Source organism: Saccostrea cucullata, unplaced genomic scaffold (genome assembly GCF_032062105.1).
Source record: "Saccostrea cucullata isolate Sc308-1 unplaced genomic scaffold, CSIRO_AGI_Scuc_v1 ctg3168, whole genome shotgun sequence".
NCBI lineage: Eukaryota > Metazoa > Mollusca > Bivalvia > Ostreida > Ostreidae > Saccostrea > Saccostrea cuccullata.
In genome coordinates, this window is record NW_026933507.1 from 1 (window position 1) to 55,948 (window position 55,948).

Below are 55,948 nucleotides of genomic sequence, written 5' to 3' on the forward strand. Positions count from 1 at the left end.
ACATTAAGCCGATTTTCCTTTCTTTTGAGAGTTTTTTTAATTTCCTTCCAGGCCAGTTTGACAACTCTGGTACCTGTGCCTAGGAAATTTTATCTACTCTATAAATAAATAAAGTTTTTTGACAGGAACTATTTCTCCAGGGCATAGGAGGCTACTTCCCGGGGTGCTTTTGTGATGTTTATAAAGACATGGAAAACACGTGGATTTGAGGGTAGCCCTGTTTGCATTTGCAAATAAATCAGAAAATGTCGTGTACGTACCCTGGTTTTTTGGTGTCAGCTAATGTGACAGGTATTGTTTAACACCCCCTTATCAATATTTTTTCATGAATTCAAACACGTGAGGTTTTACTGGAAAGAAACGTGTATTGCTTTTTAATATACCGAAACTTGCTATTTCTGGGGATTGTGTAATTCTAAAAAAAATTCAGATAAATTTCAATGGTGAAATAAAAGAAGAATGCTTGGTATTAAAATATTAATTCATATCAGTAGAATTGAATGCTATTAACGACATCTGGAGAAATAGGCTTTAAAAGGTTTATATCATATCTTTGTTCGTCTGCACTTAAATTTCAAACACGACAGAATTTGTAATTTTTGCCGTAAAAATTCATAATTTCTATATACTTTAGAGACTTACCGTAAAACTTTCAGGAAACTTTCTATGAAGTCTTTTCTGCACCTTAAGTGAAATTTTATGTCGATCCCAGGTGTTGATCGAGTTTCAGAGAAATTTTCTACGTTGTTATTGATTTTTTTTTTTTAAGGAGAAGGGGGGGGGGTTGACTTTTTTATTCTAAGCATTTGTTAAAGTGAGTTTGTAAATACATCTACGAACTTGAGCTGGATTGTGACCTTTGGGTCAAGGGGTCAAAGGTCAAGGTCAAAGGTCAAGGTCATCAAAGCATTTCATAAAGAAATATAAAAGTAACGGCCATATCAAGTATACAAGTCATTTGATCATTGCACGCGCGCGAAGGTGCAATGCATGAAAGCTATATCATCGTGACTACACTTTTAATGTGTTTCTATTCTTTGAATTTTGAAACGTTTCATAAAAAAAATTACGACTATATCAAGTAAATCGGTCATTTAACGCATTGCGCGCGCACACGTGCATGCAAGTCCTTGCATTCAAGTTTGATAGTAGCATAATGTAAGAATCCGTCATATCTATTCATATTCTAAATTTCATCCTGTTTTGTTGAGAATCAAAAAAGTTATAGGCATTTAAAGTTTAAGCCAATCAGATCGCAGCACACGTGCATGGGCGTGGTTTCTTGAAAACTTTTATATATCATAGTTTAGGACGTATTAAGGTATGATTATGTTTTAAAATTCAAAGTATTTTGTCAAAAAACAAGTAAGATATTGAGATTTTTGTTTCAGCTAATCAGAGCAAAGCGCACGTGCATGCGCGTGCATGCATGTGCATGATGACCGTAACTTCTTATAGGAGTCTATTGTGTCTGTCTATGTTCTAAATCTTATCGTGGTTGGTTGAAAAACAAGGGAGTTACAGCCATTTGAAGTTTAAGCCAATCAGATTGCAGCGCACGTGCATGCGCATGCTTTCATGACAAATGTTATACATCATGTTGTAGGACATCTTAAAGTATGCTTATATTTTAAATTTCATACCATTTCGTCAAAAAACGGAAAAGATATTGAGATTTTTGTTTCAGCCAATCAGAGCGAAGCGCACGTAAATGCGCGTGAGTTCTTGCTAATTTGACAGTGTCACATTATCTACACTATTAATATATCCTTATATAATGAGTTTCAAAGCATTTCATCGGAAAATGTTAAAGTTATGGCTATATTAAATATATTAGTCATTTCAGTCATTTCACGCGCCCGCACGTGCAGGCGTATGCGCGCAAAATGACCTTCGTTCCGCACACCTACACAACACACCTATTAACCCTAAAAAGGTTTTAGCTCAGTTGGGTGAACAGTTTCTGAGAACACTCGCGGACAAAAAAGTACCGGAGAAGAAATAAGAAGAAAAAAGAATAATAATAATAATAATAATAATAAGAAACAGAGTAAAAACAATATGTTCCCAAACTTCGTTTGGGGAACATAATAAGGCAGCAAAATTCAAATTCTCATTTCTCTACTAAGATTTTTACATCGGGCTCGGAGTTGGTTTTCTTCAGAAAGACAGGACTGGGTTCAAGGCGACTAGGGGTACCACACCGGTAATTGACCAATCAAAATGAACTTAGTCAATTGTAGGTCCATACATTAAGCCGATTTTCCTTTCTTTTGAGAGTTTTTTTTAATTTCCTTCCAGGCCAGTTTGACAACTCTGGTACCTGTGCCTAGGAAATTTTATCTACTCTATAAATAAATAAAGTTTTTTGACAGGAACTATTTCTCCAGGGCATAGGAGGCTACTTCCTGGGGTGCTTTTGTGATGTTTATAAAGACATGGAAAACACGTGGATTTGAGGGTAGCCCTGTTTGCATATGCAAATAAATCAGAAAATGTCGTGTACGTACCCTGGTTTTTTGGTGTCAGCTAATGTGACAGGTATTGTTTAACACCCCCTTATCAATATTTTTTCATGAATTCAAACACGTGAGGTTTTACTGGAAAGAAACGTGTATTGCTTTTTAATATACCGAAACTCGCTATTTCTGGGGATTGTGTAATTCTAAAAAAAATTCAGATAAATTTCAATGGTGAAATAAAAGAAGAATGCTTGGTATTAAAATATTAATTCATATCAGTAGAATTGAATGCTATTAACGACATCTGGAGAAATAGGCTTTAAAAGGTTTATATCATATCTTTGTTCGTCTGCACTTAAATTTCAAACACGACAGAATTTGTAATTTTTGCCGTAAAAATTCATAATTTCTATATACTTTAGAGACTTACCGTAAAACTTTCAGGAAACTTTCTATGAAGTCTTTTCTGCACCTTAAGTGAAATTTTATGTCGATCCCAGGTGTTGATCGAGTTTCAGAGAAATTTTCTACGTTGTTATTGATTTTTTTTTTTTTTTAAGGAGAAGGGGGGGGGGGGTTGACTTTTTTATTCTAAGCATTTGTTAAAGTGAGTTTGTAAATACATCTACGAACTTGAGCTGGATTGTGACCTTTGGGTCAAGGGGTCAAAGGTCAAGGTCAAAGGTCAAGGTCATCAAAGCATTTCATAAAGAAATATAAAAGTAACGGCCATATCAAGTATACAAGTCATTTGATCATTGCACGCGCGCGAAGGTGCAATGCATGAAAGCTATATCATCGTGACTACACTTTTAATGTGTTTCTATTCTTTGAATTTTGAAACGTTTCATAAAAAAAATTACGACTATATCAAGTAAATCGGTCATTTAACGCATTGCGCGCGCACACGTGCATGCAAGTCCTTGCATTCAAGTTTGATAGTAGCATAATGTAAGAATCCGTCATATCTATTCATATTCTAAATTTCATCCTGTTTTGTTGAGAATCAAAAAAGTTATAGGCATTTAAAGTTTAAGCCAATCAGATCGCAGCACACGTGCATGGGCGTGGTTTCTTGAAAACTTTTATATATCATAGTTTAGGACGTATTAAGGTATGATTATGTTTTAAAATTCAAAGTATTTTGTCAAAAAACAAGTAAGATATTGAGATTTTTGTTTCAGCTAATCAGAGCAAAGCGCACGTGCATGCGCGTGCATGCATGTGCATGATGACCGTAACTTCTTATAGGAGTCTATTGTGTCTGTCTATGTTCTAAATCTTATCGTGGTTGGTTGAAAAACAAGGGAGTTACAGCCATTTGAAGTTTAAGCCAATCAGATTGCAGCGCACGTGCATGCGCATGCTTTCATGACAAATGTTATACATCATGTTGTAGGACATCTTAAAGTATGCTTATATTTTAAATTTCATACCATTTCGTCAAAAAACGGAAAAGATATTGAGATTTTTGTTTCAGCCAATCAGAGCGAAGCGCACGTAAATGCGCGTGAGTTCTTGCTAATTTGACAGTGTCACATTATCTACACTATTAATATATCCTTATATAATGAGTTTCAAAGCATTTCATCGGAAAATGTTAAAGTTATGGCTATATTAAATATATTAGTCATTTCAGTCATTTCACGCGCCCGCACGTGCAGGCGTATGCGCGCAAAATGACCTTCGTTCCGCACACCTACACAACACACCTATTAACCCTAAAAAGGTTTTAGCTCAGTTGGGTGAACAGTTTCTGAGAACACTCGCGGACAAAAAAGTACCGGAGAAGAAATAAGAAGAAAAAAGAATAATAATAATAATAATAATAATAAGAAACAGAGTAAAAACAATATGTTCCCAAACTTCGTTTGGGGAACATAATAATAAGAAACAGAGTAAAAACAATATGTTCCCAAACTTCGTTTGGGGAACATAATAAGAAACAGAGTAAAAACAATATGTTCCCCAACTTCGTTTGGGGAACATAATAATAAGAAACAGAGTAAAAACAATATGTTCCCAAACTCCGTTTGGGGAACATAATAATAATAATAACTAGTTCTAATTGTAACGGGCACCGTTACAGATGTTCCCCAAACGCTCCCCAACTCCCTTTTGGTGCCACATTCCCTGTAAGCTTCATTAAATAAGACAAATTCTGTGCATTTTTTACTTTAACAACGTTTTCTCAGAAGGATACCAATTATATTCAAATTTTAGCATTGCACCCAATCGCATGTGAATGCATGTGCGTTAAGATCATATCATCTTGTCTACACTATTTATCATATTTAAATATAGTATATATTAAAGCATTCAGTCCAAAAGTATTAAAATCAGGCATTCAAGTGTATTTTTAATTTCACTCATTCCAAATGCATGCACGTGCGTGCACGTGCATGACGACAATACCTTCTTGTAAGAGTCCCTTATATTCATCTATGTTCTTAATCACATCCTTTTTGGTTGAAAAACAAGGGAGTTATAGCCATTTCAAGTTTTGACCAATCAGATTGCAGCACACGTGTATGCGCGTGATTTCATAAATATTTTTCTGAATCATATCGTAAGATATCTTAATGTATGACCATGTTTTAAATTTCAAAGCATTTCATCAAAAAACAAATGAGATATAGCCATTTAAAGTTTCAGCCAATCAAATTGCAGCACACATGCATGCGCGTGATTTCATAAAATTGTTTTTTATATCATATTGTAGGATATCCTAATGCATGACTACGTTTTAAATTTTAAAGCATTTTGTCAAAAAATAAAGGAGATATAGCCATTTAAAGTTTCAGCCAATCAGATTGCAGCACACGTGCATGCGCGTGATTTCGTGAAATTTTGTATATATCATATTGTAGGATATCCTAATGCATGACTATGTTTAAAATTTGAAAGGGTTTCATCAAAAAACAAAAGAGATATAGAGATTTTAGTTTCAGCCAATCAGAGCAAAGCGCACGTGCACGCGCGTGAGTTCGGTCTAATTTGACAGTGTCATTATATTAACAATATTAATATATCCTCATGTAATGAGTTTCAAAGCATTTCATAAAAAAATGTAAAAGTTATGGCTATATTAAGTATAACAGTCATTTAACTCACTTCACGCGCCCGCACGTGCAGGCGTATGCGCGCAAAATGACCTTCGTTCAGCACATCTACACAACACACCTATTAACCCTAAAAAGGTTTTAACTTAGTTGGGTGAACAGTTTCTGAGAACACTTCCGGACAAAAAAAGTCCGGAGAAGAAATAAGAAGAAAAAAGAATAATAACTAGTGCTAATTGTAACGGGAACCGTTACAGATGTTCCCCAAACGCTCCCCAACTCCCTTCTCGTGCTATATTCCCTGTAAGTTTCATTAAAGAAGGCAAAATCTATGCATTTAAGACGTAAACAACGTTTTCCCAGAAGTAAACCAAGTATTTCAAATTTAAGCAATGCAGGCGTGCACATGTGATTGCATGAGCGTAATGACTATATCATCTTGTCTACACTATTTTACTCATATGCACGTGCACGCACGTGCATGATGACCATACCTTCTTGTAGGAGTCCATTATGTCTGTCTATGTTCTTAATCCCATCCTGTTTGGTTGAAAAACAAGGGAGTTATAGCCTTTAAAGTTTAAGCCAATCAGATTGCAGCGCACGTGCATGCGCATGTTTCCATGACAATTATTATATATCATATTGTAGGACATCTTAAAGTATGCCTATGTTTTAAATTTCAAAGCATTTTGTAAAAAAACAGAAAAGATATTGAGATTTTTGTTTCAGCCAATCAGAGCAAAGCACACGTGCAGGCACGTGCATGCATGTAAATTGTGACCATACCATCTTGTAGGAGTCCTTTATGTCTATCTATGTTCTAAATCCCATGCTGTTTGGTTGAAAACCAAGGGAGTTATAGTCATTTAAAGTTTCAGCCAATCAGATTGCAGCGCACGTGCATGCGCGTGATTTCATGAAAACTTTTATATATCATATTGTAGTACATCCTAATACATGTCTATTTTATAAGTTTCAAAGCATTTCATCATAAAACAAAAAAGATATCAAGATTTCTGTTTCAGCCAATCAGAGCAAAGCGCACGTGCATGCGCGTGAGTTCATGCAAATTTGACCATGTCATCTTATGTACACAACTTATATATCTTTATATAATGAGTTTCAAAACATTTTATCAAAAAATATAAAAGTTACAACCATATTAAATATATCAGTCAGTTTACTCATTGCACGCGCCCGCACGTGCATGCGAATGCGCGCAAAATGACCTTCGTTCGGCACATCTACACAACATGCCTACTAACCCTAAAAAGGTTTTAACTTAGTTTGGTGAACAGTTTCTGAGAACACTCGCGGACAAAAAAGTACCGGAGAAGAAATAAGAAGAAAAAAGAATAATAATAATAATAATAATAATAATAAGAAACAGAGTAAAAACAATATGTTCCCCAACTTCGTTTGGGGAACATAACTAGGGCTAATTGTAACAGGGACCGTTACAGATGTTCCCCAAACGCTCCCCAACTCCCTTTTGGTGCCATATTCCATGTAAGCTCTATAAATAAGACGTACTTTATCCAATTTAGACTTAAACAGCGTTTTCCCAGAAGAATACAAAATATATTTCAATTTTACATATGTAGCATTGCACGCGTGCTCATGTGAATGCATAAGCGTAATGACCATATCATCCTGTCTACACTATTTATATATTTTAATATACTTGATATCAAATCAATTAATCAAAAAGTATTAAAAAATACATCGATTTAAGCTTATTTTTAATATTACTAATTTCACGTGCACAAACGTGCATGGGGACTATACCTTCTTGTAGGAGTCTTTTATGTCTGTCTATGTTCTAAATCCCATCTTGTTTGGTTGAAAAACAAGGGAGTTATAGCCATTTACAGTTTTAGCCAATAAGATTGCAGCGCAGGTGCATGCGCGTGTTTTCACGACAATTGTTATATATCATATTGTAGTACATCCTAATGTATGTATATATTTTAGATTTCATAGCATTTCGTCAAAAAACAGAAAAGATATTGAGATTTTTGTTTCAGTCAATCAGAACGAAGTGCACGTGCACGTACGTGCATGTATGTGCATGATGACCATACCTTCTTGTAGGAGTTCATTATATCTGTCTATGTTCTAAATCCCATCCTGTTTGGGTGAAAAACAAGGGAGTTATAGCCATTTAAAGTTTAAGCCAATCAGATTGCAGCGCACGTGCATGCGCGTGTTTTCAAGAAAATTGTTATAAATCATTCTGTAGAACATCCTAAATTATGCCTATATTTTAAATTTCATATCATTTCCTCAAAAAACTGAAAAGATATTGAGATTTTTGTTTCAGCCAATCAGAGCGAAGCGCACGTGCATGCGCGTGAGTTCGTGCTAATTTGACAGTGTCATATTATCTACACTATTAATATGTCTTTATATAATGAGTTTCAAATCATTTAATTAAAAATGTAAAAGTTATAGCTATATTAAGTATATCGGTCATTTCACTCAAATCACGCGCACGCACGTGCATGCGTATACGCGCAAAATGACCTTCGTTCCGCACACCTACACTACACACCTATTAACCCTAAAATGGTTTTAGCTTAGTTGGGTGAACAGTTTCTTATAACACTCGCGGACAAAAAAGTACCGGAGAACAAAGAAGAAAAAAAAGAATAATAATAATAATAACTAGTGCTAATTGTAACGGGAACCGTTACAGATGTTCCCCAAACGCTCCCCAACTCCCTTTTCTTGCCATATTCCCTGTAAGCTTCATTAAATAAGACAAACTCTGTGCATTTTGACTTTAACAACGTTTTCTCAGAAGGATAGCAATTATATTTAAATTTTAGCATTGCACCCGTGCGCATGTGAATGCATGTCCGTTATGATCATATCATCTTGTCTACACTATCTACATATTTTAATATACAATATATTAAAGCATTCAGTCAAAAAGTATGAAAAATCACTCTTTAAAGTGTATTTTTCATTTCACTCGTTCCAAATGCACGCACGTGCGTGCACGTGCATGATGACCATACCTTCTTGTAGGAGTCCCTTACATCTATCTATATTCTAAATCCCATCCTGTTTGGTTGAAAAACAAGGGAGTTATAGCCATTTCAAGTTTAAGCCAATCAGATTGCAGCACACGTGCATGCGCGTGATTTCATGATTTTTTTCTATATCATATTGTAGGATATCCTAATGCATGACAATGTTTTAAATTTCAAAGCATTTCGTCAAAAAACAAAGTAGATATAGCCATTTAAAGTTTCAGCCAATCAGATTGCAGCACGCGGGCATGCGCATGCTTTCATGAAAATTCTTATATATCATGCTGTAGATCTTCATAATGTAGGTCTATGTTCAAAATTTCAAAGGATTATGACAAGAAACAAGAAAGATATTGAGACTTTAGTTTCAGCCAATCAGAGCGAAGCACACGTGCATGCGCGTGCGATCTTGCTATTTTGACCATGTCATCTTGTGCATACCACTAATATATACTTATAAAATGAGTTTCAAAGTATTTCATCAATAATTTTAATAGTTACGTCTGTATCAATTATATTGGACATTTCTCGTGTTGCACGTGCGAGCTCTTGCAAGCACATGTGCATGCACATGCTTTCATGAAAAATCTTATATTACAGGCTGTAGATCTCCCTAATGTATGACTATGTTCAAAATTTCAAATGATTTTATCAAAAAACAAAAAAGATATTGAGACTTTAGTTTCAGCCAATCAGAGCAAAGCACACGTGCATGCGCGTGCGATCTTGCTATTTTGACCATGTCATCTTGTGCATACTACTAATATATCCTTACATTATAAGTTTCAAAACATTTCGTCACAAAATAGAAAAGTTACGGTTATATCCATTATATATTGGTTATTTTAAGTTTTGCACGTGCGCGCTCTTGCAAGCACGTGCGCGCAAAATGACCGTGATTCCGCAAATCTACATAACATGCCTACTTACCCTAAAAAGGTTTCACCTAAGTCGGATGTGTAGTTTACAAGATCACTCGCGGACAAAATTTTCCCAGGAAGAAAAATAATAATAATAAGAATAATAATAATAAGAAACAGAGTAAAAACAATATGTTCCCCAACTTCGTTTGGGGAACATAACTAGTGCTAATTGTAACGGGAACCGTTACAGATGTTCCCCAAACGCTCCCCAACTCCCTTTTGGTGCCATATTCCCTGTAAGCCTTATTAAATAAGACAACATCTGTGAATTTTTTACTTTAACAACGTTTTCCCAAAAGGATACCAATTATATTCAAATTTTAACATTGCACGCGTGCATAATGATCATATAATCTTGTCTACAGTTTCTATATATTTAAATATACTTTATATGAAAGCATTTAATCCAAAAGTACTAAAAATCACTCATTCAAGTGTATTTTTAATTTCACTTGTTCCAAATGTACGCACGTGCGTGCACGTGCATGATGACCATACCTTCTTGTAGGAGGCCCTTATATCTATCTATGTTCTAAATCCCATCCTGTTTGGTTGAAAACCAAGGGAATTATAGCCATTTCAAGTTTCAGCCAATCAGATTGCAGCACACGTGCATCCACGTGATTTCAAGAAATTTTTTCGAAATCATATTGTAGAATATCCTAATGCATGACTATGTTTTAAATTTCAAAGCATTTCATCAAAAATCAAAGGAGATATAGCCATTTAAAGTTTCAGCCAATCAGATTGCTGCACACGTGCATGCGCGTGATTTCTTGAAATTTTTTGTATATCATATTGCAGGATATCCTAATGCATGACTATGTTTTAAATTTCAAAGCATTTCATCAAAAAACAAATGAGATATAGCCATTTAAAGTTTCAGCCAATCAGATTGCAGCGCACGTGCATGCGCGTGATTTCATGATTTTTTCCATATTATATTGTCTGATATCCTAATTCATGACAATGTAAAAAATTTCAAAGCATTTCGTCGGAAAACAAATGAGATATTGAGATTTTTGTTTCAGCCAATCAGAGCAAGGCGCACGTGCATGCGCGTGAGTTCGTGCTAATTTGACAGTGTCATATTATTATCACTATTAATATATGCTTATGTAATGAGTTTCAAAGCATTTCATCAAAAAATGTAAAAGTTATAGCTATATTAAGTATATCAGTGTATTCACTCATTTCACGCGCACGCACGTGCAGGCGTATGCGCGCAAAATGACCTTCGTTCCGCACACCTACACTACACACCTATTAACCCTAAAAAGGTTTTAGCTCAGTTGGGTGAACAGTTTCTGAGAACACTCGCGGACAAAAAAGTACCGGAGAACAAATAAGAAAAAAAATAATAATAACTAGTGCTAATTGTAACGGGAACCGTTACAGATGTTCCCCAAACGCTCCCCAACTCCCTTTTGGTGCCATATTCCCTGTAATCTCTATTAAATAAGAAATACTTTATGGAATTTAGACTTAATCAAGGTCTTCCCAGAAGAATACAAAATATATTTAAATTTAAGCATTGCACGCGTGTTCATGTGCGTAATGACCATATTATCTTGTCTACACTATCTATGTATTTTTATACACTTAATATCAAAGCATTCAATCCAAAAGTATTAAAAATTGCACTCACTCGAGTGTATTTTTAATTTAACTCATTTCACGTGCACGCACGTGCATGATGACTACACCTTCTTGTAGGAGTCCCTTATATTTATCTATGTTCTAAATCCCATCCTGTTTGGTTGAAAAACAAGGGAGTTATAGCCATTTGAAGTTTCACCCAATCAGATTGCAGCACACATGCATGCACGTGATTTCATGAATTTTTATCTTTATCATCTTAAAGGTTATCTTAATGAATGACTATATTTCAAAATTCCAAACATTTCGTCTAAAAACAAAGGAGATATAGCCATTTAAAGTTTCAGCCAATCAGATTGCAGCAAACGTGCATGCGCGTGATTTCATAAATTTTTTTTCTAAAACATATTGTAGGATATCCTAATGCATGACTATGTTTTAAATTTCAAAGTATTTCATCCAAAAACAAGGGAGTTATAGCCATTTGAAGTTTCAGCCAATCAGATTGCAGCATACATGCATGCACGTGATTTCATGAATTTTTATCTTTATCATATTAAAGGTTATCTTAATGAATGACTATATTTCAAAATTCCAAACATTTCGTCTAAAAACAAAGGAGATATAGCCATTCAAAGTTTCAGCCAATCAGATTGCAGCAAACGTGCATGCGCGTGATTTCATAAATTTTTTCTATAACATATTGTAGGATATCCTAATGCATGACTATGTTTTAAATTTCAAAGCATTTCATCCAAAAACAACGGAGATATAGCCATTTAATGTTTCAGCCAATCAGATTGCAGCACGCGCGCATGCGCATGCTTTCATGAAAATTTTTATATATCATGCTGTAGATCTTCATAATGTAGGACTATGTTCAAAATTTCAAATGATTATGACAAGAAACAAGAAAGATATTGAGACTTTAGTTTCAGCCAATCAGAGCTAAGCGCACGTGCATGCGCGTGAGATCTTGCTATTTTGACCATGCCATCTTGTCTATACTACTAATATATCTTTACATTATGAGTTTCAAAACATTTCATCAAAAAATAGAAAAGTTACGGCAATATACATTATATTGGTCATTTCACGTGTTGCACGTGCGCGCTCTTGCAAGCACGTGCGCGCAAAATGACCTTCGTTGGGCAAATCTACATAACATGTCTACTGACCCTAAAAACATTTTACCTTAGTCCAATGTGTAGTTTACAAGATCACTCGTGGACAAAATTTTCCCAGGAAGAAGAAAAATAATAATAATAATAATAATAATAATAATAATAAGAAACAGAGTAAAAACAATATGTTCCCCAACTTCGTTTGGGGAACATAATAAGAAACAGAGTAAAAACAATATGTTCCCCAACTTCGTTTGGGGACCATAATAACTAGGGCTAATTGTAACGGGGACCGTTACAGATGTTCCCCAAACGCTCCCCACCTCCCTTTTGGTGCCATATTCGCTGCAAGCGCTATTAAATAAGGCACACTTTATGCAATAAATTTTAGCATTGCACGCGTGCTCATCTGAATGCATGTGCGTAATGACCATATCGTTTTGTCTACACTATTTATATATTTTAATATACTTAATATCAAATCAATTAATCCAGAAGTATTAAGAAATACACTCATTTAAGCGTATTTTTAATTTTATTCATTTCACGTGCACGCACGTGCATGAGGACTATACATTCTTGTAGGAGTCTATTATGTCTGTCTACGTTCTAAATCCCATCCTTTTTGGTTGAAAAACAAGGGAGTTATAGCCATTTACATTTTTAGCCAATAAGATTGCAGCACACGTGCATGCGCGTGTTTTCAAGAAAATTGTTATACATAAGATTGTAGTACATCCTAAAGTATATATATATATATTAGATTTCATAGCATTTCGTCAAAAAACAGAAAAAATATTGAGATTTTTGTTTCAGCCAATCAGAACGAAGCGCACGTGCACGCACGTGCCTGTATGTGCATGATGACCATACCTTCTTGTAGGAGTCCATTATATGTGTCTATGTTCTAAATCCCACACCCTTTGGTTGAAAACCAAGGGAGTTATAGCCATTTAAAGTTTAAGCCAATCAGATTGCAGCGCACGTGCATGCGCGTGTTTTCAAGACAATTGTTATATATCACATTGTAGAACATCCTAAAGTATGCCTATATTTTAAATTTCATATCATTTTGTCAAACACAGAAAAAGATATTGAGATTTTTGTTTCAGCCAATCAGAGCGAAGCTCACGTGCATGCGCGTGAGTTCGTGCTAATTTGACAGTGTCATATTATCTACACTATTAATATATCTTTATAGAATGAGTTTCAAATCATTTCATTAAAAAATGTAAAAGTTATAGCTATATCAAGTATATCGGTCATTTCACTCATATCACGCGCACGCACGTGCATGCGTATGCGCGCAAAATGACCTTCGTTCCGCACACCTACACTACACACCTATTAACCCTAAAAAGGTTTTAGCTTAGTTGGGTGAACAGTTTCTGAGAACACTCGCGGACAAAAAAGTACCGGAGAACAAAGAAGAAAAAAAAGAATAATAATAATAATAATAATAACTAGTGCTAATTGTAACGGGGACCGTTACAGATGTTCCCCAAACGCTCCCCAACTCCCTTTTGGTGCCATATTCCATGTAAGCTTCATTAAATAGGACAAACTCTATGCATTTGAGACTTTAACAACGTTTAATTAGAAGTATACCAAGTTCATTCAAATTTAATCATTGCACGCTTGCGCATGTGAATGCATGAGCGTAATGACCAAATCATCTTGTCTACACAATGTATTTATATTTTAATATACTAAATATTAAAGTATTTAATCCAAAAGTATTAAAAATACGCTCATTCAAGTGTATTTTTTTTATTTTACTCTTTTCACGTGCACACACATGCATACATGCGCATGGTGACCATACTTTCTTGTTGAAGTCCATTACATCTATCTATGTTCCAAATCCCATCCTGTTTGGTTGAAAACCAAGGGAGTTATAGCTGTTTAAAGTTTCAACCAATCAGATTGCAGCTCAGGTACACAAACGTGTATGCATGTGCATGGTGACCATACCTTTTTTTTAGAAATCCATTATATATATTTATGTTCCAAATCCCATCCTGTTTGGTTGAAAACCAAGGGAGTTATAGCTGTTTAAAGTTTCAACCAATCAGATTGCAGCTCACGTATACGCACGTGTATGCATGTGAATGCTGACCATACCTTCTTTTAGAAGTCCATTATATATATATTTATGTTCCAAATCCCATCCTGTTTGGTTGAAAATCAAGCGAGTTATAGCTATTTAAAGTTTCAGCCAATCAGATCGCAGCGCACGTGCATGCACTTGTTTTAATGATAATTGCTATATATCATGTTGTAGGACATCCTAATGCATGGCTATGTTCAAAATTTCAAAGGATTTCGTCAAAAAACAAGAAAGATATTGAGACCTTTGTTTCAGCCAATCAGAGCAAAGCGCACGTGCATGCGCGTGACACCTTGCTATCTTGACCATGTCATCTTGTCTACGCTACTAATATATCCTTACATTATAGATTTCAAAAGATTTCATCAAAAAATAGAAAAGTTACGGCTATATGCATTATATTGGTCATTTCACGTGTTGCACGTGCGCACTTTTGCAAGCACGTGCGCGCAAAATGGCATGTTGACAATGTCATCTTATCTACATTTATCATATGTCTATATATTCTAAATATCAAAGCATTACATCAAAAATTGTAAAAGTTACGGCAGTTTCAAGTATATTGGTCATTTCACGTGTTGCACGTGCGCGCTCTTGCAAGCACGTGCGCGCAAAATGACCTTCGTTCCGCAAATCTACGTAACATGCCTACTTACCCTAAAAAGGTTTCCCCTTGATCGGACGTGTACTTTACAAGATCATTCGCGGACAAAATTTTCCCGAGAAGAAAAATAATAATAACTAGTGCTAATTGTAACGGGGACCGTTACAGATGTTCCCCAAACGCTCCCCATCTCCCTTTTGGTGCCATATTCCCTGTAAGCTTCATTAAATAAGACAAACTTTATGCATTTGAGACTTTAACAACGTTTACCCAGAAGGGTACCAAGTTCATTCAAATTTTAGCATTGCACGCGTGCGCATGTGAATGCATGTGCGTAATGAAAATATCATCTTGTCTACACAATCTATATACTTTAATATACTAAATATTAAAGTATTTAATCTAAAAGTATTAAAACATACGCTCATTCAAGTGTATTTTTTATTTTACTCATTTCACGTGCACGCACGTGCATACATAAGCATGGTGGCATACCTTCTTGTAGAAGTTCATTACATCTATCTATGTTCTAAATCCCACTCCGTTTGGTTGAAAACCAAGGGAGTTATAGCTGATTAAAATTTCAGCCAATCAGATTGCAGCGTACGTTCACGCACGTGTATGGATGTGCATGGTGACCATACCTTCTTGTAGAAATCCATTATATCTATCTATGTTCCAAATCTCATCCTGTTTGGTTGAAAACTAAGGGAGTTATAGCTATTTAAAGTTTCAGCCAATCAGATTGCAGCGCACGTACACGCACGTGTATGGATGTGCATGGTGACCATACCTTTTTGTAGAAGTCTATTATATCTATCTATGTTCCAAATCCCATCCTGTTTGATTGAAAACCAAGGGAGTTATAGCTATTTAAAGTTTCAGCCAATCAGATTGCAGCGCACGTGCATGCACGTATTTTCATGAAAATTGTTATATATCATGTTGTAGGATATCCTAATGCATGGCTATGTACAAAATTTCAAAGGATTTCATCAAAAAACAAGAAAGATATTGAGACTTTAGTTTCAGCCAATCAGAGCGAAGCGCACGTGCATGCGCGTGAGATCTTGCTATTTTGACCATGTCATATTGTCTATGCTACTACTATATCCTTATATTATGAGTCTCAAAGCATTTCATTAAAAAGGTAAAAATTTACGCCTATATCAATAAAATCGGTCATTTCACGTGTTGCTCGTGCGCGCTCTTGCAAGCACGTGCACACAAAATTGCATGTTGACAATGTCATCTTATCTACATTTATAATATGTCTATATATTCTAAATATCAAAGCATTACATCGAAAAATGTCAAAGTTACGGCAATTTCAAGCATATTGGTCATTTCACGTGTTGCACGTGCGCGCTCTTGCAAGCACGTGCGCGCAAAATGACCTTCGTTCCGCAAATCTACATAACATGCCTACTTACCCTAAAAAGGTTTCCCCTTAATCGGATGTGTACTTTACAAGATCATTCGCGGACAAAATTTTCCCGAGAAGAAAAATAATAATAATAAGAAACAGAGTAAAAACAATATGTTCCCAAACTCCGTTTGGGGAACATAACTAGATACGATCTCGTTGCGAGCAACGAGAGGTCTTCCGTCCGATTCAGGAAAAAAACTTGTAAAATCGAACTAAAAAGTGATTCAAAATTTTGATCACAAGGAGGAGTGAATCCAGGTCGCCAACGTGAATGCGCCTTTTTTTCTCTTTTCTCCCCAACGCGCGAACCATTTAGCTATTGGGAATACTGCTTTAAATATACTTGGGTATACTTTTGCAACAGTACACCTGTCTAAGAATCATAAAAGGCGGGCCACTATTCATAATTTCGTGTCAAACGCCACGCGTAAATATTCTCACCTTTTCTTTGTACTGATCTATTAAAGAGGTGCAATAGCTTCAATGAAATTAAATAAATAAAACATTCTTATCACCTTTATTTTATTTCGGCGTTAGGAAAGTATATTTAACACATTGTACACATTACATATCGTATCTAGCCCAGTAACACTAAAGCAGTGAAACGTAAATTAAGTTTTTTAAGATTGACACTGAATTGCAACGTACTACTACGTGAGAGTCCAAGTAGTTTTTTGCATTTCATGTATCCTTATGTCAGAATGGTTTAATCAAACGCTCAGCTGCCTCCATAAGCTCCTACTCGCAAATGTCGGAGTTGACAGAGACAGCCGCCATCTTGGGCCCGCTTCAGATTTTCAAATATTAATATCTAGAGTTCAGATTAACCAATATTAAAACAACTTATATAGTAAGCATCAATAGAAGTGTCTCTATTAATATTCCAAAAATAAATGAAAAATATTGAAAAACAAAGAAAGTTGAAAATTTGGACTTTTTGAATTGGCTTCCGGTAGCGACAGGAAGTATTGACGACGAAAGAAAAGTTGCGTCCTGGAAAGTATTGATCATCATCTATAAACTCTGAAAGTTTCACATTGATATCTTTTACCGTTTTTGAGTTTAATCGTGGACAAAATGTCATTTTAAAATCAGGAAAATGGTCCAAAACTTGGCACCAGAGAGGAATTTCCAAAAACTGTCTTGGAACTTTCAAGAGTATCTTACAACACATCTTTCCTGAAAATTTCATGTAATTCTATCCAGTAGTTGTCGAGAAATCGTGTCAGAAAAATAATAATAATAATAATAATAAGAAACAGAGCAATAACTATAAGGTCTTCCGTGAAGACGGAAGACCTTAATAATAAGAAACCGAGTAAAAACAATATGTTCCCAAACTCCGTTTGGGGAACATAATAATAATAAGAAGAAACCGAGTAAAAACAATATGTTCCCAAACTCCGTTTGGGGAACATAATAATAATAATAATGATAAGAAACAGAGTAAAAACAATATGTTCCCCAACTTCGTTTGGGGAACATAATAAGAAACAGAGTAAAAACAATATGTTCCCCAACTTCGTTTGGGGAACATAATAAGAAACAGAGTAAAAACAATATGTTCCCCAACTTCGTTTGGGGAACATAATTACCGGACACTGTGCTATTTCTTTTCATTTTTGGATATATACACTCGTACATATCACAATTATGTTTATTTTTCATTCATTTTTTTGTTATTCTCTTAACGTTGTGCTCTTTATTTTCTATATATATTGTATTTCAATTTTGTGTTTAAAGTGACATCTAATAGGCCCAATGGGCTGGTGTTGATTGTTGTTTTATACAGTCTGTAAACAAAAGAATTTAATTATGTACACGTCACTATAAATAAATAAATTACTTACTTTAAATACTTACTTATACAGAAAGACTATCACCCATGTTTAGAATGGAAAATCCCATGGCATGATCATGTACCACAATATTTAACAATTTTAATGATATAAGAAACCTTTACTTTGCTGGCGAAGCATCTCCATGCTGAGCATGTTCTCTGTCTACATGAGGTGGAACTAGACACCGTTGACAGATCTTTAAATAGCCACTTTTAGTTTAAAATATATTTTATTCAATTGGAATTGGATTGAACAGCAGGCATTAATAAATGCCTATTATTGTTCTCTCCATAGTTATTTTTTAAAAAATAGTTACTTTTTAACATAAGGTCTTCTTTTTTGTACAAGGGGATTACCTGAGCTTGTTTTTAGTCTATCGGGAAACGTATTAAGAATAGAAATATGTTTGCTCAGAACAGGTGCTCCAAAGAGTGTTGCATGTTTCTTTTGGATCATTCAAAATTTTGTCATTTTAACATAAAGGGATTGTGTTTTCTGCAGACTTAGATTTCTTTGGATATAAATGGTTTGATAGTTTTCCATCTGAACTTTTTGAGCAAGGGACCTCAGTTTATATGGTCTCATCCGAAGGACTGATTTTTGACCGAGCAGAACGGAAAACAAGTGGGTTTGCATGCAGTGTAAAACTGTAGATGAAATGAAAAGCAGGTTGACCATACAGTAGACACTAAAGAGCATTGGACATAAAGGAGAATACAATATGAAGTCGGAATACATTGGTATGCAGTCTTGTTCTGCACAATAACATGTAGCTAGCCAAGAGTTTTTTTATGCGCTACTATCCTTATGATCCTTTGGCCTATAATGATGTCAAAGGAAGGGATTGTTTTCGTTAGGTGACTCGAATCTACCAGGTATTCACAAATTGTGTCATTGACAGATATAACGAAGCTTATTTAAAAAATTAAAAGTTTTTGAAGAACAATAAGCAAGAAAGTATTTAGTTACGTTCTCTAGTACAAATCTGCATCTTCAATAAAAATTCTTAATCACATATTTTGCACATAGCCTAAAATATTGGATGATACTATAGCTATTCATCGAGATTTATCCCGAACGAAGATATCGTCATATACAAAAAATAGTTGCTGATTGGTCGAAAGACGATCACAACTTCCAAATTCAAACTTCTTTTTACACCGTAGGCCAAGTATTTTTGAGGATAGAAGCGTATCAGAAACCCTTGACTAGTGAAGATTTTCAAAATATTGCTATATTGTATTGCATCAAGAAAACAAAATTTACCTTGAGAAACCAAACATGAAGAACATAAAGGTTTTAAGATCCAAGGCCAGATTCCAGGAATAAATAAAAAAGTAAACAGCTTCGTAAAGGACTGCTTGGCTTGTCAAGCAACACCCCCCCCCCCCCCAATTTTGACAAACTGGAGCACTTGAACTGTTAGAATTTCCTCCGAAATCATAGAATGCCGTACCCAACAAAGTAAACAGTGATTTCTTGAAAATACGAAGTTCTAGTCAGACCTGTTACATCATATGCAATATTTGTTTTATTTTCCTAAATATTCAGTTCCTCGATTATTACAAGGAGGACACGCCGAGTGTGACTGACCGGCAAGGGATGCTCAGTCTTACATGGCGCCTGACCCACCAGAGATGCTCCAGAGGTCCCTGTTCCTTGCGCTGCTCCTGACTTGAATTGTTTAATGGGTTTTTGAGCTTGAACACTGTTCGTTATCTCCATATATTTTATTAGTAAGATTTAAACAAAGAACAGAAGATATAAAATTATAGTTATCTTGTCTTCATATATTTCATTTAGTATACACACACAAAGTGATATCACCCAAGAATGTATTTTTCTAATAGTAAAATACATGTGTTGAAAACAGATTGAGTCACTGAATATTGCGTCTCAACAAAACCGTCTTGAATATATATACATACAAACACACAGATTTTAAGACAAAGAGATATGATCGAAACGTCTCACTCTGTGGTTGTCCTGCTTTTACAGGAAAAAGTTATAAACATTTCTTTAAAAACTGTTCAAGTTATGGTGGCACAAAATAAATGAAAATGTTGACAGAAAGACAGCTATACAGACAACCCATACGATTTCTATTGGTATTTCAAATGCAATGTCCCAACAATATCATAATCGTCTCTGAAACAGTTAATACATTTAATTGTAACTAAGACATTCCCTCTTTATATGATATGAGATATTCACAATGGAATGAAAGGCTTTCAATAACATCTTTTAAATGATATACTAATATTATAGTTTTTTCTTGGAATTATGATAATTTTAAAATCTATTTTGAATTTATAGGTCTTGTGTATTCAGTATACGTTTTTGCATACGTTTGTGTCTATTACATTATTTGTCATTCTTTATTTCCCGCGGCATTTGGAATTCCTAGACTTTCACTTCTTTTCGCATTTATTTCATTTCTGCCAGTAGCTGGCATTATCGCTTTTAAGACCATCATTTTGTGACTTAATTTTCTTATATTGTGTACGAACTTTTTGTATTTCTTTAGAATGTAGCTGAATCAGTCTGTTAATTTCAGAATTTGCTTTCAATAAATCAGCTCCCAACATTTCGTTTTGCCATCACTGATGCTTTTCTTTCGTTTAGATTCCTTCAGGTCATTTTTTGATTGTTCATTGGAGCTTTCCATATCTTTCATTTCTTTCTTCATTTGTTCTAGACTTTGATAGATATCATTCAGTTCCTTTTTTAACTCCGCCACCTCCGACATTACCTTTACCCTCTCTCCAGATTGTTCAGTTTTTTGCTTTAAAAGTTCTTTGTTGGTTTCTTTGAGAACAGATATAACCTTTTCGGTCTTTTGAATATTTTTTTTTTCGAGCTCTTCAATTTGATTGATTTTTTCTTTCGAGAATTTCTCTTTTTTGTTGTATCATTTCATCCTCCCTATCATCTAAAGATTCTTTCAGCTCTCTTTAATTTTTCGACCTCATCACAAACTTTGTCATTTTCCTCAAGATTGAATTTATAGTCAGACTTATACATGTCGAATTGCAGGCCACAGCAAGTCTTTTATACTTCTCAAGTTTTTAAAATAGATTCTGCTTCATAAGAATACAAAAAATAGGTCTGTTACATCAGGGTGCAACCATAAGCTGAAAATAGACTTGTCAAGTTTTCGATTTTTAACATCATGCGTTTTTTTTTAAATATAAATTATACATGTATTTGCTTTGAAAATTTGCGACTAAATGTGAAAACATTTTCAACATTTTAATGTATATTTTATATGACTGGTTATGGTAATATTTATTCTCAATTTATGGTCTTAGAATTGACCTTCAAAAACTACATAGATATTGTCAATTAACAGTTATTTATGTCACTTTTTTGAACTTTAATTTTCTATCGCAAACATTTTAAAAAATTACTTATAATAGTTTACCTGAAACATTTATACTCATTTGCTTTAAAGTGTGAAAATTGAGAACGTTTCAATTTTAACGTTGAATGCTTTTAATTGTTTTAGAAATTTCAGTAGAAGACTTTTTAAAAATTAATTAATTAAAATTTTTCAACCAAAAAAATATTTTCAAGAACGATAATGAAAAGATAACTCTTGTAAATGGATGCATGTCATTTTACAAGCACGGAAAACAATACGATATTTTATTGTGAGATATAATAATACTGATCTTTCTATTTACCATAAAATTTTCTTCACATCATGATTAATAGACATAATATTCATTTCTTAAAAAGTAAGCAACGCTTCATAGTTACACGAAAATTAATGCTGGGAATAATAAAAAAAAACCCATCGAATTTTGGAGCAGAGAAATATTTCACCTGACACGACGCTTAAAATTTTCGATATTATGTTTATGGATCAATACCGGTATTTACGAAAATTGTACTGAAAATGGTTGATTTATAGCTGTATACTTCTTCAATTAATATATATGTAGAATGAAATAATTGACAAGGAGGAAGTAAACTAACACTGACTTACACGTAAATTGTTTTAAATACTTTACATACAGAAAGAATAACCGAATAGCACGTGGATAGGGGTAAAACAATTTGTATATTTCAACAACTTAAAATAAATAAATAAATATAAATCAGAGAGCTCACACAAACATATACATTAGACTTTCCGGTAGTAATGAGATAAGAAACAATATTTTAATTTCATGTGCAATGTAACTAAAATACTTGTATGTGTTAATTAAATAACAAGAGACAATATTAACAAAACTTAAGGATAAATAACACAAACAAACTTTTTTCAGAAATCAGCATTATTTCTCATAGATTTATATTTATATTGACAACCTGAATAATGTTTACCAAGTAGAGTGGGAGAATTATATAAGATTTTGTCATAAAGTTAAAAAATTGTGCAAAATTTTGTATGGAATTATATAGAAGGCAAAACAAAATCTCATATCTAAGCACCAAGGAACACCTACGATTTCTGTATATTTCAGTGATTTTATATTTATGTCATTTCAAATCAAAATCAGTCAAAAAATACATATCAACCCGCACATCCATTTTTTGTTTGTGGTAAGTACCCTTAAATCATTAGTTCTTATCACTGCACACGTGAAAACACTCGTCGGAATTTCCAGTAAGCATCCTCTTCTTTGTACTAAGTACCTTAATTAAGGATGTCCTGGTTTTCTGTTTAAAAAGGTGGATTAAATTCATAAAATTCTATTGAAAAAGAAATCTTCAAAAGGGCCAGAAAAATGTCCTTTACATGAACGACTGTTACCATTTCAGTATTTCGACAGACGTCCCCCCATTCTGGGTGTTGTACTTGCAGTCAGGGATGGAATCGGACTCGAACACGGAAATCTTAAACAGCCTTCCCTTAGACTCCAATTGTCTGAACACCCACAGTCGCCTGTTGTCCAGTGTGAACCATTTCCCGTCTCTTTTACACACAGTTATATTGGGAATCATCTCTACAACATTAATGTCTTCCATACATTCTTGCAGAGTTCCGTATATAGTACGTACGCCCCTCCTAAAATGGTCCTTAATTGTGGCCTGGGAAAAATAGATCTCACTAGGCCGCAGTTCCAAAGTCATGGTGTTTGAAAAGGTAGTGGCTACAGTCTTCCCCTTGCGTACTGTGCTCCCCAAAATAGCGGACGGGTATTTTGTTGTTATTTATATGTTATACGTTACTATTTTTAAGAACTACGTCATGATTTTTTGAAATGAAATTTCTTAGAAGATAAAGTAAAAGTATACTGGAGTTTTTTTTTAAATAAGTAAAGCAATGCAAGTTATGTACATGCTTTAGAGATAATGCACAAGATAAATCAATGATAGCTAATTCCAGGTCGAGAACTTTCACAGTTGTAATATTAATACGTGCACAGATATGGGGGGTTGGATGGTTGCTCTAAGATTATGTATGCAAAAATTTGGTCGATTCTACCCCACTATTTTTGTCCCCCGCTTTCGCAAAAGTGAGGGGACATTAAATCTCATTCGTCTGTCCGTCTAAAGTTCTGTCCGTCCGTCAAAAAAAACCTATCAAACTCGGCCATATCTATTGAATGAGAAGAGATAGGGCTTTCATATTACATACACATGTATTTATATTACCTGTGACTAGACCTTTCTCAATACACTATGATTTCCTCGTTTCCACATAGCTTCATGTTCCAAGCATACTGATTTCACAACACATAGAGAAAAAAATTAATCAGAAAAAGTAATAATTATCAGTTAACAAGAAACTGTATGAGAAATGTTAATTTTTGTCAAAGGAAAGTTAAAATATTATATCATACTTTCATGTAAATAAGTTCAATCTGATTGGTCGAGAAACATTTAAAAAACTACTGAATTACCCGTTGAATGATGAAGCCACGCACTACAGCGTAGCAACAGTCAACAGTGCTTGACGACGGGTGATATTCCAAAAAATAGCGACAGCGCAGAATTTAAGCGCACGGTTCACTGTTATATGTATTTTTGTATAAAATATATTTTATACAGGTTTACGATGATGACGAGCATGAAGATGGCAAAAGCTACGAGGACCCACCAGAAAGTTGACTAGCCCTCTAATGTCTTAGTGGTGGCTGGCTCGCAGGGCTGAGAAACAAGTCCTTAGTATAATGAACATACAGGCCTAAATCAAATCTCTCTGTTTTTTAGATGCTGTTTAATAAATAGTGCAACAGAAAAGCTGAAAAATGCCATAAAACAAGTCTCACACAGTAGATAATTATGTATATATTTTGAATAAAAAAACATAGATACCAGTTTGTTTGTAAATAAGTAAACGGGACTTACCCCTGGACTATAGAGATTCTTTGAGGTAAGTACTGACTGAACGTCACCCAGGGCTGCTGTTCCATCATAAGAATCCACCACACGATTATTTCTCACAACAAAGAAACAGATATCTATCCTGGAAGAGGAATAAGAGAATTTATACTTTCAATATGATTCTATTGTAAAATTCCTTCACACTCAATCTGACACTGATACACGGATTATACAGAATATAGCGTCTTCATAAAATGCTTGTGTATCAAGCTGAATCAGAATGTGTTTTGTTTCATTTTTTAAAATAGTTTACAAACAGAAAACAGAAACTTTACTCCTCCATAAACTAAATGTCAACATATGAAATACATAAATTCATGTCTTGAGTATATTCATTGGGGTAATATTTCCATCAATCAACATTTGTTTTTTCTTTTTCAGGAAATAACTGATATATTAAAGATTAACTATGAATTGTTGTTATCTTACTGGTTAGCATTGGTGCCCGTGGCTGTCACGCGGGTGTCTGTATGAATGTACAAATTGGAATTTTTAAGATAAATATTACATGTATTTGCTTTGAAAATTTGCAACTTGACATGAAAATTTTTTTTTAAATTTCTGATGTGGAAACCGTTTTATCTGGTTCGAATGATTGGTTTGTGCTTATTCTTAATTCATGGTCTTGCAATTTGACCTTCAAAAACTATTGTCAATTAACAACTGTAAATTGAACTTTTTGGATTTTTATTTTCTATTGCGAACATTTTAAAAAATTACTTACAATAGTTTACGTAATACATTTATATCTATTTGCTTTAAACTGTAAAAATTAATATTTTTTTTATTTTAACGTATAATTCTTTTAATTGTTTTTGGAAATTTTAGATGCAAACTTTTTAAAAAATAATTAATAAAAAAAAAAATTCACCAAAAAAAAATTTCAAGAACGATAATGAAAAGATAACTCTTGTAAATGGATGCATTGCATTTATAAGCATAGAAAACAATGTTATTTTATTGCCAAAAAAAAAGACTGATTGTTTTATTTATCATTTTCTTCACATCATGGTTAGACATAATAATATTCAAGTCTGAAAAGGTAAGCAACGCTTCATAGTAAAACTAGATTCCATTTGAATTTTATGCTAAATATTGTTGTTGAAAATTAAGGCTGGGAATTCAAAAACAAATCAGTGAATTTTGGAGCAAAGGCATAGGAGTCGGACTCGGGGGAGGGGGGGGGGGGGATAAGGGGGGCTTAGCACCCCCCCCCCCGCCCATTTAAAAAAAAGGGCTTATTTTTTTCGTTGGTTTACCCTCATCCCTACTTTTAATGTGCTTCCGACGCCTATGAGAGAGATTATTTCACCTGATCTTAAAGCTAAACACAACTCGTAAAATTTTTGATATTATTATCTACAATATCAGCACCGGGGTGTACTCTTTGCATTCATTTCACCTGGCTGCTTTATTGTCACGGGTATCGGCGTGGAATTATAATTGCGACCAGTGTTCGCGGTGCATGGTTATCTTCACGACTTCTGTTACCTTTGTTTACATTTTATTGCAGTTACATGTATCTGTGTTTTTTATGCCCCCGTAAAAGAAATATCCGGGGTTTATAGTTTTTGCCCTGTCCGTCCGTCAGTATGTCTGTTGGTTGCAAAAACTTTAACCTTGCCCATAACTTTTGTCTGGGTGGGGCTATGGCTTTCATATATCATAGGTGTACTTCTTGTGACAAGACCTTTCTTTTAGTATTCATTCCTCCACGGCACCTGATCCCACCTCTAAGGTCCATGTGTGTTCTGCTCCTGATGTGAAATGTTTAAAGGACTTTATAACCCAGTCTTTGATTGTCTAGTTATAATTGAAGACAAATACCTGCATCGTATCCAGGTCAATTGCTAATTTTTGTTTAAGAATAAATTTTTACTACAAAAATTGTAACGAAAATGTACGGAAGCCCATTTAGGACCTATCAAAAAATATTATCAAATTAGTTTTAACGATTTTTAGAATTCGTTATAACGAATTTAATTTGTTATAACAGATTCATTGAGTTCGTTATAACGAATTTAATTTGTTATAACAGATTCATTGAATTCGTTATAACGAATTTAATTTGTTATAACAGATTTTTGTGAATTCGTTATTACGAATTTAATCTATTATAAAAGATTTATTGAATTCGTTATAACGAATTTAATTTGTTATAACAGATTCATTGAATTCGTTATAACGAATTTAATTTGTTATAACAGATTTATTGAATTCGTTATTACGAATTTAATCTGTTATTACAGATTTGTTGAATTCATTATAACCAATTCAAAAATTTGTGAAAACAAATTTTTAAATTGGTTATAACGAATTCAACAAATCTGTAATAACAGATTTAATTCGTTAAAACGAATTCAATAAATCTGTTATAACAAATTAAATTCGTTATAACGAATTCTAAAAATCGTTATAACAAAATAAACAAATTCAAAAATACTTTTTGATAGGTCCTAAATGGGCTTCCGTAAAAATGGTTGATCTTCTATATAGAATAAAACAATAGACAAGGAGGAAGTAAACTAACACTGACTTACATATGTGGCGTTCAGCCGCGTTCAGTCGAGTGGCCAGATAGCTTAGTTGGTAGAGCATCTGACGGAGTTTCAGGGGGCCCGGGTTCTAATCCCGGTCTGGTCCGCTGCATATTCTCCTCTCCCGTTACATTTGGTGCCTTACCATGCCCTAGCTGGAACTGACAGGTGAGAGACCTGCCAGGGATTAGTTTGGGGTCTTTGGAGGGCTAAAGACCTTTAAGGAGGGAGGAATGTGGCGGTCAGCCGAGTTCGATCGACGGTGGCCAGATAGCTCAGTTGGTAGAGCACCTAACTGGAGTTTCAGGGGGCCCGGGTTGGAATCCCGGCCGGTCTGGTCCGCTGCATTTTCTCCTCTCCCGTTACAAATGTAAGTCAGTGTTGGTTACTGTGTTGAATACTTTACGTGCAGAAAGAATAACTGAATAGCAGGTGGATAGGGGTTAAACAGTTTATATTTCAACAACTTAAAAAAATAAATAAATATTAATTATGTATTTCACAAACATATATATGTAGACTTTCCGGTAGTTATAAGAAATATGAAACAATATTTTAATTTTTCATGTGCAATGTAGCTAAAATACTTGTATGTGTTAATTAATTAAATAACATTCACAAAACTTAAAGTAATTAGTTCTTATCACTGCACAAGTGGAAACACTCAACGGAATTTCCAGTAAGCATCCTCTTCTTTGTACTAAGTACCTTAATTAAGGATTTCTTTGTTAAGAAGACGGTGGATAAAAGTAATAAGTTTCTATTGAAAATATATCCTTCAAAGAGGCAAAAAAATCTTTACATGGACGACCGTCACCATTCTAGTATTTTGACAGATGTCCCCCCGTTCTGAGTGTTGTACTTGCAGTCAGGGATGGAATCTGACTGATACACGGAGATCTTATACAGTCTTCCCTTAGACTCCAACTGTCTGAACACCCACAGTCGCCTGTTGTCCAGTGTGAACCATTTCCCGTCTCTTCTACACACGGTTATTTTGGGAATCACCTTCACAACATTTATGTCCTCCATACATTCTTGCAGAGTTCCATATATAGTTCGTACGCCCCTCCTAAAATGGTCCTTAATTGTGGCCTGGGAAAAATAGATCTCACTTGGTCTCAGTTCCAAAGTCATGGCGTAAAACACAGTGTCTTTCTTTCTTACGTTCTGTGCACCTCAAAAATAGTGGAGGGGTATTTTGTTGTTATTTATATATTAAATGATACTATTTTTAAGAATTACATAATGATTTTTTCAAATTAATTTTCCAAGAAGATAAAGTGAAAGTAGTGGATGCTGTGAGTTTATGCATGTAGTTTCCGAAATTAACTAATGCATATAATGTATCTATTCATGTTATGTATTAAAGATAAAGCAAAGAGATTAATTAACTAGAGCTGAGCTCGTTGTTGCAAAGTAACGAGTAGGTCTTCCGTTTGAGCTGTGGACAGGAAGTACCGACCTTGGGTCAAGATCACTGCACTTTCTTATGTGAACAACCTTTCTTCTTAGCATTAGCCTCCAGTGAATCTTAATTACAAAGTTATGCTTAAACATTTTTTCTCTCTCAGTGACCTTGATTTGCCAGAAAGACCTTTGATCAGGGTGACATGACACAACCTCCAATCATAAGTAATCTATGTTTCAAGTAAGAGCCTCCAATGATTTTCACTTACTAGTTCATAGCCTGGAGAAGAACAAATTTCTTCTGTCAGTGACCTTGTTTTTAACAGAATAACCTTGGCTCTTTGTCAAGACAAACCCTCAATCTGAAACAACTTTTAGAAATTCATAACTCTGACAGGTGTTTTACAACTTTTCTTTTATTGGCCCTGAATTTGTTAAAATGACCTTATTTTAAGTCATCTGAAAACCGGCGGACTATAAGCAATTTGTATCAAGTATGAACTTAAACAAATATAGTCAGAAGGAAAAAAATACTATTTTCTGAGTCAAAATCGTAAAAAAAAACCTTTTTATCACAAGCAATCTCTGTATCAAGCATGAGCTTACAGATATTCTCGATTACATATAAATGAATGCAACAAAACATTGATTCTTTCTCCAGTGATCTTGAATTTCCCGTAATATTGCCTTGAATAAATACAATGACACATCCTAGGATCATTTGAAATCTTTGTATCGAGTACAAGATTCTGGTTTCTTTATGTTATAGCCTGGCCTTCTGGGAAAAACTTTCAGGGACAGACAGACATATGGACAGTTAAACAGACCGTTTCACTCCCGTCCCATCCACACTACCCCCCAAAATACACAATCACTTTGCAAGGGAAAACTCTAGTCATGATTTGAAAAAAAAAGTAATCTTTTTTACATCAGGAAGCTTTCATAAATATGGTTTCTCATACTTGCCCTGAAGTTCGTAAGAATAATATTTCAAAACGACCCATTCTTTTTTTTTTAACTGACCGTTTTCTTCATTGTTTTCATTTTATATCCCCCAAGGTTGCCCGCATAGCGCAGTGATTAGAGAGACTGCTCTATAGTCGCCAGGTAAGGATCAGCTCCTTACGTCGTGGTTTCGAATCCCACTGTGGGACGTGGGGACCTGTTCTTCCGATGAGACCGTATAGAACAAGGTCCTGTGTCGCTTTAGGTGCTGGCACAAAAAAGATCCCTCCCTGCTCAAAGGCCCTAAGTGCCGATTATAAGACAATTAATGTTTAACTATGGTGCCGGTTATGATTTTAACAGTTTAAATTAGGAAATAAAAGTGTGTAATTACATGATAAATTTCTGATATTCAGTACATGTAGCTGCAGATTGTTATATAAGTTCTTAAATTTTCGATTCCGTACATACGAGGCGGGTTTATTACTACTTACATGTTCATTGTATAACCTGCTACTGATATTTTTAAAATCACGGAACAAAATTAAAATGTTAGCACACTATACTAATCATTTACAGGTTTTGAATAAATTATACACAAATTAAATTTATTGCTTTAAAATCTTGAATAATTTTTTCAACTTGACTATTCAACCTGTAATAAAAATGGGCATTGTGCAAGCACAGAAGTCACTTACGAAGTTTACAGGTTCGGAGATACTTATCGATGTTTAGTCCATTTCATTGAGTATAGTTCTAATTAGATCCTTATGATTCGGAAGATTTTCTATAAAAGTTTAAAACTGAAATAGCCATGGTAAAAATCTGTGAAGAAAATAAAATGTGTTTGGGAAAATTTGTGTTGAAAACAGATTTATTTGTGTGTTAAAAGCACAAATTAAGCTTGTGCATTTAAATCAATATTGGTTGAAGTTAAGTAACCGCAGATCACCAGTCCTTAAGCTATGAATCGTCAAAATGAAAAGTAAAATTACACATTGAACTAACGAACTATAAAAATTGGAAGATTGATTTATGTACATATAAAATAAATACCCCAGCGTTTTGTTCTAAAGTCTAACCTAAGATATTTTAAAATATTCTTGAAAGATTCGATTTACTTACAGAAAATAATGTTTTCCGTAAGTTTGTAAAATTAGATTTAACATTCGACCACGCTGTGTAAATTAATGTCAACAAGCGATGGAAGGAATGATTGGTCGCGTAATTGTAAACAAACACAAAGCTTAGATAGCTGTTTTAGATAAACATGTATCGCAATCAAATTTAAAACAAAGATAAGCCAACATATTAATCTCAAATATCCGACAATAATAATTTTCCATTAATTGTAAAATAGTTTTAATACACCAATTATTTTGTCTATGACTACGGGGTCAATGGTTCGCCGCGGTGTGTCGCTTTAGATTTTCTTGGACACGTGTAATCGTAAGATTACGCAATGGTACACACGCTAAAAATCTGGGTTCCAGGTGAATGTGAGAATCGCGCGGTAAATAATTTTTGTATTATTGGACTCTTTGAAAGTTCTTTTTATGAGACCCGGGCGTGTATGGTTTTCGTTCATATTGTTTGTGTTCATATTTTAACGAAGAAAAGATACTCGTGCTTTTTTCTAAAACTCTTTCTCTTGGAAAGATCTTGATTAATAAAAGGAAAATGATGCCATTGAATACTCTGAACGGGAACCAAAGAACACGTTTAGAACCTAATTAAATAAAAGAGATATGATACAGCATTGTAAAATATTTATTACTTACGGCAAGTTTACTTCAATTCTGCGCATAAAGACTACAGAGTTTTCCTTCAATAGCAAGATGAGAACTGTCTAGCTTTCTTTCCTATAATACGTTAGACTCAAACAAAATAATATTTTCATAGGACAGAGATAGTATTAAGATACAATTTCATATAGTAAAGAAATGAATTTAACCATTCTGTGTTTTTATTTGTGTATAACTGTGGGTCGCTGGATTACCCGCCGATTGATTCCCGGTGACCGACTTTGCCCCGCGCTATCGAGGGAGGCGTGTTATATAATTGTTAACAAACAAGGTGAATGTAATCGGAAAAACGCTACCTGTTTACTTTGCCTGCTTACCACTATTCCCGGCATAATCGAACAAAACAGCATTTTCATCAGATCAAAAAGGTGTAAAAGAACAATTTTGTTCGTAAGATCTAGATCGAAATATTTACCGTTTTTGAGTTATAAAGCAAAAACTTTCAAGTTCCATAGAGCCCTAATTATAGGGGCCAGCCCCTTTTGAATATTATTATATGAAAGCCCTTGCAATTATGCACAACTATTGTTCATTATGTCTTAACAAAATATTTTTAGTTTTCAAGATAAAAAGGAAAATATGTGTAAATTTTCGTTCTTTTCGGCGTTCTAATTTTTGACCCCTATATAGCGCCATTGTTAATACAGAAATCGAAAAACAAAAACCGATGTGCACAACTTCAATCCTTCTGTTACCTAAAATCAGTAAAAATTCTGCTTCAGCTTTTGTGGTCTCTGAGCCTTTATCTGGAAACGAAAGCCTATAAATTTTCGTTTAAAGGGAAATAACTCAAAACCGGAAGTGAATTTTTGAAATTTTAGTCAGCATTCTTGTAGAGTTTATAAACGTCTTTAACCCCTGAAAATTTGAGCCAAATCCGTTGAGAAATGAGTGAGATATGAAGCCTCAAAGTTGCGGTCTAGGAAGTAGAAGAAAAAAAAAGAATAATAATCTTTACCATCAGAATCAGTAGAAGGTCTTCCGTTGGAAACGGAAGACCTTAATGATAGCTATTTCCAGTTATTTGATAAAACAAGAGAAAGTAGAGGGCTTACGGATTGAGGTGAGGGGGGTCGAGGTGTTTAGGGGTATTTGTTGGAATACCACTGACAAACTCTTCTTGTACATCACATTACGTACTTAGAAAACGTTCAGAGCCGTTTCAAACTTAGGCTTATAAAATGTGTCCACTGGTGGGGGAGAGGGATGTTTGTTCTATGAAAAAGTGATTTAATTGGGGGGGGGGGAGCCAGACTGACAATTGAAGAGCATGATTATCCAAATGTTCCATTTCCATAAAAAAAAGTTGTTACCATAAATGTGGATAATCATGCTGAAAGTTGTAGTAAATGTAATTTGCACACCAAGTCAATGTGCTTTTATGGATAAATGACGGACTACATTCATTCATCTAGCTGCTTGGACAAGGTCTTACACAAGTTTTCATCAGAAAAAAAGCACAACACATTTCACTTGAAAAAAATATTTTTATCAAAACTGCATCATAGTACAAAAATATGAATAAATAATATAAAAATATATGACAATGCACATCACTAACCTATTCTCTTTAGAGAAGTGGACAGGCTTACGCCTACAGCGAAAGCCTGTCCACTTATCTAAAGAGAATAATCACTAACCGAGACAAGGGTTAACAATAACAACATTTTCCTGTTCTCAATAAATGAATCATTTCCTTACATAGATTAATCTTTGTTTAAATTCTTAAAAAAAATTCCAAAGAAAGCCTTGGATTATTACTTCAAATAGTTGGAATGTTTGTATAACTTGATATTTAGATATATATAATTGTTATTGCTATCACACATATGAAAAGGAAATTATAGTGATCAATAACCCTCCAGTGTCGTCACAGCATACATTTTATCACATTCTTCCACAAAATCAAACAGCACGAATCACTTTCCTCACACACTGAAAAACATTCATTCAGAATACGAGGAGTGATCAAAAAGCTCGCGAACTATCTCTATATCTACAAAACCACAATTCAGATTACAATGAAATTCGGTACACACATAGCCATACACAAGGTCTATAAATAGCTTATGCTTGTTTGTGACGTCACAATGTGAAAATGACGTCACTATGTAGGTCACTTGTGACGAAAAATGGTTGTCTCAGTCAAACTCGTTCAACAAATGACTGTACAATTTATTGTATATCTTAACACCGGATAGAACGGCGCATTCGGGATGGCGGTGGGGCGTGACTCGGGGTGGCGGCACCGAAGCGAGAAAAACACCATCAAGGTGTGTTTACCTGAATTTTTTTCATATGTTCAGACGTCTTAGATCAGAAAATTGTTTGCTACGGAAGAGAACAAATATCAACGTACCTCTGACTGTTTAAAGCAGCCTTTGAGAGTGCTCCGTTTTCTCAAACACTCCTCCTCACTTTTCGGGGTATCAACGTTTTCAACTTCTGACATGATATTCTGTTTCAAAATTGACCTCAAAGGGGTTTTTCCTCACATCATCAACAGTAATAAAGTTGTACGATAGAATTTAACTTTAGTCCTACTTTAAAAGTCAATTGTGACACGATAGCGGTGTTTTTCTTTGAAGTTTACTGTTCTGTATTAGCAATACAGAACGGGACTGTGGTGGGCGGAGCTACTTTCCGTTCTGCATTAGCCTTGTTTACAGTATTGCATTTGCCAACTATTCTGTATCTAAAATACAGCACGGTCTAAAAATAAATCTGATTCAATTTAGCAAAGCTAGCACGTACACATAATAAATACTGATGTTTTCCTATTATTAATTTTTAAGAAATACCCGGTATTTTTCTGAGAATGCAGAATGTCAAAATTTCTAAATCACTTTTTAAAAACTTATTCCACACAGAATCTACACGTAATTTCGATCGAAAGTAAAAAGAAAAATCGCAATAACGGAAAACATCCTCTGTACCTAATTTTGAACAATCCACACGAAACGGAAAATTCGCTACCACGGAAAAAATCCTTCTCGCTGACGACAGCCACACGTCTCTTACACTTCGTTTTTAATGTCGCAATTCAATTTGAAAATAAAAATCCGTGACATCAAAGTCCATCGAAGAATTTTCTGTAAATCCTGTTTATGTAAATCTAGTTAAACCGGGATTTCAAGATCCCTGAAATAAATTATGATAAATCTCCATCTACAATCATAACAATAGATCCCAACAATTACGGTTAAATCCTCCAATTTATCATTAAGACTGACTATCACTCGATTACGTCTACCCCGTTAAATTGTCAAAACAAATCTGACCGAATTTTACGTTTTCCGTGGAAATATATATATACTGCGGATGCGTACTCCCCGTCGGGGCCTCATCTACAGAACTCTGGCGGAAGTTTGGACGCTGCAAAGTTATAAAGTGGGCGGAGCTATTTTTGATTGATCGTGTCACAAATCATTTAGAGAACTCGACTGGTTCTGTATCGTAGATACAATTTTGGGGGCGGAGACTCGTGCTTTCGCACTCGTCTGCCCCCAAATTTGTATCTACGATACAGAACCTGTCGAGTTCTCTAAATAATACTAAGTATACGTTACTAATTAAGCCAATTTAGGCTTCAAACGCTATGCGACGATCGGGGTGGCGGTTTTTATGCCTTGCGGGGTGGCAGCATGTCCTAGAAATGAGGATAATTTTATCATTCAGCGTTCTCCTGGCCCCCTTGCAAGACAAAAAAGATTCAGATCTCTTAGAGAAATTTAAATTATGGCATGGCATGATGGTATTTCGCTTTAAATGTGGCTATGTCAAACTTTAAGAAGTTTATTTTTATAATTTAAAGTCCGAACTGAACAAGAAATTAACACTTTATAATGATACAATGTAGTGGTGCGTATAGCTATGCACAGTTGATACATTGAAGTTTTGAACAAAAGTCCATGTTAAGCACAATAATCAAGAAAATTTCAAACACGATTTTTATACACATATCAACATCTTTGTACTTGTCCCTAAACTGACAAAACAACAACTGAGTGACTGTTGTTAAATTATCATATTGTGATAATCTGTTTATTCGGGACATACGTTCATAGCCGAAAGATATGAAATTAACTAAAATTGTCGATTTATGTGTATCACACTAAATGCTAAAAATTGGCCAAACCTTCTGCACTTAATTAATGCGTTTTACAAGAAGTTGACTTGTAAAATGCATTAATTAGGTGCAGAGAGTTTGACCAATTTTTATAAAGCCCCTAATTTGACTAATTATGGGCAAAAAACTTGAAAATCTATTAAAGATGATCGCTATCCATTCCTATATCTTTTAATTGGGGCGGGAAGGTTGGGGGGGGGGGGGGGTATCTCATCCACTAAATGCAAAACAACAAATAATTTCACTTTAACAAATCCCAATACGGCCCTCCTCAATAATGGACAAAAACTTTACTATGATACATTAGCTTCAGAAGAAAAAATGATAGGAGTGGACAAGAAAGAGAACAAAATTCAAACCTGGAAAAAAAATTGACAAGCAAAAGAATTAAATTATTCAAACGCTAAATCCTGTTTCTTGGGGGAGGTGTTAGGATAGATCAATATTCTTTCAGTACCATTTTCTTTTTCAAAACCCCATGCACAACTCACCCTTCTTTGAATACACTGTAACCGGTGCGTGTAAAAAGAGGTGGGGTGGGGGCTAAAACTACCCCCAAAATGTTCAATGTCTTTATTATGTCTATCTTTGCAAGAAGTGGGTGGGGCTATGCCATAAAAGAAACTGTAGAATGCCCCCCCCCCCCCCATCGACCATGTTCGGTCTAATCCATTGGAACAAACGTAAAATGAACTGAAATAAAAAGCATAAAAACGACAACGACAACCATAGCCAGCTTTGCCCCCCCGGAAATCGTACTCTAGAGTAGGATTTTCCACTGAGGGGAAACTCATACCAGAGTAAAATTATCCCTCTTTCTTTCTCAGAGTAGGATCCCCCCCCCTCCCCCTCGTGTATAGAGTCAATGTAAACCACAGCCACAATACTCAGTATCTTTATGAAAAAAAGATAAACGGCAAACTGATTTTCAAAAGATAAATGAGTGGGTTTAATTACTTATATTGTAAGGCAAATTATGTAATCTCAAACCAAAATATTTAACTTTCAAATTAAATGTAAATATTCTCAAAATATAATGAAACAAACAAAAATTGATGTCCAGATTGGTATATATTTTTGGACCTACATGTAATTTGGTTGTAAATGATTACAATCATGAAATTTCTATGATGTTCTTTTTTCCACCTTTCTTTAGCTATCCTTATTAATCTATATATTTTTTTTTCGTCATATTAATGTAGCTTTCATTTTACATATTTAAATACTGTAGATCACGTTATTTTCGCGACACCTTATTTTCGCGAGATAGTCATTGACTCTTGATAAGCGAGACAAAATTTTCACGAATTCTAGTCTTGCTCTAATTAATCTTAAAGAATACTATTATACGCGAGAATCAAATTTTCGCGAGCACACTGCCTCGCGTAATTACTCGAAAATAAAGTTCTAGCGAATAAAAAATTATTTCAGTAGCACATAAATTGTAATTTTCAAGATTTGTTTGTATCATCTGCCCTTAAATCATATTTCATCGGGGGGGGGGGGGGGGGGGGGATCTGAGGAAATCAAACTCTATATATACTATACAGATTAGGACCACCCCCACCCCCCCCCCCCAAAAAAAATGACTCTGGTGTGGGATTTCCGTAGGGGAAATTCTACTCTAGAGCCAGCTTTCCGTGGGAAAGTCTACTTAAGAGCCAATGGGGAGATTTTAGGGGGGAAAGCCTACTTTACAAGACCGGTAACATATATAATTACATGTATGTATGTGGTGGAGTAAAAAACGTCCTTGAGCCCCTCCCCCCCCTTAACATGGGACAAGAAAAATGCTCAGGGATAATTATAATTTGAAATAACATGATTTCCATTCAACTTTTAAGTTTTCACTAACCTAGTGGTATAACAACACATCAATATAACAAACCATAGTCGTTTTTTACCAATTTTTCTTTTCGTGTTTATTATTCTTTGAAGTTTTCTTTTTTTGTCTTATCTTTTTGCCAATCGCAGATCAGATAATGGGCAATCCAACAATATAATCATATCACTCGTTTTGTACAAGACATTTGGCGATTTCTTTTTAATACCATCTTTTAAATTATACAGATATTTCTCAATGAAGCAAGGTTTTCTGAAAAATATTCCTGGAAAAACATCGTGAGCCAATCAATGCATTACTATCAACTCTTATCCTGGACAACCAGACAGGAAATGGAGTGACTTTGTGATGTTTCAAGATTAACATCCCTGCAACATCCCTGTAAGAATACATGAATTCGAGTTTTCTTTTGAAGAAATGAAACTGATAAAAATTTGTCGCAAAATTATGGACCACAGTGTGAACAGACCCCCCCCCCTGATATAAAATCTTTCTTCATAAATGAATTACTAAATTGTTTATACATGTCCTTATTCATCATGTGTGCAATAGGTAAAAATCGTAAAAATCCCAAATCAATCGCTCCACAAAAATACCTCTCTCTTATGATGTATAGTTGTTAATTTGGACTTTTGTTCAAAACTTAAATTTAGCAACTGCATGTATAAAGCAATACGCACTGATCATGATAAAGTGTTAATTTCTTGTTCAGTTCGGACTTTAAATTATAAAAATAAACTTCTTAAAGTTTGACATAGCCACATTTATAGCGAAATAACATCATGCCATGCCATAATCTAAATTTCTCTAAGAGATCTGAATCTTTTTTGTCTCGCAAGGGGGCCAGGAGAACGCTGAATGAAAAAATAATCCTTATTTCTCGGACATGCTGCCACCCCGCAAGGCATAAAAACCGCCACCCCGATCGTCGCATAGAGTTTGAAGCCTAAATTGGCTTAATTAGTAACATATATTGACTTTTAAAGTAGGACTGAAGTTAAATTCTATCGTACAACTTTATTACTGTTGATGATGTGAGGAAAAAAACCCTTTGAGGTCAATTTTGAAACAGAATATCATGTCAGAAGTTGAAAACGTTGATACCCCGAAAAGTGAGGAGGAGTGTTTGAGAGCACTCTCAAAGGCTGCTTTAAACAATCAGCGGTACGTTGATATTTGTTCTCTTCCGTAGCATACAATTTTCTTAACTAAGACGTCTGAACATATGAAAAAAATTCAGGTAAACACACCTTGATGGTGTTTTTCTCGCTTCGGTGCCGCCACCCCGAGTCACGCCCCACCGCCACCCCGAATGCGCCGTTCTATCCGGTGCTTAAGGTCTTCAATCCTTAATAGGAAGAAATTCAATGAAATTGAAGACATAACAGATATGTAGGCATTGAATACTCAGTTTATTTAGACATACTTCGCATTTATTACTATAAGTGTGTTTAGTGGGATGTGTCCTAATTCATGACCTTGAATTTTGTTAAGAGTTATCTCCCCTTTTTTAATTAATAAAAAAAATCAATTTAAAAAATTTAGCTGGTAAAAAATTGTTTTCAATTATCATTCTTTTTATAATATTTCAATGCATCTTCCACCACAGGATTTATTGATATTCAAATTATTTGAATTTTCATTTTGAAAAAACGCTTTTCCCAATATACTTCAATGCAATCTTTGTTAATTAACTACTGCTTAATTAATGAACTTTTTGAAAATTTCTCGTGGGCAATCCTTTTCCAATATAAAATGCTTTAATATAATATCACAGTATTGTGTACTTGACTGACATTTAAGGGTAGAGAATTTAGTACCATTAGGGATTGAAATCCTTAAAAATCCCTCTGAAGTATCATATAATAATTTGTACACAGTTTATTTAGATAAAAGAGTTCCTATAAATGCAATTAATGATTGGATTGATCGTTTAAGGTGGAATATCCCTCTGATAAGACAGAAAACTCTTCTGATAAGAGAGATAACTTTCTTCAGACATTTGGTCATGAAATTCAGTGAAATGTGATGTCAGAGTTTACAAGATTCCTTCTTGGGAACCATTATATAGTCAACTCAATAAAGCTTATTATATGGTAAAAATGTTGATTTATAGATTCTATTGCTAGTATGTACATTATTTATTTATAATAATTTACTTAAAACATTTATATTCAGTTCCTTTAAGCAGTGTAAATTGAGAAATCTCTATCTCTTAAAGTATAATTCTTTTAATTGTACAGAAATTTCAGATGCAGTTTTGTTTGTAAACATTTAATTAATATTTCGTTTCATTAAAGAATATTTTCAAGGGCGATAATGGAACGATAACTCTTGTTTATGGATGCGTGTTATTTTACATGCACAGAAAACAATTTGTTATTGTGATTTAAAAAGCAGCACTTCAGTATGTTTTCTAATGGGAATTAGATTGGTATCAGGCGCGGATCCAGAATTTTTTTCCAGGGGGGGTCCACCCCAGTCCCAAAAAAATTTTCACCCCCCCCCTAAACTCGCCCAAACTTCAAAAACCTATTTCGTAGGGGGGGGGGGGGGTAGTGAATGACTTTTAATACTTCAAACCTTTGACTTTTCATACCACTTTCATACAAATTCGCGTTCACCAGTTGGGGTCTGCGTTTTCCGAGGTGGGTCCAAGTTAACTTTTTTCTCGCTTCTGTATAAAAATTTAATGACCTTGCAAATTCCAGGGGGGGGGGGGGTCCTGACCCCCCCGACCTCCCCTCTAGATCCGCGCATGAGATAGGTATGAGAGTAAATATTATTTTTATATATACCTCATATTTTTAATTTAATTGTGAGATAAAAAATAATTAATCTTTCTATTTACCATATCAAATTTGACATCATGATTTGACATATTATTCATTTCTGAAAAAGTAAGCTACGCTTCATACTTCAAACTATTTTCCATTTGAATTTAATGCTATAGTTGTTGCTGAAAATCAATGTCTGGATTTTTAAAAAATAAGTCGTGAAATTTGGAGCAGAGGGATATTGCCCCTTAAGTGAAGAAAGGCAGATGGTTTAAAATAATACTTGTCATCTTGCCCAGTGAAAGCAAGTTTGAAAAGATGTGTGTTTTTAATTAAGCAATTTGCTATCAAAGACCTCCAATTTACACTTTGAAAAATAGTTTAATATTTGAACAATAATATAATTATTAAATACCTAAGATATCGTTTACTTTAGATTTTAAACATATTAGATATGATAAAAAGGAGGCACCCATTCTCTATCCACCGTGAATAAAGGTCTCTCCCGAGACAGAAGATTTGTGTTTTAATGGTCGCCATGCTTATTTTTGGAAAGGATATTCTTATCCACTCATTCTGTTGCCGAGATTTGACCATTTCTGACATATGAACTGTTCTTGTTATAAAAATTAACTCACATAGAAAAATATATAAAACTCAGAAAAATCTTTCAACTTTTGTGACAGAATGCTACGGAGGGGGTCACGTGACCGCCAGTATCACGTGATTCGCGCATGCTCAGAACGGTGGTTGATGTGCATTAAAAATGGAGAGGATTAATTTAAAATATAATCAACATTGAAACAAATATTGTTTCTGTTATGGAAGTTATTCAATTAGTTCGCGAACATTTTGATCACCCCTCGTGCTTCCTGAATTTATGGCAAGCAACATGTTCACAAAAAGGACACTCCCCCCCCCCCCCCTTACAGTTGTGATAACTCTCAGACACAAACATGAGTGAGGCATAATATTTTAATTTTCCTTTGACAAAAATTATTTCAAGGTTTTGGTAGACATCATGCAATTCCTTCTTAAGCTTCACCACCTCCGCCATTCCTCTTTTTCTCTCCTCTGATTGTTCAGTTTTATTCTTCAGAAGTTCTTTGTTGGTTTCTTGAAGAACAGTTATACCTTCTTCAGCTTTTTGAATATTTTTTTCAAGCTCGTCAATGTGCTTGATTTTTTCGCGAATATCTCTTTTATGGTTTTTCTGAATTTCTGCTATTTCATCCTCCTTATTTTGAAATGATTCTTTCAATTCTTTAATTTATTGGTTTGCCTCATGACGAATTTGTTCATTTTCTTCTAGAAATTTTTGAGCATCTAATCGTATTTTAGTACGTAGCGCAAATATGATGTCCTCCATTTTTCGGTTTTCAGTTGTTTTCCCCACGTCATCTTCTGAATCACTAGAAAGAGGCGTGGCCGACCACGAAGATAAAGAGTAACCCCCAGGATAACCCTTTCCTTTGAGCTCCATATCTAAACCCTGCAACTTTTACAAAAAAAATATACAATTATTTTTTGTGTTAACTATAGACATTTGCACATAACTTAAATGAGAAACGCGCAATACTCCAATACACTTTATTAAGGGGGTTCAATTTGATCCTATACAGTTGAAGGCATATTCATTTCCTTCTAATTTTATTAGCATATATTTTGACAAATTAAACAAAAAGTGTTGACAGTGAATACTATGTTGAAGCAAAAAAATATACCAACAAGAAAATAAAAAACAACACAAATTATTTTTTTTTAATTTTACCCTTCTCCCTTCTCTCAAAAATTGCATATCTATGAAAGTCATTCTCAATCAATCTACGGTAATAGTAATTAGAAATTAGCAAAACTCAAACTATTTTATTGTGAAAAAAGAGCGGATTATGACAGTTTTTTTTTTAAAAATAATTTTGTTATTTAAGTTTGTTAATATGAATTAAATTTGACGTTTGTTAAGGTATTTTAAAAATTAAAAAGAAGAATTTTAGAAAACTTAACATACTTCTTTTTTCCCTTTAACAGCTGTCTGAGACCGTGATGCCGACATCGTGTTTGTAGGACTGACATTAGACCACTGCGATGCAAATCAACATTGTTAATTTTTAAAATCAAACTGAAATTTGAAGAACATGCGCGGATCTAGAGGGGGGGTCGGGGGGGTCAGGACCCCCCCTCCCCACGAATTTGCAAGGTCATTAAATTTTTATACAGAAGCGAGAAAAAAGTTAACTTGGACCCACCTCGGAAAACGCAGACCCCAACTGGTGAACGCGAATTTGTATGAAAGTGGTATGAAAAGTCAAAGGTTTGAAGGTTTGATGTATTAAAAGTCATTCACTACCCTCCACCCCCCCCCCCCCCCCCACGAAATAGGTTTTTGAAGTTTGGGCGAGTTTGGGGGGGGGTTGAAAATTTTTTTGGGACTGGGGTTAATTTGGAAAAAAATTCTGGATCCGCGCCTGAAGAATCACGTGCTTCTAGCATAGCAACAACGAAACAAAGTTTATTGAAACAGGAAGTAAATTGAAGCTCGGCTCTGTGTGTCTCTGGGAATAATAAATGTTAAAGAAAGTCTTATTTATAAAGAAGAAAAGCAAAATCAAAATATCAAGTCTCAGATATTATAACTCTACTATGTCACCAAAATAAAAAAAGCGCGAGTGGATATAAAAAAAATACCAATGATAAAAAGGAAAAATTCTACGACAAAGTTATGCCTCAGAATTGAGGCAATTGCAATTTATATAAGAATATTGGAAGGAAGAAATATTAACAATCAGTTGTAGAAGACTTAAAAACTTATGGAAGTTTCTTTCTTAAAACAGTATTAACCACAAATAGTTACAATTTTCCTTTTCAGTCTTACTTTAACCTAAATTGATTTTGTTTTCCTTTTGGTCCGGGATTGCTGATCAGTTGCTTTGTCCCTCGTCATGTTGTAACTTTCTGGTTTTCCAGTCTTTTCATTATCTTTTGAGGTGAGGGGGTTTCTTGATGGCTTATTTTTCATCTGCCTTCATTATCGTCCTTCCATCTTTATCAACATTTTCACATATGATGAAGCATTGAAAAATTTACAGACCTCATTCTCACTATAAATTGCTTTACCAAACTCATTTCCCATTGAATCCACATTTTGTCGCATGTTCACGCGAAACATGCAGATAACAAACAGTTATAAAGCTCAGAAAGTCATTAACACGGACCTCTAAAACATGAGAGGTGGGATCAAGTATCATGGAGGAGTAAGCATCACCTGGTCACCCTTCGTATGTTCCTTAACATTATAAGACAGAATGAAGAATTCCGGGATAGTCCAGCTTGAACTAATGATAGAACCATATATCTTGCGAAATGATAAATTGATGAGATTGTTAATGCCCTATTTTAGTAACTTTTTTTCAGTAGAGACATTGTTCGAATAAACCGGGAGACATAACCCCCATATGTAATGAAAAAGGTATTTTGCTTTAAAAGTAGACGATGTTGAAATAAAAAGATGAAGTCATCACGTTTATCATAACGCTTTGGTAATAGATTTTCATAACGTCTTTCTCTATCAAAATATCTGAAAATGTTTCAGGCTCGGTGCTATCTTTTTTTGAAAGGAATATATCGACTTGATATATATATTCGGAAGTACGATTTTATAATTCATAATGCTTCGCTGATATACCTAAATATCAGAATGATTTATATATTTTTATCCCAATTTTATCTGTTTACTATGAATACAGAATTAGCTATGCAAATAATGGGGTGCAGTTGGTACCTGTGGGTATTCCGACAGTCTGTCCGAGGATCTGAATTCCAAGAACTATATAGAATTTGTCAATGACTCCAAGCATCTTCTTATATCTACATCGTTGTTATTTTGAAAATGACAAATGACTAGGTAAGTTATTATACGAGGGTCATTCAAAAAGTTTTATCCTACCGAGTCCTCCATAAAAAATTCAATGTATATCACTTGAACAGCTGTTCAACTTCAAAAACACTTATGGTTCAATGCAGAAAAAGAATTGCTCGAGTTTTTGAAGATTTATCAAGTTTTGAAAATACACTACACGTGAGACTCTATTGTTTTATCGTGGAAAAAGAAAGTAAGTACAACAGCAGACATAAGTACATAAAAACTGTCTTAAATTTAAAAACTTATGAAAGAAGTTCATAATATTTATGGAGACAAACATCCGTCATATAGACAAATAGAACCGTTTCCAGGCGGTTGAAGAAATTTAAGGATGGAAGAGAAAGTGTTAAGATGATGTACGATCTGGAAGACCATAAACGGTAAAAATACTAAAACTTTGTTCAGAATCAAAGCTTTTAGTAGAAAGAGTTGTAAGATATACTATTAAGGACTTAGTCGAATGGTAGGGATATCAATGAACCATATGGAGATAACGAGCAGTATTCAAGATCAAGAGTTCATAAACGAATACAAAATAGGAGCAACGCAAACACTGACCTCCAAAACTTCAGAGGTTGGATCATTTGCCAAGGAGGAGTGAGCATTCCCTGCCGACCGGTCACATTTGCCGTGTGCCCCTTGTGACTTGTCATTATCGGGAATATTAAAGAGAAATCCGTTGTCAAGTCAGTGTAAAATAATGGACTGACAATTAGTATGAAAATCGTCAGTCAGCATTTGAATCAATGATAAATTGTACATGTAACACATATTCATTATATATTCAATAGATTACGCTCCTACCAGAACCCTCTGTCTCTGAGGCCAAACAACTGATTGCCTGGTCATGATGAACAAAAATTCCTCTTCAATTTTTCTTTTAAATTTCATGGCCTCTGAGTTAGGTTTTTGCAGAAATTTGTAGCTCATATTGTGAATTTATTTTCATTTACTCGGGTAAAATTATCACAATCGCATCTTGTCATTATAATACAAATATAAAAATAACAAATAATATATATACAGCATTCTGTTTCGACGGTTTTACGGAGTCTTTGCCGCATGGAGGTGCTGTCGTCGATCGCCATCTAGGTAGTGGTTAGCTGCAGATCTGTAGCTCTCCGAAAAAATATATATTGATAGACCGGAGAGCTACAGAGCCACCCATTGAAAAAACTGTATATTTATTGCGCACAAAAAAATGCGCTCGGTTCTCGATTTATTTCTCCATGTTTTTAAAACTGTAATCTCAAAATATTACTAACCGTGTGTTCCTAACATATTCTTTGACTCTTTCCACAACAAAACATTCCTCATAATTGTTGGTAATAGTCCTCCTGGCCCTGACATCGCAATCATCGAACATGTTGCTTATTTATACTTCCATTTTGGTTTCAAAGATAATTCGGTCCAATATGCTTCGTTCAAATGTCAACTACGAGAGAACTTGATAGAGGAGAGAAAAATTTCTTCAATTCTTCCATTTTTTGCAATTGAGGTAAGAATTTGGAAAATTTGTAGCTCATATTGCGCACTTTTTTGAGCGCAATAAATATACAGTTTTTTCAATGGGTGGCACTGTAGCTCTCCGGTCTATCAATATTTTTTTTTCGGAGAGCTACAGATCTGCAGCTAGGTAGTGGTAGTTTCGTTCAGCGTCACAAGAGTGATACTATGTTGTATGGAATAGAATGATGGCAGACAATAAGGATGTCCTTGTGTTCGTTTGTTCGGCGTGCTAACATACGACTGCCAGAGAAAAAAGAGCCTACTAACTACAGTCCATATTTTTTAGAGCACTAGAGTGCATTGCCAAAGAAAAAAAAATTATAATGCTCTTTTCATTGATGCAAGGGATTTTGAAAGGGGACAATTTAATATTCTTTTAAACATTCGATAAAGGTAAATATATGTTCTGCAAACTGATACATGTAAATAACAATATTGGATATTACACAAGCATCGTAAACAAATTAGAAGACTACAAGTATAATGTTTGAAGTCTCACAACCAAAAGGGTTTTGATCCTTAATTAATTTTAGCATCAGTACATAAATCCTATTAAAATTGAAAAAAAATCTATCAGAGTCTTTGAGTTCCAGTCGTAAAAGGTCTGCTTCCTATATATGTTAATACTCCCAAATTTCTTGAGAAATCACTTGCGTTGACGACCCGCGAAAATAATGCCGTGTTCTCTCTCGATTTCTTTTTCCTATAAAAGATAGCATAGTTATATACACATTAATAAGTTTTTTTCTTTTAAAAATCTGTTATAAAATCCACGTCAAAGATCGAACTGTTTTCATGCATAAATTTCTTTTAAAAAAATTGACGAGTAAGGATCCAAGGTAAGTACTAAGTATATTATGAAACAAACACAAACAAGAGGTCCATGGGCCTTATAGGTCACCTGAGCATTATGCATCAACTTTCCAGTTATTGAATTTGATTCATGCTTTAAGCCAGATGCTATGGCATTCACAGTTTTGAAAGAGACACCATTGTTCATCGTAACAATACACTTAGCAGTTGCTTAGCTTGGTTACTTAATACCTGCAGGGCAGGGGAACAAAAAATGAATTTCAACTGATCAGTAATATTCAGCAATAATCAGTAGTGCCCTTACCACACATGAACCCCTGACCCTTAGGCCTAGATCCACACACTGCACAATTTTTGAAAAGGCATCCTTGCTTTTCAAAAATATTTGATTAATACCAAGGAGCAGATTTCAAACAATTCATTCATTTTCAGTATATAAGTACAGACCCCCCCCCCATGGTACCCCTGACCCTGAAGCCTTGAAATTCACAATTCTGCAAGATTAGGGCCCTTGCTCATCATAACAATATAGGTAGTTCATCTGCCTCATACCCAGAGACAGAGAAGAAAGTTTTCAAAGATTTAATGTATTTTCACTATATAATCAATAGAGCCCCGCCCTAACACCTGAACCCCTGACCCTGAGGCCATAAAATTCACAATTTATGGAAGATGCATTCTTGCTCATCATAACTATGTACTTAGGTAGTTTATTTAATACCTAGGAGCAGAGAAGAAGATTTTCAAAGAATTCATGTATTTTCACTATATAATCTATAGAGCCCCGCCTTAACACCAGAACCCCTGACCCTGGGGCCATAAAATTCACAAATTTGGTAAAAGCACTCTTGCTCATCATAAATATGCACTTAGATTATTTAATACCTAGGAGCAGAGAAGAAGATTTTCAAAGAATTCATGTATTTTCACTATATAATCTATAGAGCACCACCCTAACACCAGAACCCCTGACCCTGGGGCCTTAAAATTCACAATTTTGGTAAAAGCAGCACTCTTGCTCATCATAAATATGCACTTAGTTTATATAATACCTAGGAGCAGAGAAGAAGATTTTCAAAGAATTCATGTATTTTCACTATATAATCAATAGAGCCCCACCCTAACACCAGAACCCCTGACCCTGGGGCCATAAAATTCAAAATTTTGGTAGAGCCACTCTTGCTTATTATAACTATATACTTAGTTAGTTTATTTAATATGCAGGAGCAGAGAAGAAGATTTTGAAAGAATTCATGTATTTTCACTAAATACTTATTTTAGCCCCACCCTAGCACTAGAATCCCAGAACCTAGGGCCATGAATTTCACAATTTTGGTAGAGGACTCAATGCTGATTACAATCATGCAAACAATTTGACTGCTTGATGTTCAGGAGTAAAGAAGAAGATTTTTTTATTGCATTAATTTTAGTGGTTTTGGTCCCACCCCTCATGCCCCAGGTGACCTAAAAATTAAAAAACCTCGATCATAATAATTGCTTTGTAGTGCTGAAATAAGCACACTTCTCATTATTTGTTTGTTTGTTGTTTTTTTTTTATTAAGCTAAGTGTGTAGATTTAAAAAAAAATTCTCAATACTTTCGATAACAGGATCCAACCTCCTCAACATTAGAGGAAAAAAAATTCATGCGTGTCTGACTTGTGTACTTGATAATTATTAAGTGTTTAAAATTATTAAGTGATTAAAGATAAAATACTCTTGTAAAAGTAATATCAAATATTCTTTTTATGCTAAATTAGAAAGCAATCCCCATCAAAAGTGTAAAATAAAGAACATTCTTTTTCTATTACTAATCAATGTTTGCACTGACACGAAGTACCTTTTGCTCCTGTACAGGGTCGTTTTTTCTTTGTAGAATTTTCCCCCACAATCTCCACTGATAGGCCACCGTTTTTTGTGGTTAATTTCTCAAGTGGAATTCTTCCTTCTATCTTTGCAGTTATCGCTTTCACTTTCAATTCCTTGAAAAGCCAAAGTCTTCGATTGTCAAGTGTGTACACTTTTCAACAATATTACAGACTCCAATTTGAGGTATTTTATATATTTCACTAGGATCTCTCTGACATTTTTGTAGAGATGTGAAAATACTAGTCCCGTCTTGAAAACATCTGTAAATTGTAACTTGGGAGTAGAAAATCTCATCAATAGATAGCCTTATTTCATTTGATCACAGGCACCAAAGGTATGGATAATACCCCCCCCCCCCCCCGACTTTTTTAATAAAAAAAAATGTGAGTGTATAATACCTCGAAAATATAAAATTTCCCCGTCAAACACATCTACATGTATATGTCGTTATATGCAAGCAGATTGTACTTTTTCTCACGTTTAAAGAATGGCCTTATTTGGTATAATAAAAATACACAAGGTAAGAAACAATTTAAAAGTTGTACTGCTTCGAGATAAATTAAAAGGTAATAATTAGTTTACCTACCATAATTTTGCAAGCACTTTGTCTGGGAGATGTTCTTTTACTAGTCTCTTAAACCTTAAACCCGCTATTAGTGTTTGATATGCCGTAATCGAACGAATTATTAATCGGATACATAAAATTTTCTCCATTGGCAGCGTTGGAGGAGGTTTTGGAGCTGCTTTTCTGTTTCGCCTTATCTGATTGGTTAGATATTTAATCTGTAATTATACAATTAACCAATCAGATGAGGCGAAACAGAAAAGCAGCTCCAAAACCTCCTCCAACTTATTACATTCTGTATTTCACTTACTAATTTATACCCAATACTTTTTCAAGTATTTACAGAATATTGGAGATAGATTCAGTGAGGATGTGGTAACATCACCTGCATACGTTGTTTATATATCTCAGTTGATTCGATACGCAAGAGCATGCTCTACGTATGTACAATTTCTAAAACGAGGTAAATTATTGACAAACAAGTTGATAAAACAAGAATATCAGCAGTCTCGTTTAATTAAAGTCATCATTTCGTAAGTTCTTTGGTCGATACAATGACACTGAATTGACGACGGATTTTTCCGTTATTTCCTGATCATGACAAGAAGCACACGGCGGGTGTGACCGGTCGGCAGGGGATGCTCACTCCTCCTTGGCACCTGATCCCACCTCTGATGTTTTAGAGGCCCGTGTTTGCTCTGCTCCTATTTTGTATTGTTTTACGGACCCTTTTTGTCGTGTCTGTCCGTCTCTCTGCCTGTCTGTCGGTTTGTCCGCAAAAAACATTAACCTTGCCGACAACTACTAGTATTGAATTAGTAGAGCTATGACTTTCATATTTCACATGTGTATTCCTTGTAACAAGACCTTTCTTTGGGTACCACTAAATTTGACCTTTTGACCTTGACCTTGGAGTTTGACCAACTTTTCCACAAAAATTCCAAACTTTTACTTTGGCTATAACTTTTGAACGGTAGATACTGGGACTTTCATATTTCACATATGTATTCTTTGTGGCAAGACCTTTAATTGAATACAAACAACTTTGACCTTTTTACCTTGACCTTGGAGATTTCTGTACATATGAAAAAAGTTTAACCTTGGCCACCAATGTAATTCTTGTGTGAAGACCTTTCCTTAGATACCATGAACAGTGACCCTTTGACTTTGGAGTTTGACCTACTTTTAAAAAAACAAACCTTGACTATAACTTTTAAAGGGCTAGGGCTAAGGCTTTCATTATACTTCACATATTTAATCCTTGTGACAAGACCTTTCATTGGATATCAATAACCCTGACCCTTTGACTTTGACCTTGTAGTTTGACCTTGGCCATACCTTTTAAACGGTTAGGGCTAGGGCTTTCATACTTCAAATATATAATACTTGTGGAAAGACCTTTCTGAAGAAAACAACAACTCTGACCCTTTGACCTTGACCCCGGAGTTTGACTTACCTTTCAAAAACTTATCCTTGTCCATAACTTTTTGAACAGGTGGTGCTAGGGTTTTCAAATTTCACAATAGTATTTCCAATCGTATTTCTTGTGAAAAGACCTTACTTTGAGTATTGATATATTTAATTTGCATTTAAGAAAAGTTTAATATTCGCTATGTTGCTATACGGGGGCATCAGTGTTTCACAAACACATCTTGTTTTATATTGTTCACGAACTTTTTGTGTTTCTTTCGCATGCATCTAATTCAGTCTGTAAATCAGAATTTGCTTTCAATAAATCAGCTCCCAACATTTCAATTTTGCTATCACTGATTTCATTAAGGTCTTCCGTTTCAGACCTTCTTATTTTTCTGTTGTTTCTTTTCAACTTTTCTTATTATTGTTTTGACCGATTTTGTACACGCGATTTCTCGTAAATTCGTCGATGGGTTTTCATGAAACTTTTAGCATTGATGACAAATTATATGATCTTCAAACGTTTTTTTTATTTGATGACGTCACTTCCGGTTCGGAGTTTTCGGCGATTTAGTGATTTTTAGAGGGTCATTTTGTCCGGCAGTTTTCTCAGAAAGCGCTTAACACAGAAGCATGAAATTTTCAGTGCTGATAGAGCAACCTTTGGAGATGTGTATTTGATATATCTCAACCACCGGAAGTACGAAGTGCCGACGCTCGCTATTGCCCGAAAATAGTCCTATCGCGAATTTTTAAATTTCTGACACCTTTTCTTCGATAATTTTTTACATAGAAATATTTTGTTAAAACATATAAAATAAAAGAAGTGAAGAATTATATGATCTTTCAAATGATATCTCAAAAAAAAGGGCTGGCCCCTATAATTAATGGCCTAGAGGGGCCGAAAGTTTTTCCCTAATATCTCAAAAAGTATTGAGAATTTGTAACATGTTAAAGAAGCAAAGTTGTTCAAAATGTCAAGCTCAATCTATTGGAGTCGTCAAAATACGTCCAGCGTCGTCACTTCCAGCCAAACCGGAAGTAGTCGAAAAAAGCGTATTTTTGCCGTTCTTTACAAGTTTTGGGGTAACATATGTCTGTGAGAGCATAAAAATAAATTTTCCGTCCGTCGTCTTTACTTCCGGTCAAACCGGAAGTAGCAAAAAGTGGCTTATTTTTTCATTAATTAACATAGCTTTAGAGGATTCAAACCATTTTGGGCGTTATTTCTCATTTTGTTAAAAATGAAAGCTAATTCCGGTCAAACAGGACGGAAGACCTACTCGTTGCTTTGCTCTAGTTTCTTTCTTCATTTGTTCCAGACTTTGGTAGACATCATGCAATTCCCTCTTTAGATCCGCCACCTCCGACTTACCTTTACCCTCTCTCCAGATTGTTCAGTTTTATGTCTTTTAAAAAATTCTTTGTTGGTTTCTTGAAGAACAGATCTACCCCTTTTCGGTTTTTTGAATATTTTTTCAAGCTCATCAATTTGCTTGAGTTTTTCGCGATTTTCTCTTTTATGCTGTATCTGCAGTTCTATTTCATCCTCTCGATCATCTAAAGATTCTTTCATCTCTTTAATTCTTCGGCTTGCCTCATCAGTCATCACGAACTTTGTCATTTTCCTCTTGAAATTAAAGTAAGACTAATATTTAAAACCATTTTGTTTTGCAGCTATGTTAATTGATAAATATGATAGGCCACAGCAAGTCTCTAATTTCTACTTCTCTAGTTTTTCAAATAGATTCTGCTTCTTAAAGGCCGGTATACACGATGAGATTTGTAGTATAATACAAATAATATAATACTTTTGTATCATAATACTTTCTTGTACACACGCTAATACAAATCTTATAAGATTGTAAATAAACTATGTATTCCAACGTGTTTTTCCCCGTCATATTTCTCTCTCTGTCAAAGTAGTAAAAATAAAGGATTCGAGGCTCTGATAGCAGTGTCTATCATAGTACTTTGCGCTGCTTGATATATTCCACACTTCCTTTTCCCCTTCCCATTAAGCCACGAGTTTTTCGAGGTCTTTTTTTGTAAAGTAGACCATTATTATTTACCATGTGCCTTTTTTTTTTAGTAATGATAAACATAGGATGACCCTTAGTGTCAATACATTTCATTGGTTGAAAGTGATAAGTAAGATAAGACTTGTATTAGGAAATAGAGCAATTCGTAATTCAGTTTTATAAGATTCGAAAAATCTGTATTACACTGTATTAATTAATTATACACTGTATTAATTATGAGTGTATACACAGTAAGATTTTGTATTATAATACACATCTTATAATACAAATCTTACCGTGTATACCGGCCTTAAGAATACCATTATAGGTCTGTTACAACAGGGGTGCATATGCCTTCAGATTGTTGTTGGAAGACTTGGCCACAAGGCCATAAACTCAGAATAGACTTACAAATGTCAAGTTTTTGATTTGTAATTTTACGTGTTTTTTAAAGATAAATTATACATGTATTTGCTTTGAAAAGCAACTTCATATAAATTTAATTTTCAAATTCCTGACATAGATATTATTTGATATTTACTATTCTGGTCCGAATGTTTGCTTTGTGCTTATTTTTTTTTTTCGTGGTCATTGGATTTGACCTTCAAAAACTACATAGATAGTATAATAGACATATACAAATCGAACTTTTTGAACTTTTATTTCCTATTGCGAACATTTTAAAAAATTATTTATAATAGTTTACATGAAAAGTTTATATTTATTTGCTTTAAACTGTAAAAATTAGATTTTTTTTTAATTTTCACGTATAATTCTTTTACTTGTTTTAAAAATTTTAGATGCATTGTTTAAAAAAAATTAATTAATTAAAAAAAATTTCACCAAAAAATATTTTCAAGAACGGTAATGCATAGAAAGATAACTCTTGTAATTGTGAGATAAAAAAATCACTGATCTTTCGGAAAAAGTAAGCAACGCTTCATAGTAAAACTATTTTCCATTTGAATCTAATGCTATTGTTGTTGAAAATTAATGCCGGGAATTAAGGCCATAATAAAAATATTCCTAGATTCTCATCCCCGCCCGCCCCGTTTTTAAACCCCCGCCTCGATTTTTTTTTAATTTCTGTTTTTCTTCGTCTTAATTCTGATCGGGATCAATATTCATCTACCATTCTACTTTCGTTTTAAATCCCGCGAATGTCAACATGATTTTGACAGCTGAAAAGATTGTAATTGCTGTAATACATGCATATATATTTTAAACAAGGGTCATTGGTTGAGAAAGATTGGTGATGATGTAAAGTAAGAGTTGATGGAACCTTTATTATGACTTTTATTCTGGTTTTATAGATAAAATTACACCGACTGAATAGGTCAATAAAAATTCTGCAAAATTGAAAAAAATAAAAAATATAAAATAAAAGCCGCCCGCCCGCCCCGATTTTTAAAAAAAGTCGGATGAGAATCTAGCAATTTAGTTATTATGACCTAAAAAAAAAAAATCTGGAGCAGAGGCACTAGGCGTCGGAACGGGGGGTGGGGGCTAAGCTTCCCCCCCCCCCCCCCCATTTTTTTCTTCAAAGCTAGACATAATATAAGCATTGGAAATTGGGGCTTACCTTTTTTCGTTGGTTTAGCCCCCCCCCCCCCCCCCCCACTTTTAATGTGCTTCCGACACCTATGAGTGGGATATTTCACCTGACCTTAAAGCTGAACACAACTCGTAAAATTTTTCATATTATTATCTGCGATATTAGCAGTGGGGTGTACTCTTCGCATTCATTTCACCTGACTGCTTTATGGTTATCTTCACAACTTGTATTACCTTTGTTTACATTTTATTGCAGTTATCTGTGTTTTTTATGCCCCCGTAAAAGAATATATCCGGGGGTGTAAAGGTTTTGCCCTGTCATGCAGTCCGTCTGTCTGTTGGTTGCAAAAACTTTAATCTTGCCCATAACTTTTGATTGGATGGGGCTATGGTTTTCATATTTTAAAGGTGTACTTCTTGTGACAAGACTTTTCTTTTAGTGCTCATTCCTCCACGGCACCTGATCCCGCCTCCAAGGTCCATGTGTGTTTTGCTCCTGATATGAAATGTTTAAAGCACTTTATAACCCAGTCTTTGATTGTCGAGTTATAATTGAAGTCAATAACCTGCATCGGATCCAGGGCACTGGCTAATTTTTGTTTAAGAATAAATTTTTACTACGAAAATTGTAATGAAAATGGTTGATGTGTAGGTGTATACTTCTTTAATATAGAATAAAAATAGCTGCAGATCTGTAGCGTTATGGTTTTATACATTTATCTTTGACCATAACGCTACATATCCCGTAGTGCAAAAAAGATGCAATTTACGGCGCAATATTTTTTGCGCTCTTTTGGGGAGAATTTCTCCACTTTCTAGCATTGGTCAATCAACTACCTTTCACTCCCTAATTCTAGACACATTCTGTAGCCAATATGTATAGTTTATCCACCTCCCAACCATTTATAGTTGTCTCCAAAGGCAATGAACTCGCTAAATTGAAGTAAATTTTCAGTAATCTAACAAATAATTTTAATCAAGCGATTTTTCACTTGTAGAGACGACTATAAAGGGTTGGGAGATGGATAAAATACACAGATTAGTTAAATAATGTGTCTGGAATTAGGGGTTGAAAGGTAGTTGATTGACCAATGCTGGAAAGTGGAGAAATTCTCCACAAAAGAGCGCAAAAAATATTGCGCCGTAAATTGCACCTTTTTCGCATTACGGGATCTGTAGCGTTATGGTCAAAGACAAATATTATACAAAACCATAACGCTACAGGTCTGCAGCTAAGAATAAAACAATTGACAAGGAGGAAGTAAACTGACATGACTTACATGTAATCTGTGTTGAATACTTTACATGCAGAAAGATTAACCGAATAGCAAGTGGATAGAGATAAAAAAAATTATATTTCAAGAACTTAAAAAAAAAAATAAATAAATAAATAAAATAAATATAAATTATATATCTCACACAAACATATACATGTACACTTTCCGGTAGTTATAAGAGATATGAAACAATATTTTAATTTTTCATGTGCAATGTAGCTAAAATACTTGTATGTGTTAATTAATTAAATAACATCAACAAAGCTTAAAGTAATTAGTCCTTATCACTGCGCAAGTGGAAACACTCGTCGGAATTTCCAGTAAGCATCCTCTTCTTTGTACTAAGTACCTTAATTAAGGATTTCCTGTTTTCTATGTTAAGAAGACGGTGGATAAAACTCATAAGTTTCTATTGAAAAAGAAATCCTCCAAAAAGGCCAAAAAATCTTTACATGGACGACCGTCACCATTTCAGTATTTCGACAGACGTCCCCCCGTTCTGGGTGTTGTACTTGCAGTCAGGGATGGAATCAGACTGATACACGGAGATCTTATACAGTCTTCCCTTAGACTCCAATTGTCTAAATACCCACAGTCGCCTGTTGTCCAGTGTGAACCATTTCCCGTCTTTTCTACACACGGTGATTTTTGGAATACTGTCTATGACAGTGCTATCTTCAATACAGGCTTCCAGAGTTCCATATATAGTACGAAAGCCAAACCTTAAATGGTCCTTAATTGTGGCCTGGGAAAAATAGATATCACTTGGTCTCAGTTCCAAAGTCATGTTCAATACTCAGTGTCTTACCCTCTTACGTCCTGTGCACCTCACAACAGCGGACGGGTATTTTGTTGTTATTTATATGTTAAACGTTACTATTTTTAAGAATTACACAATAATTCTTTTCAAATTAATTTTCCAAGAAGATAAAGTGAAAGTACTGGTACTGGATACTGATAGTGAACAGAGTTTCCGAAAATAACTAATGCGTCTGATGTATCTATTCAGGTTATATACACCCTTTAAAG

At 34.5% G+C, this 55,948-nt stretch overlaps 1 long non-coding RNA gene and 1 other non-coding gene across 2 annotated transcripts; one reads left to right on the forward strand and one right to left on the reverse strand.

The window, feature by feature from the left end:
- Positions 1 to 27,105: 27,105 nt before the first annotated feature.
- Positions 27,106 to 27,177, forward strand: Trnal-gag (transfer RNA leucine (anticodon GAG)). The gene has a single exon. It is a non-coding gene; the product is annotated as a tRNA-Leu (tRNA).
- An 18,805-nt stretch (positions 27,178 to 45,982) lies between these two features.
- On the reverse strand, positions 45,983 to 48,805 carry LOC134238522 (uncharacterized). Its single transcript, XR_009986038.1, has 3 exons — positions 48,676 to 48,805; positions 48,061 to 48,202; positions 45,983 to 46,111 (listed from the first exon to the last, which is right to left on the reverse strand). It is a non-coding gene; the product is annotated as an uncharacterized LOC134238522 (long non-coding RNA).
- Between the last annotated feature and the right edge of the window lie 7,143 nt (positions 48,806 to 55,948).